This window comes from Trichomycterus rosablanca, chromosome 17, assembly GCF_030014385.1.
Source record: "Trichomycterus rosablanca isolate fTriRos1 chromosome 17, fTriRos1.hap1, whole genome shotgun sequence".
Taxonomy (NCBI): Eukaryota; Metazoa; Chordata; class Actinopteri; order Siluriformes; family Trichomycteridae; genus Trichomycterus; species Trichomycterus rosablanca.
The window spans coordinates 17,147,547-17,207,131 of record NC_086004.1 but is presented as its reverse complement, the minus strand read 5'-3'; the positions used below and the strand labels follow the sequence as shown (position 1 = coordinate 17,207,131).

The window sequence follows — 59,585 nt, the reverse complement described above, 5'->3', positions numbered from 1 at the left end:
TTAAAAGTATGTTATTTTAAAATGCATTAGTCTCTTATATTAATGTTAAAAGTATGTTATTTTAAAATGCATTAGTCTCTTAAATTAATTTTAAAAGTGTTATTTTAAAATGCATTAGTCTCTTATATTAATTTTAAAAGTATGTTATTTTAAAATGCATTAGTCACTTATATTAATGTTATTTTACCCTGCAAAATTTTGCATCTTCAATAAAACCTAAGAAAACAGTTTGAAGATTCGACTGTTTACTTGACAAATAAGACAGATTTAAAACAATTTTTCAAAGCAATCGTTAGTAACTCATAACTATTTTTATAAAGATTTTATATTTATATTAAAACATATTTAAGATATTTTTGCAGATTTACCCTTGATTTTTTTTTTATTATTATTATTTTTTTTGCTAAGGTCAATTGTAATTATTGTAAATGTTTTGTACAATAATTCTGCTTGGTAAATATTTTTTTCCACAAAAAACACCAAATTTGGGGGTACTAACAAGTGAAGGAAAAATAACAAGTATTAAATACCCTATTTAATTTATAATTTTACAGAGGGTCCATATTTACTGCACAAAATTCGCTTTGGGCTACACAAACCTTGTTACTTTAAGTGACTATTTTTAGGGATTTCCATGCTTATTGTAACATTTCAAATTATTAAAACTAAGTGCTTTAATAGCACCTTGCATGATCAAAGAGTGTGTGTGTTAGGCCTGTTCAGACCTGTCTCTTTCTGAAAACAGAAGAATAGCAACAAGTTTTGCCTTCAAAACAAGATCCATCTGTGTCTTGGCTTAAAACTAAAGGTTATGTAACACACTGTTATGTAACAAACTTTTTTAATGGTTGTTGCATGCAACAACTTCAAAATAAGTGAATATTACAAAACTTATTACAGTTCATAAGCTTAAACATAAGCCATGTCACACAGTTCCCATACAAATTAATGCAAATTTTCTACACAGAAGTTATTTTCTTAAATGCTCTCTGCTCTGGGCCCAAACCTTCTAAAAATTCTATTTTGTGTAGCACAGCTGCATTCATGCACTAAAATATGAAATGATATGGCAACACACCATTCAAGCTGATTAAATCTAGACCGTGCAAAACCAAATGCCTAATCTTTCAAATCTTTTTTTAATAACAATGAGAGCATTGTAATCGTCTTGTACACAATAGAAGGCTATTCTTGACAACATAAAATTAATTAATATTAATAATTACTTATGTTATGACTGCTGTGTTTTTATAAAATGTTTTATGAAAGCTAAAAAATAAATACAACCAAAACTCAGCAAAAAAGGAAAGTATGAAAAATGCAAATAAAAACAGTGTTTATTTCACTGCAGAGAGTATGAACCCATGACTTCATTTCATTAGTTTATACATGCATTTATGCTTTTCGGGCCTGTAACACATTCCAAAAAAGGCAGGACAGGGGCTATTTAGAGCTAATAATTGTGTGATTTTAAACAGCTGATGTCAACAGGTGACTGCAATCATGATTTGGAACAAAAGCAGTAACCACGAAAGACTGAGTCTTTGAGAAGCAAAGATGGACAGATTATCTCCATTTTTCAACAAATGCCTGAAAAAATCTTTGACACGTTCCTCAAAGAAAGTTTGAGAAGGATTTTAATATCATTTAAGGAATCTGGAGGAGTTTCAGTCTGGAATTTCACTGCCTGCATGCAGACCTTACTTGTCCCTAATAGAAAATGTGTGTATTCTGAAACAAAAAACGCAACCCTGTACTGTTACACATCTACACAAAGTAACACCGTAAACACTTTATTGTTTAGTATCCCCAGGGCCAAAGTGTCTTTTAAATATTGTGAAAAGGAATGGCAACACTGTTTTTCATTTGCATTTTCCATACTGTCCCAACTTTCTCTGATTTGGGGTTGTAAATAAAAATCTTTACCAACAAGACCAAGTTCAGACAACCCTACACATAGTGTCATGTGAATAACAATTTTAACACATCCAAATAAAGGTCCAGGGTGCAATAAAGTTTTAGTAAAGGTATAGGGTGATTTTCTGATGCATTGCATGGAGAACGGCAATGCAATTAGAGTGTCTGTGCGGAGCTGACTGACATGATACAGACAACAGAAATTACAAAATTCTTTAATGACAATTCCTGGATCTACATTAGACATATACTCTAAAAGTATGACACCTTAACATGACATTCTTGACAATGTGGAGTTTGCCCTCCACCCTTTAAGGCTATAAGATCCATCAGTCATCTAGGAAGGCTTTTTGTATGATTGTTTGTAGGAGTTTTTGCCGGGTCATTAGAACATTTTGTTCCCCTAGTCATACAGAAACAAATTAGGGCCTTCCATAAACTTTTGCCACAAAGTTTAATTTTTATGTTTTTCTTTATACATCTGTAAATAAGTGTATGATGTGTGTGTAAAGATATGCACTTAATGATTACTAGGGGGTTTAAATACTTTTTCTAATATAGTGTTCAAACCCCATTTCCAGAAAAGTTGTTAAATCACTTGAGCTTTTATTTAACTGATAAAAGTAAAATTTTTACAGTGATTTTACTGACGAATCTAAATGTATTCTGTAAATATAAAAAACCAAAAGCATAAGATGCGTTCAACGCACTTATAAATAAATAAAGTTGAGACAGAGGCAAAATAAGACTGAGGTTATACAAGTAACACTGTTCTGGAAGGTTCCACAATTAGTAGTTTAACTGGTAACAGGTGAGATGCAAGCAAGGATGAGTCTTGATTCACCTCTTTGTGTAAAACTTCATGAGAGAATTGTCAGTCAGTTCAAAGACAATGTGTCTCAGCTTAGGATATCAAAGAATGTAGGTCTTTGATAGTTTAAAATATAATGAAAAGATTTAGGGAGTCAGGGAAAATCTTGGTGTGTAAAGACGAAGGGCAGAAATCGCTGCTGAATGTGCGTCACCATCAAGCCCTCATGCTGTATTGTTTGAGAGGCTGTCATGCACAGCCACATGGGCTTGCAAATACTTTGGAAAATCATTGTGACTTAACACAGTCCACCACTGCATCAAGAAATGAAACATGAAACTGTATTATGCATAGAAATGCTGATGAGTTCTCTGGGTCCAAAGTCACCTGAGATGGACCGGAGGAGAGGGGAAACGTGTTCTGTGGTCAGACGGGTGAATGGTTCAGCTCATTTTTGGGGGAAAACAGACACCGCATTTCACATGCCAAAGGTGAAAAAGACCATCTAGACTTTTACCAATAAAAGTGGTGCATTTAACAAATGTAATCAAGTTCAACATTGAAAACACTAAAAATCTTTTCTTTGTCCTTTTGTCTGTTAAATAAAAGTTCAAGTGAATTAACAAATGAAAGATTTCATTTTTTAATGAATTTTAGAAGTGTCCCAACTTTTGTGAGGGGTTTGTAGTTTTATATTGGCTTCATGCAGGGATACAGCAACATTTGATTAAACAAAGTAACTTTAATAATACATCACCAGTCTATACAAAAGACAACACAAAAACCATATAAATCAAGGCTGTAATCACAATATACATTGGGAGAGGGGACACCTTTTTCAATATTCAGATATGCTTAAAGCGTCCCCCAATATACTGATGTAAAAAATATAAATATGTTCTGTTCATGAGCTTTGCATAATGTTATGATCTGTCAGTTGGCAGTAATGTTTTACAAAGGCAGGACCCTACCATAGATTTGGTCCCCCCAAAATTTAATCCCTGGCTATGACTTTGATATAAATTCGAGTTAGGCACACAAATATTCTCAAAAAGACTTGAACAAGACAAAGTACTACAAAAATACTCTTGTTACAAGATACTCAACTTCTGAGCAGGATAAAATCCCGCACCATCACAGAAAACACTTTTGCAGTGCAACATGCACTACTAGATTCCACAACTTAGACGTTTTAAATCATGCAAGCATAAAAAGTGGTCCAAATGCATGCTCCAAAAAGTATTTAAAAAATATATAACGTAACAAACTAACGATTCTTGCTAACATAAAAGCTTTTTACATTTACATTTAGTTAGTGCCAAGTTGGTGCTAATGTTTGCAATACACAAAACTGTTCACATAATGCTTTCTTTTACACTCTAAAGTATTGTAATCAACAAGTGATCTCATCCAAGTTACTCTTTTAACTCCAAAGCATAGGAAGGGAGGGGGACTATAAATAATCCAGCACCTACAAATAATATGACACACACTTGATTAAGCACCCAACATATAATGTGTTCATTTGATTGCTGTGATCAAATCAACTTTTGTTTGATCAGGTCCAGCTCTGAATAACAGCTTCAAACCTTTAAAAGTTTTACATCCAAAATCTCCATGACGCTCACCAGAGAAAATGCTTCTAGATAACGGTGCAATTACTTTGTGCTTCTCAGTAACACAGGAATGCAAGCTTTAAATGCCTACGTGAAATTTTCAAAAGTATGTTGACACCTAACCATTTCAAAATCATGGGTATAAATGTGGATTTGCTCCCATCTATTTCCAGCTATAAAGGCCTTCACTGTTTTGGGAAGGATTTCACAAAATTTTGGCTTTGGGAATGTGTGCCAATTTACTCTGAGTATTTGTTAAGGCAAGGATTGATGTTTGAAATGGTTGCAGTTGACATTCCAATTTATTCCAAAGGTGTCCAGTGAAGTTGAGGTCAAAGCTCTGTTTAAACCGCTAAGTTCTTCAACACCAGACTTGTTAAACTTTGTCTTTTTGTTAACCTTGTGTATAGGTGACAGTTATGCTGAAACAGGGTTGCACAGTGGCTCAGAGGGTATCACTGTCGCCTCACAGTAAGAAGGTCTTGAATTCGATCCCCAGGTGGAGTGGTTCACATGTTCTCCCCGTGTCTGCGTGGGTTTCTTCCGGGAGCTCCGGTTTCCTCCCACAGTCCAAAGACATACAAGTGAGGTAAATTGGAGATACAAAATTGTCCATAACTGTGTTTGACATTAAACTTGTCCTGTCATTAATGTAATCAAAGTGTGTAAACCATGATGTTAAAATCCTAAAAAATAAATGTGTTAAACAGGAAACTGTCGCCACAAAGTTTGAAGCCTATTATTTATTTTAAATAATTTAGTGTAGTCAATTTGTCTTCTGCTGCTGGGGATTCCTGATTTTTTGCAGTTGAGGAGGGTATATTGCTGCTCACGCCTCCTCCGACCCGCGCGCAGCCCTTAACGGAACCCTTTTCCACCCATGCACTCTGCACAGGCGCCTCTATCCACCAATCAGGGTCCTTACACTGCCTCCCTGGAGGCACTGCCAATTAGGCCCGCTAGATGGCACCCAGCCGACCGGTGGCAACGCCGAGTTTCGAACCGAGAAGTTCAGAATCTCGGCGCTGGTGTGCTAGCGGAATATCCCGCTGCGCCACCTGGGCACCTGCAATGCGCATGGTTAAAACAGCTGAACTCAATATTTAGAAGAGGTGTCCACATACTTTCGGATATATAATCAACATGCAATGTTACTTAACTGCTCGCCCTTTGGAAGCTATTTGTGCGCATACAGCTGTTCACTGCCTCCGTTGAGACTAAACCCAGAGTGGTGGCTACTAGGACAGAGACGTTCTCTCCCAGGCAGGCACAGGTGTCGAGTAGACAGCGTGTGCGAGCACTCAGAGTGATGGGTGCATTGATGATCTCGTAAGCCTCACGTGTTACCGCTTGCCTTGCCCGCAAAACATCAAGCAGCTTGTTGAGTCGGCCCTCAGTCATGAAGTGCACGATGGCTTCACGTCTCTCCTGCAACAGCTGACCACAGGTCCGGCCAGAGGAAACATGACTTACAGCTGAAAAGCAAGAACAGGACAGAGATAAATACACCGGTACTGAAATGGTATCAGTTAGGATATACCAAACAGTTTTTGTAAGCACATTTACGTTTTGGAAATGTAGCAGGATGATGTGGTGGCACAGCTGAATAAGTGAGGTTTGATATGAACATTAACTAAAGCTCCTATTACATGTCTATGATTTTATGCACTGCCCTGCTGCCACATGACTGGCTGATTGGACTACTACATTATTGAGGAGACGTGTAGGTGTCCCAAATAAAGTGTCTGTGAGTGTTGTTGAATGCATTACTTTATATATAGTTAAATTAGTGGCAATTTAGGAGCAACCCTAAACATCCCACACTTTATGTTACAACAGTATGTAGAGGATATGTAACAACACTATCTATCAAAAATCCTTCACTTGGTGAATACCACTGTCGTCTCACAGCAAGAAGGTCCTGGGTTCAATTCTCAGGTAGAGTGTTCCGGGTTTTTTCTCCCTGTGTCTGCGTGAGTTTCCTCCAGGAGCCCTGGTTTCGTCCCACAGTCCAAAGACATGCAGTCAGGTTAACTAGAGCTAGTAAAATTGCCCTAGGTGTGAATGTATGGCCGATTGTGTGTGGGTGTGTTTGCCATGTGATGGACTGACGACCTGTCCAGGGTGTTTCCTACCTCGCCCAGTAACCTGAATCTACAGCACAACCCTGAGTAGGATAAAGCGGTGGTAAAACAGACAATGAAGTAACTGATCACAATGAATGACTGATCGCAAGATTAATAATGAGTAACACCACTAAATTAAGGGGTTTTGTCTGGCACCTCCCTGTTTTTCCTGTTTTCCACCTCAGTTGCTTTTAGCTATTTCAGTATGAATCTGGACCAAGATCTCTGTAAACCTGCTTTATGACAATGTTTATTGTTTAAAGAATGTATAATTAAAACAGCATATAACTGAATTATTATTTGGTTGATTGAGGCCACTGTTGGGTACCCTGAGCAAGGCCTTTAACCCTCAATTGCTCAAAATCGTGTTCAGTCATACCTGTAAGTCGATTTTGATAAAACCGTCTGATAAACACCAAAAATGTAAATGAGGAGCCAGATTTATGCTGATTAATTTGTATACACAGAGGTTTTCAAACCATGCAAAGGAAAAAAACAATCATAAAACAGGATGGTAACTTTAAGCTAAAAACATTGCATTTAAGCACAACCGACATACTGTTGTACAGTTTATTATGTTGTGCCTTGTGATTTATTTTTTGTTATAATAGAAGTGTTTAACTAGAAAAGAACCCTCATTGTTTACTTAACAACTTAATGGTGGGTCTGATTCACTGGGCGAAAGGTAGGAAACACCGTATAGGTCGCCATTGCAGGTCAAATAGACACATACACACACATTAACACACATATTCACACCTAGGGGGACTTTAGTAGCACCAATTAATCTGACTGCATGTCTTTGAAGTTGAAACTGAAGCACCCAGAGTGAACTCACGCTACCCAAATTAGGTACACACAAAGCACAACCTGCTGTCCATAATCAAGAAACTTACTTAATATAAAATATTATGCCTCCAGGGAGGAAACGAACTGGCCACAGATAAGGTAAAGGCGAGTCTGCAGTTCAGGAAGCAAGTCAACAGCCTTGCAGAACTGCTTACTGTGCACATCAGTGCACAACACAAGAATTTTTAAACACAGGCATGTTTAAACATTTTAAACATGTAAACAAAAGGATATATATATATATATATATATATATATATATATATATACGTATATATATATATACAGTATATATAATGTGTGTATAATGTTTGCCTGCCCCTTTTTCACCCAATCTAGTCGTGGCCTATTAAAGCTTATCTCTCTGTTGTCGCTGCCCCTACCCCCCATCAAGAAGATACTAGGCTGTTACATGATCCTTCCGACATAGGTGCAGCCACCAATAGCTTCTTTTCACCTGCCAACGATGGAATCTTACAAAGCTCAGTATCTTGTGCAGAGAGCAACGCACTGCCATCCGTGATAAGCCACCCCCGTGCAGACACCTCAACCAGTCAGCAGAGGCCACACTTGCACCAGAGATGAGGAATTCTGCAACACTGTTTTAGCCACTGTACCTCACCCTGCAGGCACCCAGCTGGCTTATAGCAGAGCTGATGTTAATTACAGTGTATCACAAAAGTGAGTACACCCCTCACATTTCTGCAGATATTTAAGTATATCTTTTCATGGGACAACACTGACAAAATGACACTTTGACACAATGAAAAGTAGTCTGTGTGCAGCTTATATAACAGTGTAAATTTATTCTTCCCTCAAAATAACTCAATATACAGCCATTAATGTCTAAACCACCGGCAACAAAAGTGAGTACACCCCTTAGTGAAAGTTCCTGAAGTGTCAATATTTTGTGTGGCCACCATTATTTCCCAGAACTGCCTTAACTCTCCTGGGCATGGAGTTTACCAGAGCTTCACAGGTTGCCACTGGAATGCTTTTCCACTCCTCCATGACGACATCACGGAGCTGGCGGATATTCGAGACTTTGCGCTCCTCCACCTTCCGCTTGAGGATGCCCCAAAGATGTTCTATTGGGTTTAGGTCTGGAGACATGCTTGGACAGTCCATCACCTTTACCCTCAGCCTCTTCAATAAAGCAGTGGCCGTCTTAGAGGTGTGTTTGGGGTCATTATCATGCTGGAACACTGCCCTGCGACCCAGTTTCCAGAGGGAGGGGATCATGCTCTGCTTCAGTATTTCACAGTACATATTGGAGTTCATGTGTCCCTCAATAAAATGTAACTCCCCAACACCTGCTGCACTCATGCAGCCCCAGACCATGGCATTCCCACCACCATGCTTGACTGTAGGCATGACACACTTATCTTTGTACTCCTCACCTGATTGCCGCCACACATGCTTGAGACCATCTGAACCAAACAAATTAATCTTGGTCTCATCAGACCATAGGACATGGTTCCAGTAATCCATGTCCTTTGTTGACATGTCTTCAGCAAACTGTTTGCAGGCTTTCTTGTGTAGAGACTTCAGAAGAGGCTTCCTTCTGGGGTGACAGCCATGCAGACCAATTTGATGTAGTGTGCGGCGTATGGTCTGAGCACTGACAGGCTGACCCCCCACCTTTTCAATCTCTGCAGCAATGCTGACAGCACTCCTGCGCCTATCTTTCAAAGACAGCAGTTGGATGTGATGCTGAGCACGTGCACTCAGCTTCTTTGGACGACCAACGCGAGGTCTGTTCTGAGTGGACCCTGCTCTTTTAAAACGCTGGATGATCTTGGCCACTGTGCTGCAGCTCAGTTTCAGGGTGTTGGCAATCTTCTTGTAGCCTTGGCCATCTTCATGTAGCGCAACAATTCGTCTTTTAAGATCCTCAGAGAGTTCTTTGCCATGAGGTGCCATGTTGGACCTTTCAGTGACCAGTATAAGAGAGTGTGAGAGCTGTACTACTAAATTGAACACACCTGCTCCCTATGCACACCTGAGACCTAGTAACACTAACGAGTCACATGACATTTTGGAGGGAAAATGACAAGCAGTGCTCAATTTGGACATTTAGGGGTGTAGTCTCTTAGGGGTGTACTCACTTTTGTTGCCGGTGGTTTAGACATTAATGGCTGTATATTGAGTTATTTTGAGGGAAGAATAAATTTACACTGTTATATAAGCTGCACACAGACTACTTTTCATTGTGTCAAAGTGTCATTTTGTCAGTGTTGTCCCATGAAAAGATATACTTAAATATCTGCAGAAATGTGAGGGGTGTACTCACTTTTGTGATACACTGTATATACACCTTTTCTGGGTGTGGCCAAAACACCAGTCTTCATACTGTCTCCGTACTTTTGGCATATACTGTGTAGGTGCATTTTATATTTTTACCTTGTTTTGCAGCACTGGGATGTTGTAGAGGGCCCTGTATGGGTGATGTGGGGGAGCCACATGGTGTGTTCTGGGGTGTAGGAGCCTGCCCCCGAGTTCCACCCCAAACTCCAACGCACTGTCTGAACCCAGGGTTTTCGCATGAACTGCTGGATGATCCCACTGAATTATTTGTAATATCTATAAACATAAAATATAAAATTAATTAATAAAATCTACATCATTCAGTATTTTTTCACAGTAAGTCTGGTGGCACCAACACTGAGAGCACCCTGGATAGAGCGCCACACTCTCACCCATTTATTTACTCACACCTCAGGACAATTAAAATTAGCCAATCCTCCTTCTGCAAGAGAAGGCAATCTATGCCAGCAAGAAGAATACATGCCAAGAAATATTAGACAGTCAGTGAAGGCAAGATTAAACTCAGGTTTCCAGGACCCTGGTGATGTGTGGCACTGTGTACTCTGGTTCCCTCCTACCTAAAAAAATGCAGCATTGGATTTATTACTTAAATTTGCCTTCAGGTGTGAGCGAACGGGTGACCAGTGTGTTAGATCTGACTATTCCTGCTTTTGCCCAGTATGTCGAGGTGGCAACATGACCTCCGCAACAAATAAAAATATTCTTCTACTTATTATTGTTACTATTAGTATTAGTAAGAATAATGAGAATACATGTTGATTATTATTTTAAGCAAAAAAGGATTAATAATGATCAATACTTTGATAAATTCTAGCAAATTATTACTCACCCCTACAGCATCCAGTCGGAGAGGAAGCCCTCGGTTTTGTGTGAAATGAGGTGTTTTGTCTTGCAATAATCTCATCTGACTTTGGGATCTGAGAAGCAGTTTTCTTTGAGAAAGGCGTGTTCACTGGAATGGTTTTACATGTCACGTTTTTTGGATGCGTGTAGCCACCATAGCCCTGGTAAAGCATTAACAAAGGTTTAATTCCAGATGTAACTTCTATAGAAAAATAATGAATTAATGGGCCATTCCGCCGAGTCGGTGCTATTTCTGTCCCCAGGACATTATATGTATAAATGTATGTGAAAATTCTTTTTAATTGAGCAAAGTGTCCAGCACATTAATCAAATTGCAAATTTAGGATATATAATTTAAAACATTTATAAAAATTCCCTATTACACTGAAAAATTTTATGTTTTCATCTCCCCACTCCCTAACGCTACAATGAAATATAATGAGTAAAATCTTTCCTTTTCCTGCATTGTTTAGTGACTCCATATCCCACCTATGTTTACAATATTTATTTTCCATAAACAATGTGTAATAATGTGGTTAAAATACATTATTTAGTCATGTCCCCAGGTTTTCACTCAGTCCTGTAACATATTCATCTTTCTGAAAAATCTGGAAATATTCTAGAAGTCCCATTTTTAACAGAAGTGTACATTATCTGTATCTACTGAGAGCCATGGGATATTTGTTGATTTTAAAAATATTTTTTTGATAAATCACTAGACTGTGCCCAGTGTTCTTCTGCTTTTAGCATGAACTCCATACTGCTATATTTCATGGATTTACTAATTCTATGTTAAAAACTCCTGTTACTCATATACAGCCATCTTCCACTTAGAAACCATCGAGTTACTACACCCAAATGGCACCCATATAATTTATTAAAAGCATAGTTTACTGTAACATTACACTGAAATATATACAGATTCCAACAAGTCTCCTACCTCCAGGTTGTTGAGCTCAATAGGTAGTGCCCATGATGGGGAGTGTTTGCAGCTAAGCACTGCCCTCTCCTGGGGGTACAACACAAACACCAACATCGATTAATTCACTAGCAATCATAGATGTATTATCTTAAAAATGATGTTTTAAATACGTGCCAGGCTTATCAAGACAGACATGATTGGTACCTTGCATGATTGTAAAAGGTGAACAGCTGTAGTAAAAGTATCTAAATGACCTGATTCTAGAGCCTTCCTGAGTTCCACTACACACTCTATGTTGAAATCAAATACAAATGGTGGTTAGGAACAAGTTTGTGTAAATGTGAAGTAGTAGTATTGTTGTAAATAATAATAAAAAAAAGTGTAATCTAACCTTCTGCTTGTGGGCGTCGTTCTGGCAGAGCTGAACAACATCTTATCATAAGCTGAGTAAGGGCATGGCAGCGGGGAGTTTCTGGGGGCAACATCCTAATGGCAACACCTGCATCCACTCCATACTGCCCAAAGACTAGTGTCCGTGCCTGATCAAGACCTGAAAATAGAAGTAATTGCATGTTTGCTGTGTATACAGTAGACGATTTTTCCAGTGTCTGTTGAGATTTGTGTCCATTTACTCAAAAACGCATATGTGAGGTCAGGTCAGTCAACATTTCTATTAATACTAAATGGGAACGAGTTTGGGGCTTTCTGCAAGCCACTGAAGTTCCTCAAAACCAAACTTGCCAAACCGTGTTTATGGACCTCGCTTTGTGCAACAAGGCACAGTCATGCTGGAACAGAAGACAGGCCTTTCTCAAACTGTTGACATTATTTTAGAAGCATATAATTAATTTCAGATAATTATTTTTTTGCAACTGTGATCAATTAGTATATCTAAAACACCTCAATAATTAAAAGGGGTGTCCAAAAACTTTTGGTCATATAGTGCATTTACACTGTAAAAGTATTTGCATATGTGTGTTGGATTCTTTACTTAGCTGCACTGTAAAATTGGCAATAAAGAACTAGGACACTTCATTCGTGAGTCATTATCATTTTTATAGTGCTGTAATTTAATAGATCAAATAAAAGCAAAAGAGTAAGTTAAATACAGGATCAAACAATCAGGAAAAACCTGATGAATACAACTACAGGCTGAAACAAGCTGGGCTAAAAATAGAGCAACTCCTGTAGGCAGAGGTGGCAAAAAGCACGCAAGTTCTTTATTTAAGTAAATCTGATACTAATACTAATCTGATAAACAAAAAATACTTAAGTAAAAGTTGATGTGTGGCTTATATATTTCACTCAAAATGTATAAAAGCTACTGATGTTCTTAAAGTAAAAAAAATAAAAACATTTCTTTAAAAAGCCTTTTTAACTGTAACTTTTGAAACAGCTAATTTGTCTGTTAATGAGTGTGAGAGGTACATATCTATGTACATATGCTATATATCAAAGACACTGGGGGTACATAATGGTTTGTACTACAACTACATGAATCATCCACAAAAATCATTTAAATGACATTATTATATTCAGCTAACCACAGCAAAAGCAGAATATGAGGAACCCAAATATACAAAATACTTTGGAATTATTTATACATGCTGCCAAATGCCAATATTTGGTATTGCAATATAATACAATAATAAACCCAAAGTTAGTATATTAACCGAAGTTATAGTTATTATCGACTCTTTGAAATACTGTCACTGCGTTTTAGCTGAATAAACTGCATCCAGTGGTTTTAGAGCAGATTTCTTTTAAACACAGTACACTTTCCTATTGTGGTCACCAAGGGTTCTGCTATTTGGCCTGGTGAAAAATGTATTATAATCCAAAAGACATAATATTCAGTCAGACTTTTAATGAAGGATTGCTGTTTTTAGGAAAGAAAATGTTATTTTCGAATACAATATTCAACTAGCAGCGCTTGTTAAAAAAGTGCTAATACTAAACCCTGAATCCTTACCATACTTTACTTGCCAATCTACATGACCTCTGATGACTGAGTTCATGTAGCGCACCCAAAAATATGAATGTTCCCTAAGTAGAACTTAAAATTGACAGTGAAAGTAAATGCGCCACGAAAAAAGACTCTATATCAGATATATCTATATAGATATCGGATCTATCAAGGGCCGGTTTTTTGATGATTGGGCTTAATGCAGCAGTTTTTAATGTAGCCGGAACACAGCCAGAGGAGAGTGAGAGATTGACTAGGTGTGAGATAGGTTCAGACAAATCAGAAACACAGCGCTGGAGAAGATAGGTGGGAGCAGGGTCAAGACATGAAGATGAAGACTTTGTAATAATTTGTAATACTTTGTAATAATTTTAACAATGTTAGCTGAGTCAATTAAAGAAAAGGTAGAGAATGAAAATGCTGGGGAAAAAGATGAGAGGAATTCAGGATTGACAGCAGGGGAATTTAGCAATTCCTGATAGATGGTTGACACCTTGTCATCAAAAAAACTCAGGAATGCATTACATAAATCAGTTGAAGCGGCCAGAGAATCAGACTGCGGGCGCAGGAGCTTATTTACAACTGCGAAAAGAAGTTTGGGGTTCTGACCAGCTTTTAGAAGTACATCTGCATAATAAGCAGAGCGAGCACTATTTAGAGCAACCTTGTATTTAAACTGGTGATCAGTATATGCCAAAAGGTGAACTTGCAACCCAGATTTCTTATATAGACGCTCGAAACGTCTACCAGCAGTTTTTAGAACACAGAGTGTGTGAGTAAACCAGGGAGCCCTGTGGGTAGAGGGCACAGATCTGGTTTTAACCGGTGCCAAGGTGTCAAGACAAGCAGCAAGGGTCTGATTATAAAATAAAACAGCCTCATTAACAGAGTGCATAGAGCAAAGTTGGAAGTATTTAAAAGGGCAGACAGAGCGAGAAGATCAACAGCTTTTACATTACGATAGGTAAGTACAGTTTTAGGGCGACATTTGATAGCAGGTAGAGACAGAGAAGCATAAATTAGTAAATGATCAGATACGCCTGTACAATGGCCAGTCACATTATTGATAATCCCACTCGTCGAACAAATTATGTCCAGAATGTGACCTTTCTTGTGAGTTGGAAAATCCACATGCTGTGTGAGATCAAAACAACTCAAATTAAATAATTCTTTCAGTTAAAGGCATGGATGAGTTTTATTTCACACAAATTGGGAACTGTCTACCTCTGCTTGGGGTAAGCCATAAAAACAGCCAGTAAGATTCATGAAAGCTAAAGTAACAAGCCTGTTTTGAAAAAGTAGTGAGTAAAAAGTACTAATTTTCATTTCAAACGTAGTAAAAGTAAAAATATTAAGTTGCAGATATAATCAGAAAATGCAGCTACCCTAAAAGTACTTCTACTTTGTTACTTGCTGACTGACTAGTTAGAATATGGAGACAATGGAATTACTATCTTACTATCTCATGTGAAAATGATACAAATGATAATACATACCTTGACCAGGTGGCCTTCTGTTCAGAACCTCCCAAATCATCACACCGAAACTAAAACAGTGAGACGTTTTAATAGATAAAAGAACTGTACAAATATGTGTGCTTTAAAAACAAGCTACTGATGGCACTGCCAAACTCACCTGTATATGTCAGCTTTTAAAGTGGGTGTATTTCCCAGTATAACCTCTGGTGCCAGGTGGACAAGGTCTCTAAAACATGGTGTACCACCATTGGAGACATGCATTTTTACTTCCACGCCCATCTGCTGACCCCAGTCACACAACTGCGAAGCAAAGATAAGCACTAGTATATCAATGTGAACAATCTGTGTTTAATCTACTAACATACCTGCTACAGCTACACTGTATCTGAATCGATAAACTGATTACAATTAAAATATAATTCACATCGATCTGATTCACATGTGTTCTTAAGGAAATGGTAAAAGAAATACTGGTAATGCTCATAAAATGATTATATGAATAAATAAATAAAAAATTTGAGCTGCATCCTGACCCTGACAAACCTCATTTTCATCAAGACCAGTACCTTAGCATGGTATTGATGGTCAAGGAGAACGTTGGTGGTCTTTAGTGCTCCATGAGGCAAAGGAATGCCATGCAGGTGGTTTAAACCTTTGGCCACATCCAACAGTATCTGTAGCTTGATGGCCATGGGCAATTCTGGATACAGGTGTGTCTGATAAAAGACAAAGAAGGACAAATATGTACTTAACTCCTGAAAAAAATTAATATTAAGCATGTGACAACATGACCTTGTATAATAAATTCATCCCTTTAACTTTTTTATAATTTGCAATGTGACATGCATGTGGACACACTTTTTCGAGTTCAACTTCAGTGTCCTGCACAGGACCACAACAACATTGAAAACTTTGGGATAAATTAAAATGTTGACTGGGTGGTGCATTGATCTATTATGCTTGCCCACTATTGCTAAGATTTGCGTATAAATCTCAATATGTGCTATCAACCAACCAGGCTCCTACACAGACATTATTGGGGGGTGGGGGGGACTATTGGGAGCACCCAAAGCCCCATGATGGATTGGTGCACTGCCCGGGGTATGTTTCTTTTGAAAGTTATTATTGGGGGTCGGGGAGGACTTTTGGGAGCACCCAAAGCCCCATGATGGATTGGTGCACTGCCCGGGGTATGTTTCTGCCTTGCACCCAGTATTTAAGATATCCTTTATTTGTCATATATACATATACAGGTGTACAGTACAATGAAATTCTTTCTTCGCATATCCCAGCTTGTTTGGAAGCTGGGGTCAGAACGCAGGGTCAGCCATTGTACGGCGCCCCTGGAGCAGAGAGAGTTAAGGGCCTTGCTCAAGGACCCAACAGTGGCTGCATATCAGAGCCTGGATTTGAACCACCAATCTTCCGGTTGATAGCCCAAAGCTCTACCCACTAGGCTACCACTGTCCCTTAACTGTCCCCACTTCTCCCTTTCTGGTGAAACCGGACCCACTGCGACCCTAACCAGGATAAGCCAGTGGTAAAAAATAAAAATGAAATGAATGAATAAAATAAATTGCAACTGTATGTTTAAATATATACGTACTGCACTCCATTAGGTACACCAATCTGGTGTGTAATTTACAGATTATTTTATATGCTATACCTGTGACACAAATTCATTTTGTAGGTGTACAATTACTAACTGTAGCTTGTCTGTTGCTCTGTCCACTCTGTCACCCTCAATACCCCATTATTGCTCCACCACCAAAAACAACATTTGGTCAGTGGGGGCACTATAGGGGTTCCATCTGATTAACAAATGTGGTACAGGGGAATGAGAAAGTGCATAGAGCAATGGATTGAATGCAGTCAGTAATTGTATATCCACAAAGTTCATCTGAATGATAAGTAAAGCTTATAAAATAATCAGTAAATTTACTAATCAGATAGGTTTACTTAATTAAGTGTTTAATGAAGTGCTTTTTAGGACACATTAAGGACAGTGTATTGTGTACTTTATCGTCTGTATTCGACAGAAAACTGGGTGTAAGAGGTCATTTGAGTTGTCAATGAAAAGGCTTGATAAATAGCATGAATGAACACAAATGTGCTTAAATGTGTCCAACTATTTGAGTAAAACAACAAATTCCATGTAATCTTGGTCAGGTAGTCAATAATGCTTTAACAATTCATTCACATTACTTTAAATGTCTAGACTTGTACTGTACTGCAGTACTGTCTATGACATGATTAAATGTAAGGTCAGATTGCATGTTAGTTTTGATGTTCGTGTTCTGCTGTGGGTTGAGCATAACAGAGAAGCTACATAGGGGATTTCCACTCTGCTGTCAGACAAAAGACTTTTGCTTTTAGTGTTGATAAATATAGATGAGGTTACCTAATCCTGCATACCTGCCTAGTGACCATTACTCATCAACTTCTGCTTTAAAAATCAGATTTTAAAAACCTCCAAATATAGTATAATTTATAGGTTAATTCAATTTAAAAAGTCACATTTTAAACATGGATTTTAGTTTAGTAAAAGTATGTTTCAAAACTTTACGACCAGCTGAGATCATACAGGCAAACTGCAGTAATTTGGTCATGTAGAAACTGGTAGATTAATCTGTTTACTAAACTAATGCTCTTTTAGCCTCAGCCCTGGGTGAGACATGCAACATTGATAATGCAATAACCAAAAGAATGTGGATACATAGTCATGAGGTTGTTGAGCAACCCCCTTTCCAAATGTATTCATATTAATTCCTCACCTATTTCTTGACTATAACAGCCTATAGTTCTCTGTAAAGTTCTCTGGAGTGTGATCTGTGTGATTTTGTGTTTGTCCAGTCAAAGTATAATTTATTTAACCCATACTGCACCTCATAGAGCAGAGAATGAAGAGAACCTTCAGGCATCCAATCCCAAAGCAAGCCGATCAGCGAACGACTCCTATACACACCGAGTGGCAGCATGATCCGCTCATTACACCCTCTGCCCAGCGCCACTGCATTTTTTACCCGAGACAGCCAGGCACAGCTGAAATGGAGACACAAATGCAGTCTTTAGCAAAAGTTCAACAAGTCTAGTCAACTTCATTATTTTGTTGATTAAAACAAGTTGGCACATGCTCTACAGAGTCTGCTCTATTTTAATGCACATATTTTATTCACGCATTGCAAAAGGGACATAAAGATTTTTTGTTTTGAAATATGTTTATATCATCGTTGTATTACTAAGTAACAGGTTTGGGCAGAAAGGGTAAGAAAATCTTAGGATATTGATTAAAGGGTCAGGAGCAATCACACAGCCCATTTATTCCCCATAGACCGCCCAGATTTAAACCCCACATCAGAAAAAAGTTGAAACAATATTGAAAATGCAAACAAAAAAAACTAAAAAGTGTTTCTTATTTGTACTTAAGGCTTTTATTTCATTGCAGACAGTATGAACTTTAATGATATTTAGGATTTGTCTGTTCAAATCCAATTCCCTGTTCATATAAATCCATTATATCCATATACAGTAGACCCTTGAGTTACGAACGATTTACCATACGAACATTTTGGGTTACGAACGATCTTTTTCAACTTAACATACGAACAAATTTCGGATTACGAACCGAAATTCACAAACACGTGACATCACAAGCAAGTTGCCTCCGACCGACTCTCTCTCTCTCTCTCTATACAGTGAGCAAACATTCGGACAGCGAACAGTGTTTTCTTTATATTTTGTAAAATTCTATATTAAATGTCCCCAAAGAAGATCCAAAGAAAATGAACAAATCTATTACATTTGTTGTTGTATAATTACTCCTGCCAGTAGCTGTCACTGTGTATCAGACAGAGGGGACAGTGAGTGAGAGAGAAGAAGGAATTCGGCTCAGTAAAGTAGTCTTTCTTTTGTGCAATTACTTCTACAAAATACAACACTATTGAAATAAAGAAGGAAATAATAGGGAAATATGACAGTTATTGTTGTTTCTGCTAGATACATTTTATAAAAAAAGAAGGAAATTTATTATGGTGTATGGTATGGCACACGTACTGTACTGAAATAGGATGTGTGTTTTTTTTTATGTACAGTACAGTACCACTGTGTATTGTTTATTACAGGAATGTCTTCTATAATTTAAGAATAAAGCGGAAATATACTTGTATTTATAACAAAAAAGACAATTTAAGACATTAGAAAGGTTAGGTATTATTTCTTATGGGAAAAATAGGTTTAACTAACGAACATTTGGCTTAAGAACAGCCCTTAGGTAGAAATTAAATTCGTATGTCAAGGGTCTACTGTACTGCATTTCAGGCATGCAACACATTTCAAAAAAGTTGGGACGGTAAAGCATTTACCTCACATACCTCACAGACCATTTTACCGAGCATACAAAGCCATGAAGTGTTTCAGGTGTTATTTAAAATAATTTTAAAAAGCTAAACCTGTAAATCGGGTTGAGCTAGAAGTAATACTGCAGATACAGATATATCAGATAGTGAAGAAAAAGAAAAGTTTGAAAATGAAGTCAAAACTTTGATATGCGAAGCCTTGCAACCGTCACAAAACACATTTTGTCTAATACATACGAAAAACAATGCACGTTGTGTCTAAACATTAAGCTGACTCTGTTTAGAACAGAAAAACGCATTAGTATTAGTATTTACCTTTCAGTACTGAGCAGTTTCAGAACCGCCGGGTTTGTTGTACCCTTCAGGTCACCTCGCAAACACGCATCCAGTCCTGTCCCCACCAGAGCCACATTCCTCAAGTCTAATTCATTAATATCCTTTAATCCGGTGACCTGAGCCATCGTCTTCACAAGCTTTACATTAAATTACATTCACACAGAGGAGTATGAGCTTGTGCTGGATGGTGAAAGCAGCAGTCCGACTGAATGTGAAAGTGCTGAATGACGCAATGTGTTTACAGCTCATCTGAGATCAGCAGAAATCCCCTACTGCTGCTCCAACCAAACCAGCTACATAGCACGAGAACTAACAGCAACCCCAAGCCAAAAAAGTGAAATAAAAACCTACCTCAGAGCAAACAAACAAAACTCACACTCTTAGATGTTTGTTTGTTTGTTTGTTTATTAGGATTTTAACGTCATGTTTTACACTTTGGTTACATTCATGACAGAAACAGTAGTTATGAACCTCATTACACAAGGTTCATCAGTTTACAAGGTTATATCGAACACAGTCATGGATAATTTGGTGTCTCCAATTCACCTCACTTGCATGTCTTTGGACTGTGGGAGGAAACTGGAGCACCCGGAGTAAACCCACACAGACACAGGGAGAACATGCAAACTCCACACAGAAAGGACCTGGACCGCCCCACCTGGGGATCGAACCCAGGACCTTCTTGCTGTGAGGCGACAGTGCTACCACTCTTAGAAGTAGTGTGTCATTTTTTCTACACATTTGCTGTTAAACCAATGCAACCTGTAACACACTTTGTGCCAGTTCTGATACTTTTGACACCGGCATGTGTAGTGTAATGTCACTCCCAAGTAGCACTTTCTATGTGTAACACCCCGAGAATATACATTTGCTTGAAAATATATTAATTCAACTTTACTAGAGTATAAAAAGGAAGTTTAATCAAATGTTTCAAAAGTTGACTCTCTTTTTAGATAATGCTAATGTTTTGTCATAAAGTTGACTAAAGCTAAGTGTAAGTTTAAACTTTAAAGTTCAGCTTTACCAAAAAGATTATAAGCACAGAAGTATGTTACTGTAAACCTAAGCATGATTTTCTATTTACATTTACCAATAAATTATCTGTTAAAAGTTGTTTTTATTGACATTGTTTAATGTTATCCAACTGAGTCGCTCAGGTGGCGCAGCGGTAAAGTACGCTAGTGCACCAGAGTTGGGGTTTCGAATACATCGTAGGGGGAGTATGTCAGTTGAGAGGCGTCCTCAGTCAGCGGTGAAGGGTCGAATCAGTATAGAGGACGCACTCAGGGTGATTGGACACGACTAGATTAGGGTGGAAAAATTGGAAAAAAAAAGGTTAGCCAACTGGCTAACGTGAACTTGGCCTTTTAGTTTAGTCAAAAATATTGCCAAAACACGTTGGTTAACAGTTTGTTGGATAGCTCTGTGCCAAAGGTTTCATTTAATTATTAAAAGAAAAATAAAACAAACCAGCTATTTAAACAAGTAAGGGACTGTCATAAAATGGAATAATACACTCACTAACTTTCTTAACCTCTTATCCAATTAGGGTGGGGTGGGGGGTTTGCTGAAGCCTATCCCAGCTTTTCAATGGGGGCAAGGCACACAGTAACACCCTGAACGGGGTGCCAGTCCATCGCAGGGCAGACACACACACACACAAATACACACACCCATTCACCTATAGGGCAATTCAGTGTCTCCAATTAACCTGACTGCATGTCCTTGGACTGTGGGAGGAAAACAGAGCTCCCAGAGGAAACCCACACAGACATGGGGAGAACAAGCAAACTCCAGACAGAAAGGACCCGGACCGCCCCGCCTGGGGATCGAACCCAGAACCTTCTTGCTGTGAGGTGACAGTGCTACCCACTAAGCCACCAGGTCACCCTAAATGGAACAATAACGTATGAATATTTATAATGTTAATAATCTTTATACAAATAAATAAATAAATCTATAAAGCTGTATTTTAATTTGATTTATTAATATCAAACCATATTTTTTAATTCCTAAAGCTTTAATATCTAAACCCAGGACCTTCTTTCTGTGAGGCAACAGTGCTTCCCATTGAGTCACCGTGCTTCCCTCAAAATACAGAGAAAGAAAAATAATTACCTCAAAATAATGACTTAGTATCTCAGAATAATGACATAGCAATTCACTTAACAATAAAAAAAAAAAAATAAGTGCTGGATTTTTTAAGAAGCAGAAATGGGCTTTCATACAACCACTGTGGCTAGCTCACTAAAGCCAAAGGGGTGATATTCCCAGAATGCAGCGAACCACTGGCTGAATAAGGAAAATTTGCTAAATGTGAGCATTTGTGTCCTTTATTGTAGTGTGTAGTTTAAGTTCTAGATATATGTTAGTGTTTTTGGTTACCCTAAGCCCCCTTGTGCCTATAAAAGTCAGCCAAAAAATAGATGTGGCTTAATGTGTCCCTTGATTTACATCAAGAATATTCTTTCCTTTCTGTAAAAAAGAAAAATTGTTTCCTAATGCCTCGTCCTTGACTTCAGAAATGCCACAATAATGTCAGAACTAAAATGGCTCAAGGGGGCAGAAATGGCTGATTGGTAAAGTCGATCGACTGCGAAGACAAGAAGGAGAAGCTCAGAGCTGAGACGAAAAGGAGAAGAAAGATGGCTGGGCCGTATCGACGATGGCACTTCGTGGGGGTTGGGTACCGAGTTGTATGCCTGCCCAACCCTGCCTGACAAAGCCAGCATTTTCACCCAGAGCCACTGGAGCAAGCTGGCCGGCAACAGCCCACAACCCTGAGTTCACTGCAGGACAACCGGACCAGCAGAAGTGTTTGTGGTTGACGTTGCTTTCACTGAAATATTATTATAACTATAATAACATGCATAATGACAGTCTTTATTCTCAAAAGTCAAATAGTTAAACATGTTAAAACTTTTACAGTTCAATCTGTGTGTCATGATATATGGTACCTTCATGCCCCAGTAATAACTTATCTTGCCTTTTCAAGCAGACAGAGCTTCCCTAAAGCAAAACCGTTTAGTCATGTAGCAATAAAACAGGGTTGCAGCTTCCTATTTTTGGCAGAATAATTTATTAGTAAGATTTATTAGTAAGGTTTTATAGTCTCTGTACAACAACATGAATCCCCTTGTAATAAAATAGTATGAGAAATAACAAGCACAAAAGTTGTGGCACAGGACCTTTTTTGGAGTCATTTTGGTTGGCTGGGGCCATACGTTGATGCAGCTGGCAGAGAGAGTGCTATGAAACATGTGCAGTACTGACTGCATAATTTTACCTGCATGAGGCAGATTGATATAAGGATACACATACATTGTCACACAACTACAAAATAAAACACTGGAGTTTATAAACAAATGTGTAATTGACTACTTTGTTAGCAGACAACTAGTTAGTAATAAATATTCCTACAACCAACTACTTACCAGCTTTAACACTTACTTTTCTTTAATGCTTGAGAGTTAGGCCTTGTTTAAAATCATCTTCAAACCAGCCTGCCATTAAGACTCTGTTTGCAAGTCTGCAAGTTTCTGCTTCCAAGAGTTTAACAGTCATGTAGGGATATCAAGTTTTACTTTGGTTTTGTTTAAAAATTTGTTGAAAAATGTAAAACTTCATGTAACGTGGTAAGTTATGAAGCTTTTGTGGGTTACATTTTTTTGTTGTTTAAGTTGTTATATCATATTTGCAAAGTTCTCCATGTATGAAGTTAAGCATCAGAGCATTTAGGCCTCTGGTCAAATACCAACCAATGGCAACACAAAATACCAGCAAGTGAGATTGACTTTAATCCATGAGAGGCAATGTGCTTTTGTAAATGTGCCACTGTACCTTCTACAGTATATTGTTGTTTCTGCTAGATACATTTTATTTAAAAAAAAAAGGACATTTATTATGGTGTATGATACAGCACACGTACTGTACTGAATGTGTGTTTTTTATGTACAGTACTACTGTGAATTGTTGTTCATTATTGTTTATTACAGTAATGTCTATTCTATAATTTAAGATTTAATGGAAAATTAGTTGTATTTATAACAAAAAAGACAATTTAAGACATTAGAGAGGTTAGGTAAGGGGGAGGTTTGGGGATTAATTCTATTTACATTATTTCTTATGGGAAAAATAGGTTTAACTAACGAACATTTTGACTTAAGAACAGCCTTTCGGAACCAATTAAATTCGTAAGTCAAGGGTCTCTATATAGTGCTTATACTGTATATAGTGCTTATAGTGCTTATACTGTATATAGTGCATATACTGTTTATAGTGCATATACTGTGTATAGTGCTTATACTGTATATGGTGCATATACTGTATATAATGCATATAGTGTATATAGTGCTTATACTGAATATAGTGCACATACTGTATATAGTGCTTATACTAAATATAGTGCACATACTGTATATAGTGCTTATACTGTATATAGTGCACATACTGTATATAGTGCTTATACTGTATATAGTGCTTATACTGTATATAGTGCATATGCTGTATATAGTGCTTATAGTGCTTATACTGTATATAGTGCATATACTGTATATAGTGCTTATACTGTATATAGTGCTTATACTGTATATAGTGCTTATAGTGCTTATACTGTATATAGTGCATATACTGTATATAGTGCATATACTGTGTATAGTGCTTATACTGTATATAGTGCTTATACTGAATATAGTGCACATACTGTATGTAGTGCTTATACTAAATATAGTGCACATACTGTATATAGTGCTTATACTGTATATAGTGCACATACTGTATATAGTGCTTATACTGTATATAGTGCTTATACTGTATATAGTGCTTATACTGTATATAGTGCATATGCTGTATATAGTGCTTATACTGTATATAGTGCTTATACTGCATATAGTGCATATACTGTATATAGTGCTTATACTGTATATAGTGCATATACTGTATATAGTGCTTATACTGTATATAGTGCATATGCTTATACTGTATATAGTGCTTATACTGTGTATAGTGCTTATACTGTGTATATAGTGCATATACTGTAAATAGTGCTTATACTGTATATAGTGCATATACTGTATATAGTGCTTATACTGTATATAGTGCACATACTGTATATAGTGCCTATACTGTATATAGTGCTTATACTGTATATAGTGCATATACTGTATATAGTGCTTATACTGTATATAGTGCTTATACTGTATATAGTGCACATACTGTATATAGTGCTTATAGTGCTTATACTGTATATAGTGCATATACTGTATATAGTGCATATACTGTGTATAGTGCTTATACTGTGTATAGTGCTTATAGTGCTTATACTGTATATAGTGCATATACTGTATATAGTGCATATACTTTGTATAGTGCTTATACTGTATATAGTGCTTATACTGTATATAGTGCTTATAGTGCTTATACTGTATATAGTGCATATACTGTATATAGTGCATATACTGTGTATAGTGCTTATACTGTGTATAGTGCTTATACTGTATATAGTGCATATACTGTATATAGTGCTTATACTGTATATAGTGCTTATAGTGCTTATACTGTATATAGTGCATATACTGCATATAGTGCATATACTGTATATAGTGCTTATACTGTGTATAGTGCTTATACTGTATATAGTGCATATACTGTATATAGTGCATATAGTGCACATACTGTATATAGTGCTCATACTGTATATAGTGCTTATAGTGCTTATACTGTATATAGTGCTTATACTGTATATAGTGCTTATAGTGCTTATACTGTATATAGTGCATATACTGTATATAGTGCATATACTGTGTATAGTGCTTATACTGTGTATAGTGCTTATACTGTATATAGTGCATATACTGTATATAGTGCTTATACTGTATATAGTGCATATACTGTATATAGTGCATATACTGTATATAGTGCTTATACTGTATATAGTGCTTATACTGTATGCTTATACTGTATATAGTGCTTATACTGTACATAGTGCATATACTGTATATAGTGCTTATACTGTATATAGTGCACATACTGTATATAGTGCTTATACTGTATATAGTGCTTATACTGTATATAGTTCATAAACTGTGTATAGTGCTTATACTGTATATAGTGCTTATACTGTATATAGTGCATATACTGTATATAGTGCATATACTGTATATAGTGCTTATACTGTATATAGTGCTTATACTGTATATAGTGCATATACTGTGTATAGTGCTTATACTGTATATAGTGCTTATACTGTATATAGTGCATATACTGTATATAGTGCTTATACTGTATATAGTGCACATACTGTATATAGTGCCTATACTGTATACAGTGCTTATACTGTATATAGTGCATATACTGTATATAGTGCTTATACTGTATATAGTGCTTATACTGTATATAGTGCACATACTGTATATAGTGCTTATACTGTATATAGTGCATATACTGTATATAGTGCATATACTGTGTATAGTGCTTATACTGTATATAGTGCTTATACTGTAGCTTATACTGTATATAGTGCTTATACTGTATATAGTCTATATACTGTATATAGTGCTTATACTGTATATAGTGCTTATACTGTAGTTTATACTGTATATAGTGCTTATACTGTGTATAGTGCTTATACTGTAGTTTATACTGTATATAGTGCTTATACTGTAGTTTATACTGTATATAGTGCTTATACTGTATATAGTGCTTATACTGTATATAGTGCTTATACTGTAGTTTATACTGTATATAGTGCTTATACTGTATATAGTGCTTATACTGTAGTTTATACTGTATGTAGTGCTTATACTGTATATAGTGCTTATACTGTATATAGTGCTTATACTGTATAGTGCTTATACTGTATATAGTGCACATACTGTATATAGTGCTTATACTGTATATAGTGCTTATACTGTATATAGTGCTCATACTGTATATAGTGCTTATACTGTATATAGTGCTTATACTGTATATAGTGCTCATACTGTATATAGTGCTCATACTGTATATAGTGCTTATACTGTATATAGTGCTCATACTGTATATAGTGCTTATCCCTTTAACGTTCTGCTCAACATTTTGGTAGAGCACATTTTGAGTCACTATATCTTATTGAAAAGTTGTTGAACTTAACTCAAACTGATAGTGCTATATCTACCATTCGGTAGAGGTATGTTATGCAAAAAAAATCCACTAGGGGTCACTGTGTCTTTCAATAGTATGCCGTTTCAGTTCACCTCCATAGACGAAGTGGGCTACCAGTAAAACAAGCCACACATTCGGACGTTTTTTGGCCAAATTTTCAAAGGTAAGCATATTTTCTGTGCACATTGTAGTTTCAGAGGTTTTAATGATCAGAATGATGTAACTTTATACAGCATAAATATGTTTCATAAGGGTCAAATAATTTTTTAAAACATATGTGACCAAATGGTTGAATTGACTCTTTAGGGTAAAAGTGTATATGCTTAGCTATAGTAATTAGAACCAACTTCTTGCTTTGAAATAAAAATCTCTGATCATTCATATTTTGTTCATGTGACACATTTATTGTTATTCCATGAAATATATTTAAATCTATTTATTTGACAAATTTTGACACATACAAGGAAATTGGTTGTAACAAATTGTAACAACTTTTTTTTTTTTTTTTTACAAATAATAGATGGACACGAAAATATTTTATGGTGCAAGACCACGCTCTGTCCTAGCCCTCATACCAGAAAATCCTCAAGAGTCTGATGGTGATCTGAGTGATGACGATGACCAAATAGAGGATCCTGATTATCTGCCCACACAAACAGAAGACTCTGGAGAAACATCTTTTGAGTCCATGGATGAAGAGGACATAGTCTCAACAAGTTCATCTTCTAAACCGCCACCCCGTAAGAAGAAGATGAAAGAAAAAAACTCCCTGAAAACAGTTTCCTTAGAGGAGCCAGAGGACACCAGTGACCCTACTTCACCCCTAGGCCTAAACAAAGGCAGGGAGAAAATCTGGAAACATGAAGACATTGGGACATTCCAGGTTCCTGATTCAAGATTTGAGCCCCCTGATGCTGTAAAGACACCATTCCAGTATTTCAAAACACTCTTCACTGACAAGATGATTGAACATATTGCTCAACAGACCAATCTATACTCTGCCCAAGAGTTGGGGGATCCAATCAAAACTAGTCCACAAGAGATTGAAGAGTTTTTGGCAATACTACTCTTCATGGGTGTTTTCAGCTTCCCATCTATTGAAGACTACTGGCACCATGAGTCACGATTCAGCGTCATAGCTGATATCATGCCACGTAAAAGATTCAGGCTGTTGCGTCGGTTCATTCATTTTAATGACAATCAACAGTGGGATAGCACTCCAGACCGATTTCTTAAAATCCGCCCCCTTTTTGAGATGCTTCGTGAGCAGTGCCTCCTCATTCCATCTACATACAAACAAAGTATTGATGAGGTGATGGTGGCATATAAAGGCACAAGGGCCGGCACTCTTCGCCAGTATATTGCCAACAAACCAGACAAGTGGGGCTTTAAATTGTTCTGCCGAGCCAGTTCATCTGGAATCATCCATGATCTACTGCTCTATCAAGGGGCATCCACATTTTTCAATATTGCCCTAAGTGAGCAGGAGCAAGAGCTGACTCTAGGGGCCAAACTGGTGACAGTTTTGTGCAAAACCATGACGCAACCACAGCTGTCAGTTGTCTTCTGTGACAACTACTTCACCAGCTTTAAGATGATCCAGAATGTACATGCAAACTTGGGTGTCAAATGCATCGGCACTGTCCGATCAAACCGTGTCAGTGGAATACCCTTGATTACAGACCAACAGCTAAGGAAGAAAGGACATGGAGCTTTCGATTATAGGTCTTCTGATGGTGTGATTGCAGTGAAATGGTTTGACAACAAATGTGTCAACCTTCTGAGCAATGCTTGTGGGATCACACCTCTTTCCACTGTCAAAAGGTGGAGCAAAGTTGACAAGACAAAGATCTCTGTCCCTTGCCCATCACTTATCCCAGCCTACAATGAGCATATGGGAGGCATTGATCTTTCTGACATGCTGGTGCACATGTACAAGACCCCTGCGAAGTCAAGGCGATGGTACTTACCACTGTTTGGATACATTCTTGACCTGTGCGTCTCAAACTCCTGGCTGGTCTACAAGAGAGACTGTGACCTACTGAATGAGAAACCAATACCTCTCAAAAGGTTCCGCCTGGCAGTCGCCCACACTTTGAAGCAAGTCAACAAGACAGCATCCAAGGTTGGCCGACCATCATTCTCTTCTCCACCACCAATGTCTCAGAAGAAACAATATGTCCCAAGACCCACACAACCACAACCAGATGTGCGTTATGACAACTGTGGACACATGCCGCTTCACAGTGTCAAGCGTGGGCGGTGCAACTTCTGTCCAAAGGGTGTGTCAAGGTGGAAGTGTGAGAAATGCAATGTTTTCTTGTGTCTTAATGCAAACCAGCAATGCTTCATAGCATACCACAAGAAATAAATTGGATTCAATGCTGATAAACCATTAGTGCTGTTGCACATCACACATGAGTATTTCAAAAAAGTCACAAAAGTTAACAAAGTTAGCATGTTACTGCACTTTATTATTGCTTTTTATTGTTGTTGTTACTATTTATTATTGTTTTATTATTATTATTGTTGTTGATGTTATGTTCTGATTTTACTACAAATATGTCTCGGAAGAAACACTACATCCCAAGGCCCTCACAACCAGATGTTATATGACAACCTTGGACACATTCCACTTGTCTAAAAAGTCACAAAAGTTAAGAAAACAAAGAGTTAGCATGTCATTGCCCTTTGTTTTTAATATTTTTTGTATTTCTGGTTCATGTTCTGATTTTACCACTGAGTGCCATCTCAACCATTTGGTAGAGGTGTATATTTTGAAAACTGGGGGGTCTATTTAAAAAAAAAACACCAATTGTTTTTATTAATGCCCCAAACAAATAAAAAATGTAAATAAAAAATTTTTCCTTTGCTTTTTTCTTGGTGAGGACATTAAAGGGTTATACTGTATATAGTGCTTATACTGTATATAGTGCTTATACTGTATATAGTGCTTATACTGTATATAGTGCTTATACTGTATATAGTGCTCATACTGTATATAGTGCTTATACTGTATATAGTGCTTATTATACTCAACACGTCAGTACAAGCAGTTACAGGCAGCGTTGAACGGAACACTGCGTACGTCATAATTAAAAAGGCTGTTAAAAGCAGTCCGCGCATGCTGGAGCCTCATTTCACTTTAGGTCCGGTCAGAGGAAGCTGCTTTAGTTCATTAACGAGTTAATGCTTTTCTCATTACACACTGTGTTGTAAGTTCCTTCTGTAGGAGCAGTAGATACATCGCACCTACATTTTTACAAACGAAATATGATGATATATTATACTGTTGTTCTTTGTTTCCTTTTTTGTTTGTAAGAAAAGAAAGTGGGTAAATATGCGTAAGTGGATACAAATGATACGGAAACTGTTTGGTAAGCGTCCCAAAATCCCTCCTCTTCCCGTGAGTACAAATTTATTTATTTTCTTCTTTATGTTCGACCTATTAAAAAAACATCAGACTGTATTTACTTATTTCATTGTGCTAACTATGTTTCTAATACTGTAAAAGAAGGAGAATGTGGAGGAGGAGAATGAGGCAGATTTACAGCTGGAGGAGCAGAAGGATTGTGTGAAAACACAAGAGCACCTGCAGGCTCAAAAGCTGGAGAACAACCAGGAGATCCTGTTATCACTTCACAGGGTTTTTGAAAAGCATGCAGAGTGCTCTGAGAATCTCCTGAGAGAGATTACAAAACTAACAGATATTATTGAGGTTTGCAAACACTTTATAGAACATCATACAGTAATATAATGTTCATTCAACATTTACCAGTTATTAAAATTTGTGTATGTCATTTTTGTCTTTGAACACACAGAAAACAAACAGTGCTGAGATGCTGTCTGCTGTTCCTTTATCAGTCAGTCAGGCCTGTGCACCAGCGCAAAAGTCTTTGCTGCCTTTCTGCACAACATCCTCTTCCTTTATCAGGTCCAGGATTCGGCTTCCACCATTAAAAAAGCTCCAGATTTCCACTTTGCACAATGATGATGTAAAGCCATCAAAATCACCCAAGTTAGCATGGGATGACAATCAGTGCTGCAAGAACACTAAAGAGATCACGCTGACTGAAAACACTGAAATGAATGATGTTGAGCTGCAAACTGTGGATGTGACATCCACAGAGGAAGAAGCATTTGGTCCCATGATTGATGACATTCCGAATGAGCCACTTGACACAAAAACACACCTTTTGGAGATGAAGTTTAATGTCAAGATAGCTGAATGGTCCAAGTATGAGAAGGAAGAGAAGGTGAAACTAAAGCTTGAGATGGACGAGGCAAAGCAGATAAGGCAAAAGGAAATTGAAGACCTAAAATTGAACGTGAAATTTCTAAACAAGGAGGCCAAACGTGAAAAGCAGGAGGGGAAAAAGAAGCTAAAAGATCTAAAAAAGGAAATAAAGAATGAAAAATCTAAGCTTCTCCTTGAGCTGAAAGAGCAAAAAACGAAATTGAAGATGGAGGAAAAGGAGGAGAGTAACAGGAAAAAGACGGAAAGACACACTGAGGTTGACGAGGAAGAGCATGAAGAAAAAGACAAACAGCCCTTAAAAAGCAAATTTAGAATAACCTTTAAATTCAGTGGTTGTAAGGAAAGGAACAATAGCATGTAAGTTTAAAACATAAAATCATAACACTGATGAGCTGGTAAGTAAAAAAATTCTTTCTAACTGAGATGCAACTTTTACTATCATCTGCATAACGTTTCACTAATAGTTATTTTTTGTGTTTTATAGGAAAGACCTTTGAGATATAGTGGAAGACATTCAACCAGAAAGAAATTCTCAGAAAATCCTCAATAAAAGCAATGCATTATAAAACTCAAATGAGTATTTTTTTTATTTACCACCTTCTTTTACCTTTGCACCACAGACTAAACACAGGGTCCAAAATCAACTTATAATTTATATTCAGCATTGCAAAAAAATATAAGATAAAAGCAACATCTGAGGTACCATTCTCATTAGGGCCCTACAACACAGAACATCTAACATTTCTGGATGGTCTACAAGACGCTTTGCTTGGACTTGAACCTGGGGATTCTGAGCTGAGAAAGCATCCTGTGTATGTTGTCGTTTGGGACAATTAAGCTTTCATCGTGGTTAAAAAGTATATGAGTGGTTTATCAATAACCACTGTTTTATAAACTATGCCTTCCACCATACTCTCCCTTCCTAAACCCGACTGAGGAATTCTTCTCAGCATGGTGGTGGAAGGTTTATGACTGAAACCCCTATACCCAGAGAAATCTACTCCAGTCAATGGATGCAGCATGTGATAACATAAGAGTGGATTCTTTTTAAGCCTGGATTCGGCATGCAAAAGGATTTCCCCCCGTTGTCACTCAAATGAGACTCAGGGAAAGCTTTAAAGCATTACACTATTCAGCCTACTAGTGAACAGGTTCAGACGTTACAGTATGTGTATGTTCAGAGCAGGGTCCAGGGGAACTTAATTTAATCATTACCTCGGGGTTTCCAGGTACAAAAAACACTATAATACTGACTGTGTTAAGCAGTGAGTAAAAATGAATGTGTTATTAGAGTAACTTTAAATTTAGAAAAGTTCCATGGTGAAAAAGCTCGATGGTGAAACTTAGTGCAGATAACTTCCAAGTTTGTATTACGATCAATACAATTAGTCAATGCATTCATGACAGATCTGGCTGACCATGGACTGGAATGTAATTCTTAATTTAATGCCTCTAGGACATAAAAAAGTTAAGACAGGGCAGTAAAAAAAATTTGTAGAATGATAATAAACGCCTGTTTGGGAACTTTCCACAGGTGATGCAGTCATGGTTTGGTCTAAAAGAAGCATTAACAAAGGTCTCTGTTGTTTAAAGTATGTAAGAGAATAATCCATACTTTACCAATATCATTCTTCAGTGCCCGGATGACATAGCAGTCTAACGTGATATTACAACCCCAAATCAGAAAAAGTTGGGGTGGCATGGAAAAAGCAAATAATAATAATAATAATAAAAAAACGCATTTCTTACATTTACTTTGACTTTTATTTGATTGCAGACAGTTTGAACCTGAGATATTTTATGTTTTGTCTGTCCAACTTCATTTCATTTATTAATAAACATCCATTCCTGCATTTCAGGTCTGCAACACATTCCAAAAAAAGTTGGGACAGTAAAGCATTTACCACTTTGTAATGTTGCCATTCCTTTTCACCACACTGAAAAGACGTTTTAGCACCGAGGATACCAAGCGATTTAGTGTTTCAGCTTTTATTTTGTCTCACACAGCATTCATTTTCATCTGACCACAATACATGTTTCCACTGTGTGATGGTCCATCCTAGATGCCTGAGAAGTCGACGCCGATTCTGGACATGGTTAACATAAAGCATCTTTTTTGCACACTAAAGTTTTAAGTGCCATTTGTGCATGTAACTCCGTATGTAGTGCTTGACAAAGGTTTGCCAAAGTAATCCCTCACCAATGTGGTTATATCAGGTTCTTGATGCAGTGGCATCTGAGGGATTCCTTGAATCGTTTAATGATATTATGCACTGTAGAGGGAGAAATATGCAAATCCCTTCTAATCTTTCTTTGAGGTTCATTGTTTGTAAACTTTTCAATCATTTTCTCACACATTTGTTGATAAACTGGAGATTATCTGATCATCTTTGCTCATCAAAGATTTTTTTGTATGCTTTTGTACCAAACCATGATTACAATCACCTGTTGACGTCACCTGTTTGGAATGACATCGTTATTTAGCTTTTTCACCTCATTACAAGCCCTAAATTGCCCCTGCCGCAACTTTTTGTGTTGCAGGCCAGGAATTAAGGTTTATTAATCAATTAAATGAAGTTGAGCAGATAAAACATGAAATATCTTGGGTTCAAACCATCTGCAATCAAATAAAAGTCAAAGTAAATGTAAGGAACACTGCACTTTTATTTTATTAGCATTTTACATACTGTCCCAACTTTTTCTGATTTGGGGTTGTACATCACTTAAAGAGTTAAAGCTCAACAGTGCAACTCGGCCAGGTGACCAAAAAAAAAACAATTGGCTTTGCCTGAGGGGAGGTAGGCAGTATATTTTTTCCCTTGCTACTGCTGTGATATGCAATCGCTGAGGCTGGTCTGGGCAGCGGCTGTCCTTGGCCCAGAAGGTTGGTGGTGCAAGCAGCAGGGGATCTACAATGGGGAATTGAAAATGACTATTAGGTGAAAAAAGCCTAAAAAGAGTGTGTGTCTATGCATGATTGCAAGAAGATTAGGGATTTCACCATCCACAGTCCCTCACAGTATTAATAGATTCAGAGATTCTAGAGGAATCTTTGTGCAGGTCTGAAAACCAATACTGAATGCTTGTCATCTTTGATCCCTGAAAAGGCACTGCATTAAAAACCAACATTCTTTTGTAATAAATGTAACCACAAGTTTATTGCTGCATCTACAAATGCAAGTTAAAACTTCATTAGGCAAGGTGGGATTATATGTAAACAATGCGGTGTTAGTGCCAAAGTCATGGATAACTTGCACATTTTAAAAGGCACAATTAATGCTGAATTCTATGTATGTATTTTGATGCAACATATGCTGCCAAACCTGCTTGTTTAAGTGACATAAAGCAGAATATATGACTCCAGCCTATTACCCTACATAATACTGTCAAAGATTCAGGGAATCAGAACATAAACCACTACTAAATGTGCATGACCTTTAAGCCCTCAGACAGCATTGTGTGAGAAACCATCATGCTTCTGTGATAAACTCACACATGAGCTTGGGAGTGCTTAGAAAACTGTTGTCATTTAACACAGTCCGCCACTGCATCAAGAAATGCAACCTGAAGCTCTTACACAAAGAGAAAGTCAGACATCAGTTCAATGCAGTAACACTTCCGAGTTATCTGGGCTCGAGCTTATCTCAGATGGACTGAAAGAAAGTGGAAACCTGTTCTGTGGTCAGATAGGTCCACAAAAGTATTAAAAAAGTTATCTGTGACATAGACAAAAAGAACCATCAAGACTGTTATCAGCAAAAGATGCAAAAGCCAATAACTATGATAGTATGGTTCATCAGTGCCCACTGCATGGGTGACTTGCATGTGTGTGATGGTAACATTGATACAAAGGTGTATATTTCAATTTTGAAGAGATGTGGTGCTATCAAGGCAAAGTCTTTTCCTGGGAAGTGTGTGGTTACTTGAACAAGACAATGTTAGGGCTCATTTTGCATGCGCTACAATCACGCAGCTTTGTAGACACAGAGTGCATGTGCTTGACTGACCTGCCTGCAGTTCAGATCTGTCTCCCATTGAAAATGTATGGTGCATTATGAACAGGAGAATCAGGAGAAAACAATCCACTTGTAAAACTGCAACAATAAGTGTCCTCCGTTCCTAAACCTTTAAAAAGTCTAATTAATAAAAACATGATGGAACAGAGTGCTAAACAGACCTAATGTTCTTTGGAGTGTGTTGCAGACATCAAATTCTAAAAGTATTTATATTTACGAAATATTTTGATTGAGATTAAGTAAGTTGATGAGTAAATACATTGGAAATCTTTTATTTCAACACTACTCTGTTGAATAAAGATTTAAGAGAATTAACAAATCACAGATTCCTCTTTTAATTGCATCATACACCAATCAACCATAACATTAAAACCACCTCCTTGTTTCTACACTCACTGTCCATTTTATCAGCTCTACTTACCATATAGAAGTTCTACAATTACTGACAGTACTCCATCTGTTTCTCTATATACCTTTTTTAGCCTGCTTTCACCCTGTTCTTCAATGGTCAGGACCCCCACAGGACCCCCACAGAGTAGGTATTATTTAGGTGGCGGATCACTCTCAGCACTGCAGTGACAATGACATGGTGGTGGTGTGTTAGTGTGTGTTGTGCTGGTATGAGTGGATAAGACACAGCAGCGCTGATGGAGTTTTTAAACACCTCACTGTCACTGCTGGACTGAGAACAGTCCACCAACCAAAAATATATACAGCCAACAGTGCCCTGTGGGCAGGGTCCTGTGACCACTGATGAAGGTCTAGAAGATGACCAACTCAAACAGCAGCAATAGATGAGCGATCGTCTCTGACTTTACATCTACAAGGTGGACCAACTAGGTAGCAGTGTCTAATAGAGTGGACAGTGAGTGGACACGGTATTTAAAAACTCCAGCAGCGCTGCTGTGTCTTATCCACTCATACCAGCACAACACACACTAACACACCACCACCATGTCAGTGTCACTGCAGGGCTGAGAATGATCCACCATCTAAATAATACCTGCTCTGTAGTGGTCCTGTGGGGGTCCTGACCATTGAAGAACAGCATAAAAGGAGGCTAAAAAGCATGCACACAAACAGATGGACTACAGTCAGTAATTGTAGAACTACAAAGTGCTTCTATATGGTAAGTGGAGCTGATAAAATGGACAGTGAGTATAGAAACAAGGATGTGGTTTAATGTTATGCCTGATCGGTGTATGTATGTAGCCCAACTTTCTTTAAATTGAGTTTTATTTTTATATTCACTTAGTATATAGTTTTTCTACAGTAATATTGTGACCTAACATTTTAAGTGCTTATAAATGTGTTGCTTTTAACCCATTGACATTCTCTTAAGTAATCGAGTGATCTCCCATCACAATACTAGTCATGTCACTCAAGGTCAGCTGTAAAAACCCTGTTGAGTAATTTTCCACAGAACCACTACAATTTTCTTATGACCTAATAACTTTCATTTCCACATGGTACTACTGAATGACTTTCTATCTGTGTCTTTTTAGCTTAAAATTTTCCAATCATTGTGTTTTTTTTCCGAAATAGATCACTGCTAGTCATTATTATTAGTAAAAATGACCTAAGTTAAGAAATTTGACTAGATTAAGTAATAGCAACAGAATTACACAGCAATCTACAAAATAACCAGAAGCAATACATTTTTTAAATAAATATGTACTTTTTTATAGAATTTTCCCAGTACGAAGTCAACGACAGAATCTTTATGTCAGACAGTGCTAGATTCATACAGAGAGCCTCATAGCATAAACAGGACCATGCTGATCTTCTTGCTACCATGCTGTTCTATTCTGACACTTGACAACAAGATTCATGTTGCAGCGGCAAAGAGTATATTACTGTGACTAGTAAGCTCACTCCCACAGTTTTGGGGGCTAGCTTTTTTGACTAGATTATTTTTTTTTATTTATTCTGATATTTGTGCTGTATTAGGTTAATCACACCAGGTTCTGTCTTAACTTCAAAACCTTGCACCAAGACATAACACCATTAAACCTTTCTTTAATTTCATTCAGGATCAATAAATTATCTATCTATCTATCTATCTATCTATCTATCTATCTATCTATCTATCTATCTATCTATCTATCTATCTATCTATCTATCTATCTATCTATCTATCTATCTATCTATCTGTCTGTCTCTCTGTCTAACTATCTATCTATCTATCTATCTATCTATCTATCTATCTATCTATCTATCTATCTATCTATCTATCTATCTATCTGTCTGTCTGTCTGTCTGTCTCTCTGTCTAACTATATGTCTGTCTGTCTGTCTGTCTGTCTGTCTGTCTATCTATCTATCTATCTATCTATCTATCTATCTATCTATCTATCTATCTATCTATCTATCTATCTATCTATCTATCTATCTATCTACAGTATCTATCTATCTATCTGTCTGTCTCTCTGTCTAACTATCCATCCATCTATCCATCTATTCATCTACCTATCCATCTATCTATCTATTTATCTGTCTGTGTGTCTGTCTATCTATCCATCCATCCATCCATCCATCCATCTATCTATCTACAGTGGGCCAAAAAGTATTTAGTCAGCCACTGATTGTGCAAGTTCTCCTACTTAGAAAGATGAGAGAGGTCTGTAATTTTCATCATAGGTACACTTCAACTATGAGAGACAAAATAAGAAAAAAAAATCCAGGAAATCACATTGTAGGATTTTTAAAGAATTTATTTGTAAATTATGGTGGAAAATAAGTATTTGGTCAATAACAAAAGTTCAACTCAATACTTTGTAACATAACCTTTGTTGGCAATGACAGAGGTCAAACGTTTCCTTTAAGTCTTCACCAGGTTTGCCCACACTGTAGCTGGTATTTTGGCCCATTCCTCCATGCAGATCTCCTCTAGAGCAGTGATGTTTTGGGGCTGTCGCTGGGTAACACAGACTCCACAAATTTTCTATGGGGTTGAGGTCTGGAGACTGGCTAGGCCCCTCCAGGACCTTGAAATGCTTTTTACGGAGCCACTCCTTTGTTGCCCGAGCGGTGTGTTTGGGATTATTGTCATGCTGGAAGACCCAGCCACGTTCCATCTTCAATGCTCTCACTGATGGAAGGAGGTTTTGGCTTAAAATCTCACGATACATGGCCCCGTTCATTCTTCCCTTAACACGGATCAGTCGTCCTGTCCCCTTTGCAGAAAAACAGCCCCAAAGCATGATGTTTCCACCCCCATGCTTCACAGTAGGTATGGTGTTCTTGGGTTCTTCTTCTTCCTCCAAACACGACGAGTTCAGTTTTTACCAAAAAGTTCCATTTTGGTTTCATCTGACCACATGATATTCTCCCAATCCTCTTCTGGATCATCCATATGCTCTCTGGCAAACTTCAGACGGGCCTGGACATGTACTGGCTTAAGCAGGGGGACACGCCTGGCACTGCAGGATTTGAGTCCCTCTCGGCGTAGTGTGTTACTGATGGTAGCCTTTGTTACTTTGGTCCCAGCTCTCTGCAGGTCATTCATCAGGTCCCTCCGTGTAGTTCTGGGATTTTTGCTCACCGTTCTCATGATCATTTTGACCCCATGGGATGAGATCTTGACCCCAAGGGAGATTATCAATGGTCTTGTATGTCTTCCATTTTCTTACAATTGCTCCCACAGTTGATTTATTCACACCAACCTGCTTGCCTATTGTAGATTCACTCTTCCCAGCCTGGTGCAGGTCTACAATTTTCTTCCTGGTGTCCTTCGACAGCTCTTTGGTCTTGGCCATGGTTGAGTTTGGAGTCTGACTGTTTGAGGCTGTAGACAGGTGTCTTTTATACAGATAACAAGGTCAAACAGGTGCCATTAATACAGGTAACGAGTGGAGGACAGAAGAGCTGCTTAAAGAAGAAGTTACAGGTCTGTGAGAGCCAGAAATCTTGTTTATTTGTTATTGACCAAATACTTATTTTCCACCATAATTTACAAATAAATTCTTTAAAAATCCTACAATGTGATTTCCTGGATTTTTTTTCTCATTTTGTCTCTCATAGTTGAAGTGTACCTATGATGAAAATTACAGACCTCTCTCATCTTTCTAAGTAGGAGAACTTGCACAATCAGTGGCTGACTAAATACTTTTTGACCCCACTCTATCTATCTATCTATCTATCTATCTATCTATCTATCTATCCATCCATCCATCCATCCATCCATCCATCCATCCATCCATCCATCCATCCATCCATCCATCCATCCATCCATCCATCCATCCATCCATCTAACACCATGTCAGTCATCTACTTACATCATGCAGAGCAACAATCAAAAATACATTTAAATTTTAATTCACATGAATGTTTGAGCTACAAAACCAAGGTAAATAAGATGACTTCTTTGTGCCAAATTTTGTGAATTGATTTCCTTAAGAATTAATTAAAAACAATTAGTAAAGAGCACAAATGGCCAACCACAGCGATATTACAAATACTAGAGAAGGTGGTTACTTTTAGCTTTTAGGTCTTGTGTGTGAAGTATGGAAAATTGGTGTAGCCATCTTCAGTGCATGTACTTAGTCATCAAGAAAAGAAGACTTAGACCCTAAACCTTTTGCAACAGGACAATGTCCCATGTCATTGGGCTCAGATCACTCAGGAATGGTTGGAGGAACACGACAATGAATTCTCCACAAACCCGCCTGACTGCAGCCCCAGTGAACATGTTTGGGATATGCTGGAATGGGCTGTGCAATCCGTTCCCACTCGCCCTCAAAATGTCCAACAAATAACAGAGCTGCTGCATGGGGCATGGGTCGAGTTGAGTAAGAAGAATTTTTGCCACCTTGTGGAGTCTGTTTCCCAAAGTCTGCGTGCTGTAATTAATCAAAAAGGTTCCTCATCCAATGATCGTTTATTGTATAGTATACTATACATACCATAATAAAATGGAGAAGTGTGCCTAAGAGTTTAGCAATGATAATACAATCAATAAAGACTAAAAGAAATGTTTTTATGTCCAAATATTTCCATGAAATATTTTATTGCTCAGTATATACAACATAAAGATCACATTTTATTTGACACAGCAAACACAAATACACAAAAAGGAACTACCTTATTTACTTAAGAAAAGCTTAGCTTCAGTGTAAAGATTTGTTTATATCATTTACATTCACCAGAACCTAAACCTGAATTTAGATTTTTTAAGATTTTCAGTTTAAAAATCTTACAGTTGAATATGACATATGACTTTTCTGAACATACTGCTTGTTTTCACATTTATTAAATTTCCCTTAAATTAATCGTTCCATCAATCTATTTATTAATGTCTATTGATCTATTGATCACTCTGTCGACCAGTAGCTTTGTTCTTTGTACCACTATATCAAAGTGAATTTTTCTTAACTGAGGTTAACTGTTGATGTTCGGTATTTGTATATATTCCACACATCATGGTTATATACACATTTTTAATTGTGATATGCCTTTATTTATTCTGACTCATTCTTCATTTTTCAACCATCTGTTTGGAAAGCCAGTAATGGTCTGCATTAAAATAAATAATATCAGTTATAAAAGAGAAAAGACGCAGATGAACACTATGTGACCAAAAAGTATGTGTTCAGTCATCCTACTTATTACTAGATCAATTGTTTCAACCACTCCTATTAAAAATAATGATCTAAAAATAATTGTTACACTTTTAGCTTGTGCCAACAGCTTTGTGGTAACTCTTTCCTGTTCCAACATGACTATGACCCTGTGTACAAAGTGAAGTTCATAAAGAGATGGTTCAATGAGGTTGGAGTTTAAGAACTTTGGTGAAGAACCTCAACCCTTATTAAAGATCTTTCGGATGAATTGAAATGTCAATTGTGTGTCAGGTCTTTCTATCTAACATAGGTACCTGAACATTCAAATGCACTTTTGACTAAATAGAAACAAATTCTTGAAGACACAGAACAAAATGTTTTGAAAAGTTTGAAAAATGGAGGCTGCTATAGAAGCAAGTGGGTGAGGGTGGAGAATCTCTACATTGAGATATTCAACAAGCTTGCCATCAGGTGTCCACATAATTGTGCATTAGTCACAGAAATGTTGAGTTATATAAGACTCAATATTAACTAAACAAAGCACAGAACTAACATGATCCAGATGATGAGTCCACATGCTTAGAATCTATGACAGGTTTGCTTTTTCTAAGAACCCTGGACAATTAAATACATTCATATAAAGTGCCAACTGTTCTTCTACTTTATTTTTTATATCAGTTTTCGATTTCATTTCATATTGTAGAGGTTAATTTAAACCAATATATTACACATCTTAGGTAAGTTCTTTTTCTTAATATTGAATTTCAGTTCAGGTTCTGGTGAATCGTACTCCATAAAGAATATTAAAAGTGCCTTATATGTGCATCTTGGAGAGCTATATATTGTTGCTTTTTTAATGCCAAAACATTTTAAGGAGCATAAACAATCACAAAAGGATATCTATCATTAATCTAATCTACACCACAGAAAACACAGAATCATGAAAATGCATACATAAAACAATAGTTCTCTACAGTTTATCTTCTTTCTAGAGAAATTTCGAATCACATTTTTTTTACGTCAAAGTCTGATGTTATTTGGTGTCTGTTGTTCCAAATACTTTTATTAATCATTTGTGAATGCTTATGAATTGGATCTGGAGTGTAAAACGTGATCACGGCCCAGAAGTTATAACTTCCAGTCTTGACCTTCTTGTTCCTAAAAGTAAAAAATGTACACAGTATTTTGCACAGTAGTCAACACATAAAGAATAAAACTAAAGTTCTAAGCACATTTAAAATAATCCACTTCAGAAATGAAAATGTTTATATAGTAGATGATTTAGCTTACTGCAGGTAAAGCTTTTCTGGCCTGTACACTTTTTCCTTAGTGCAATAACAGACATAGTCAACAACCCGACCAGCAGGCTAAAAATGGTAGAATAAAAATCTTAATAAATGACCTTGTCAAATGACTCCAAAAGATTTATCAAAGCCTATACAAAAGCCCCTGTTTAAAAAAAGCACATCTTCAAGAGTTCACGCCTAGCTCTTCTCCTGGGGTTGTAGCATGTGTTGTCTTGTGGATCCTGTGCTGCTGCTATAATCCGAACCAAAAGTATTCTTCCTCATACGCTCCAGAGCAAAGAACCTCAGCATGAGGAAGAAACCTGCAAGAATCAAACACAATGTGTTCATTTTATTCAGAATTTTCAGTTATAATACCTGATCTAAGAGCTCTCTGATCTAAAGGTTTTCATAAACACTATTTATTTATTTGTAATGTAACTTTGGTTACATTCATGACAGGACAGGTAGTCACTCATTACACAGGATTCATCAGTTCACAAGTTTGATGTCAAACACAGTCATGGACAATTTTGTATCTTCAATTGACCTCACTTGAATGTCTTTGGACTGTGGGAGGAAACCCACACAGACATGGGGAGAACATGCAAACTCCTAAATACTGTAGAAGGCCTTTCCAAAAGAGTGGCGGCTGTATGGACATTTATGTCCATGGATTTATTCTCATAGTAAGGTGTTAACATACAGGGGTTGGACAAAATAACTGAAACACCTGGTTTTAGACCACAATAATTTATTAGTATGGTGTAGGGCCTCCTTTTGCGGCCAATACAGCGTCAATTCGTCTTGGAAATGACATATACAAGTCCTGCTCAGTGGTCAGAGGGATTTTAAGCCATTCTTCTTGCAGGATAGTGGCCAGGTCACTACGTGATGCTGGTGGAGAAAAACGTTTCCTGACTCGCTTCTCCAAAACACCCCAAAGTGGCTCAATAATATTTAGATCTGGTGACTGTGCAGGCCATGGGAGATGTTCAACTTCACTTTCATGTTCATCAAACCAATCTTTCACCAGTCTTGCTGTGTGTATTGGTGCATTGTCATCCTGATACACGGCACCGCCATTGGATGCACATGGTCCTCCAGAATGGTTCGGTAGTCCTTGGCAGTGACGCGCCCATCTAGCACAAGTATTGGGCCAAGGGAATGCCATGATATGGCAGCCCAAACCATCACTGATCCACCCCCATGCTTCACTCTGGGCATGCAACAGTCTGGGTGGTACGCTTCTTTGGGGCTTCTCCACACTGTAACTCTCCCGGATGTGGGGAAAACAGTAAAGGTGGACTCATCAGAGAACAATACATGTTTCACATTGTCCACAGACCAAGATTTGCGCTCCTTGCACCATTGAAACTGACGTTTGGCATTGGCACGAGTGACCAAAGGTTTGGCTATAGCAGCCCGGCCGTGTATATTGACCCTGTGGAGCTCCCGACGGACAGTTCTGGTGGAAACAGGAGAGTTGAGGTGCACATTTAATTCTGCCGTGATTTGGGCAGCCGTGGTTTTATGTTTTTTGGATACAATCCGGGTTAGCACCCGAACATCCCTTTCAGACAGCTTCCTCTTGCGTCCACAGTTAATCCTGTTGGATGTGGTTTGTCCTTCTTGGTGGTATGCTGACATTACCCTGGATACCGTGGCTCTTGATACATCACAAAAACTTGCTGTCTTGGTCACAGATGCGCCAGCAAGACGTGCACCAACAATTTGTCCTCTTTTGAACTCTGGTATGTCACCCATAATGTTGTGTGCATTGCAATATTTTGAGCAAAACTGTGCTCTTACCCTGCTAATTGAACCTTCACACTCTGCTCTTACTGGTGCAATGTGCAATTAATGAAGATTGGCCACCAGACTGGTCCAATTTAGCCATGAAACCTCCCACACTAAAATGACAGGTGTTTCAGTTATTTTGTCCAACCCCTGTACTTTTGGCTTAATAGTGTACAGTTCATATGTAATCCCCAGTCAAAAACATCATGTGAAATGGACACAATGGAAATTTGTAGGGTTTTTTTGTTATGCTGCTATTCTTTGATGCAAGACTTTTGAGGAACCTGCCTTTTGGCACCAGAATTGGTTTTACACTGTTTGGCTGCAAGGGCAAATGGGACCAATTCATTTGTACCTCATTGTTATGAATTGAAAAAGCTTCAAGGACATTCTATTCCCATATCTTATCAACAGGAAACATAATTTCTGGCACACTGTGCCACATTCATACAATTGCTTATACAGCTTTGCCCTTTCTGTAATCTTAGTCTGTGTGGTAGAAGAGGTAGAAACTCTAAGGTTGGGTGGATCTTTTTTCTTTGCATTAGAGCAGAATCTTTAGGTTAGGTGCATGGTATGGAATGAGAATAAAACATACATTGACCAAATACAGTAAAAATGCAGTAATAATCTTTAATAATTTTTGAAGATGGGTCTCATTATATCTGGTGAAAAGAAAGTACAGCATTTCATAGTAAGCATCTTATAGCAGCAGTCAAACATGGTGATGGTAAGTTTAATGGTGTGTGGGTGCTTTGCTGCTTCAAGGCCTAAACAAGTTGTGGTGGACTGAGGAAGTGATGAATTTTACTTTCTATGAAAAAATCTTGAGGAAAATATAAGATTTTGTAAGATGTAAGATCTGAAAGTAAGCTGGAGCTAAGGTCAAATTGGGTTATGAAGATGATGTGGAGAGGTTTAAATCCAATAGTGATGCTACAGCGAGACCTAAAACAAGCATTTTATGTCTAACAACTAAGCAGTGTGTCTAGGGTAAAATAAACCTGTTAGTTAACCATTTAAGGGGGCAATTACTTTTTCACAGTGATATAGGCAAAACTTTGTTCATTGTTGAATAAAATCATATTTTACTAAATGTGTTCTTATTGTGTAAACTATTCAAGGTTAAATGTTGATACTCTGCAGTGGTTAAGGTACTAGACTATTTATATGAAGGTCAATGGTACAAGCCCCAGCACCACCAAGCTGCTCTTGTTGGGCCTTTGAACAATGCTCTTATATGCATACACAATATATGAGTGCATACGCTGTACAATATAGGAAATCAGGAAAAGTATAAGTTAGTTTTAAGCTGTCAAATAGTAATTTGTAAGATATATATAATTAATAATTGTTATTATTATTATCACTATAATAATAAATAGTACTATTATCACTACTACTACAACTAACAATAATAATAATAGTAATAACAATCATAAAACATTACACTATTTTATGAATAATTATATTATGGAGAGTAGTCATGCAGCTTCAGTAGAGTCCTGAATGAAGATAATCATTAGAAACCCACCTTGTAAGCTGTTAATGATGCAAAAGAGGAAGAGGGCAGTTTCTGAGATATCAAAACTGAAGAATGCCAAAGCCCAGGTGGTGCCAAACAAACAGCTTAGACCCCATATGCTGAGAAAGGCCACACAATTCCTTCTCCATTCATCTCGGTTATGGATCTTCCACACCACCAGGACAAGCATAACAGAACCAGAGCTCACCACCAAAGCCAGCAGTCCTACATTAGTTATGAAGTGGGCCAACTGAGCGGCGTGAGAGTCAGTCATCCAGCACCTGGAAGAGCAGAGCAGATTTTTAAGGATTAATTACACACATGTGGATTTAAGTTGTTATGCAAAAAAATTATTACATCAACTTGTAATGGGAAGGCACCTGTGAGACTGGGGAGAATAAACCCAATATGCAGGATGCTTAACCAAGGTAGAACTATACTGTTGCTAAAGAGCCACATAAAGAGCCCCCCCCATACTTGCTTGTAAAAGAAAAAGGGACATTCACCCCACAGGGACATAAGCATGGAGTATACAGTCCCCTGCAAACATGAAAAACATGCACTTGATCCAAAAGACTTGGGTAGATTGTGGTCTTTTAGAGCATGCAGGTGTCACTGAGGCGTAAACACCATACAAATACAAAGTCAACGAGCCAGCAAACGAAAGCTAACAAAAACAGCACTTAAAGGGCTTTTCCATTTGCGGTGCATTAGCGCTAATGAGATGCAGAGACTATCTGATTAATTAGACCACCACAGACAATCATCTGTACCCCCATGCCCCCTGCCAGCCAATAGTGGCAGGGCAGATGGATATGAATCTGTGGTCTGTGCCCCCTGTTGATCTCTATGGCAGGAGGGTCCATTATACAAGGAGAACGTAATTTGTCAAGAAACGCTATAAATCTAGAGAAATGTGCAGTCCTCCATCAACCCAAAGCATTTAACAATAATTTTGAGAAATACCATTTTTAACACTAATAACTAATAATTTGACAGGACACTCACTCAGAAGTGAAGCTCAAGTACCGACATATTTAGACACACACATTTGTTGATAAAAGTGGATAATTTAAAGCAGTATGAAACAACACATACACCCAGCTCCTAACTGAGGTGTCATGTTTAAATACTTGCAGACTTCAAAAATCACATAACTTTAAAATGGGTGCATAATCGTCCATGTCAACTATCAGCTTAATAAAAGCATATGGGGTTCTTAATTTGTTTAATGATGAATTATGGAATCAAAGTGTTAAATCGAATTCAGTTATCTTTTCAGAAGTTTATAATAATATAATTGTATAATAATAATCTCAAGTTTATTAGTGAAAGAATTTTCATAAAGAACATGCATTTCCAATGCAGAAACACCAGATGGCGCCAGACATTTACATTTATTTCATGTGACGGGACGTAATAATTTGGTTAATAAAAGTTTTCTTAATTCAAGTACTTGACTAGTCTGTCCATTACCATTAAAAGTATTGTCTCAGTTTTATCTTATAAGCCTCTAAAGACTGATCATTCATGTATGTTTTCTTTTTTAACTTTACTGTAAGTAAATACAAAAATAAAAAATTTACTTTTTAAATGTTCAACTAAAAATATAAGTCCTGCTAAAGCAAGCAACACACAGTAAACAATAAACACTTATTTTTGTATTAAAACAGCATTAGTATAGATAATATTTTTAAAAAATACCCGTCTCTACTCACATGCGATAGGGTTTTATGGTAACATCAGTTGGTGTGATTATCCTTTCACCGTAAACGTTTCCCATGGACGCTAGAATAGTAACAGGTATCACTGGAAAACCTGCAAGATAAAATATGATATGAAATATCAAGAATCCTGACATAACTGCTAATAAATTGCTCGAGTCACATGTAGGCCTATGCTTTAGCTTAAGAATAAATAAAGGTTTCTTACATGCAAGCAATTGCATTACAGGGAATAATCAAAGTCCAGGCACCAGTTACTAGCAGAACTTGCAATTACTGGCATAGAGCCTCCTATTTATTCATTCATTCATTAATTGTCTGTCAAACATAAACCTATGGTAATTTGTATCTCCAGTTAACCTGACTGCATGTCTTTGGACTGTGGGAAGAAACAGGTAACCCAAATGGACACAGGGAGAACATGCAAAGTCCATACAGAAAGGACCCGGACCACTCTACCTAGGAATTAATCCCTGGTTGAGGCGACAGTGCTAGCCACCATGCCACCCACCTTCTATTTACCTATGTCCATTACATTTTACATTACAGTCAACTTTGTGAGTGTAAATGAGTGTTTAAATTTTTGTAAAAAATCAGGTTGGTCACAAACTATTTACAAGATACAGTCACTTCAATATAAAACCAGCTGTTGATGAAATTTATGAAATTTGCTCAGAATAAAACAAAAAAGTTTTGTAAAAACTAGTACTTATAAGCCGTTATGACTTACAGCTATTTATTTAAACCAAACTCTGCCTTGTGACCATAGTGTCTACAAAAAATGACATTTTCAATATTTGCTGGGGTTTAAACTGTTCTAAGCATTAACAGCATTTGACTAGTTAAGAAAATACAATTAGTATATTTTACAAATCTATCCAAACAAGTGGTGTGAGCCAAGTAATCAGAATAAAAAAGGATTTTGGTTGCAGGACTAACAGTTTAAAAGAAAAACATAAAGCGCTGCTCTATAGCTGACTGCAAAAATGTACCAAGCATTACATACCAAATCCCATCAGGTACCAGATCCATGGCTTTGGCGATGGACTAAACACCATGTGGATCATCCAGAATGTATGGACAACTTCTACAGCCATCCAGCAGAGGACACTGAGAAGCACATAATGCAGAAGCCCGGCCATAAACTGGCACACCCTCTCATTAGCGACATTGGCAACAGTGCCGGAGAGGATGAACAGGACGCAGAGAAAGAAGAGAGACACGACTAAGCCACGATGCACAAGGCTGGATTGGTCTTTGGCTCTCCTAGATGACAAAGAAAAAGAAAACATTAACTTACTTTGCACAAGTACATTATACAGTCAAAAGTATGTGGACATCTGAACTCAAGCTTGAGAATTTTAAGATTCAAGAGTTTGTCTGTGGGAATTTGTGCCTATTTAGTAAAACAAACAGTGACACTGAGCACTAATGTTGAACAAAAGGCTTGGCTAGCAAACAACATTCAAATTAATCCCAAAGGAGTTTTAGAAGTTCAACTTTTATGTACCTTATCTTCTGCATAACCATGCAGAGAAAAGAAAAGGCCCTCCCCAATCTGTTTCCACAAATTTGGAAGCATATACTTCAATTAATTAATTTTAGGGCAGCACAATGGCACAGTGAGTAGTACTGTCGCTTTACATCAAGAAGGGTCTGAGTTTGAGCCGCTCAGGTGGCGCAGTGGTAAAGTATGCTAGCACACCAGAGTTGGGGTTTCGAATACATCGCATCGAATCTCAGCTCTTCCTTTCCGACTGGGCTGGGCGGCAGCATGAACAACGATTAGCTGTTGTTCATAGGGGTAACCATAGGTCCTCATAACTGGTGCGACTGCAGCCCCTGCTGGCTGACTGATGGCGCCTGCACAGGCTGAGAAATATTGCTGATGGGGTATGGCCCTCCGTACACAGTGCCCATCAGTGTATGAACTCGACTCGTGCAGGTGAAAAATGCAGTCTGTACTGACTGTAAATGCCGGAGGGGGCGTATGTCAGTTGAGAGGCGTCCTCAGTCAGCAGTGAAGGGTCAAATCAGTATAGAGGACGTAATCAGGGTGATTGGACACGACTAGATTAGGGGAGAAAATTGGGGGGGAAAAGTGGGAAAAATAGAAAATACAAAAAAAAAGAAAGGTCTGAGTTTGATTCCCCCAGGTCCCTTCAGTGTGGTGTTTGCATGTTCTCTCTGTGTCCATGTGGGTTTCCTCTGGGTGCTTCGGTTTCCCCCCACAGGTTCAAAGACATGCAATCAGGGCAACTAGAGCTACTAAAAATTGCAAGTGTAAGTGTGAGTGTGTGTGCCCTGTGATGGACTGGCATATTCTTCACCCCAATGAATCAGACCCACTGCAACCTTGACCAGGATAAAGCAGTGGTAAAACAGACAATGAATGAATGAATGAGTTGCAGATACAGCTAAATTCAATTATTAAAAGGGCTGTCCACATACATTTTGACCCTATTGTTTCTAAAGTAAAACAACTGATAATGACCTCTGCCTGCAGAGCGATACAAAGAGAATCGCACAGCTGATGATGGACACAGCACAGCCCACAGCTGTAATGAAGGTGAGAGCTTCTAGATGGCGAGGAGTTTTCCCAGGGTTCATTTCCTAAGAGAAAAGACAATGAATTTAAGATTAAACTTTTTTAATTTTTGTTAAATAAAATATATTGAAAAAACACAAACTTTAATTAAGTAAAAACATTTTCAACCCTTTTTTCAAGCGAGACACATTTTGTCCATGATTTTTTATGCGACCCAGGCAACACAATGCATCTTACTTTCGCTATACAAAATGTAACATAAAGCCTCCGTTCGTGTAAAAATTTGTTATATTATTATTATTTTTCTCTGCGACTCATTTTATCTGCTCGCCCTGATGTAAACAACTTATAATATTTAGAACATGCACATTTAAAACAATAATTCATGTAGAACAAGAAATTGTTGATTATGTAACCTAGTGTTCTTTAATAACGGTTTTATTCTGGTGAGAACTGTAGTGGGTTCAGAGTCTATACCAGAATCACAAAATGCAAATCTGAAATACACCCTGTACAAGGCATCAGTTCCTTGCAGGGTAATTTACATAAGAAAATTCACCTACTCTTTATTTTTAGATGTGGGGGGAGTACCAGAGTACCATGAAGACACAGGGAAAACTCAAACAGACTGTAAGCAAAAGCATGGATTAAAGCTTTCTTGTTGGTGGCTTGTAGCACAGACTACACTAACTGTCCATTTTATCAGCTCCACTTACCATATAGAAGAACTTTGTAGTTCTACAATTACTGACTGTAGTCCATCTGTTTCTCTACAGACCTTTTTAGCCCGTTTTCACCCTGTTCTTCAATGGTAAGGACCCACACTGGACCATCACAGAGCAGGTATTATTTGGGTGGTGGGTCATTCTCAGCACTGCAGTGACAATGACGTGGTGGTGGTGCGTCAGTGTGTGTTGTGCTGGTATGAGTGGATCAGACACAGCAGCGCTGCTGGAGTTTTTAAACACCTCACTGTCCCTTCTGGATTGAGAATAGTCCACCGACCACCGACCAGATGGACTACAGTCAGTAATTGTAGAACTACAAAGTGCTTCTATATAAAATGGACAATGAGTTTAGAAACAAGGAGGTGGTTTTAATGTTATGGCTGATCGGTGTATATGTATATATACAAATATATGGTACAATTGCTTCATCATACACCTGACTATAATCCTAAAAAATCCCTGTCTTTGTGCAAGTGTACAAATGTGTCCATGCTGTTTTGAAGAAAAAACAGGTGGTCACAGCAAATATTCATTTGATTTAGATGTAACTTTTGTTTATCCACTTTGCAATTTGTAAAAACTATTAACACTTCTATAACACTCCTATTTTTTAAGGCATTTTTAATTTGGCAACATTTTTCCACAGGTGTCTATAACATTTGCACAGTACTGTATATATACTGTATATGTATGTATGTGTGCTAGCAATTCCTGTAATCTATCTGTTTTTTTTTTTATTTTCTTGTCACTCACCACAAGAATTGCAAAGTACGTAAGGTGGTTACAACAGCACTCTGTATTCGTTGAGCTGAGGTAAACTGTTTCGCAACCATCCTCCCTCCACTCAATATCAGTATCTACAAAGGAAAGAAAGTTGTACGAAACACTTTTATGACTGTAAAAAAAAGCTAAAACGTATTATGTACATAAATGAAAGCAGGTAAATGACACAACATCATGTATCTATGTCTCTAGTAGGAGTCTGACATTTACATCAACTTACGGCAAGATGTGAGACGACTTACCTTTTCGTGTATCCCACGAAACACATTTTCTAATCTCATTTGCCTGGCGAAAAAAGAAAAGAAAAATAGATATGTCACCTTGTTCGTAACGGGAATACAAGGTGGACAAATCAACAAAGCTACTCTAGAGTTCCCATGCAGACAGAGAATGAGTCAAATTTTAAAGAATTCTCAGCATTTCGCACATCTCTAACTCAAGAGTTTCTTAAACTCCAAAGCACTTTGAAGTGGCTTTCACTTCAAATATTTAACAGGAAGACAATACATGTAGTTTCCTGCTCACTTACTTCAGTGGAAACAGTAAACAAATCTGCTTGCTTTTAACAATTGTAAAAGCATACATGTATGAGATCTACACTTACCAGAATGGGTGAGTGATGAAATGTAATTCTGACAGGCTCCACAAGGTTTGTGATGATCTCATTTTCCACAGAGATCCCAACAACATTATCTTCTAAAATCTTCTTAGAACTCTTCTGCATAAACAGACATATTATAGGTGAAGCAATGCTGTCAAATGCAATGCAAAACATAGATGTTTATTATTGTATAATCACCTGAAAATATGTGCTGTTCTTGTGGTAGGTACAGACCACTTTGGCTTTTTTAGTTTTTGCTGGTTTTAGGCTGGCTGGCAGGTGTATTGACGGAATCATATTTGGTAGAACACCTCTTGGGACCTGCAACATTTGATTACAGTTACATTTTCATACAGGTACATACACCAATCAGGCATAACATTCAAACCACCTGCTTGTTTCTCTACACAATGTCTATTTTCAGCTCCACTTACCATATAAAACCACTTTGTAGTTCTACAATTACTGACTGTAGTCCATCTGTTTTTTTACATACTTTTTTAGCCTCCTTTCATGCTGTTCTTTAATGGTCAGGACTCTCCCAGGACCACCACAGAGCAGGTATTATTTGGGTGGTGGATCAAAGTCAGCACAGCAGTGACACTGACAGGGTGGTTGTGTGTTAGTGTGTGTTTTGCTGGTATGAGTGGATAAGACACAGCAGCGCTGATGAGAATAGTCCACCAACCAAAAATATCCAGCCAACAGCACCCCATTGGCAGCGTCCTGTGACCACTGATGAAGGTCTAGAAGATGACCAGCTCAAAAGTAGAGCTCATAAAATGGACAGTGTGTGTAGAAACCAGGAGATGGGTTTTAATGTTATGGCTGATCGGCATATAGTTACAAACGTTATGCATAAGTTTCAGCGGAAGAAGCTTCTGACGTCATGGCCAGACCTTTGTTGGCTTTTTTGTTTTATTGTGATTCCAGACTCTAAGGTCTGGTCTGCTTTTCTGCGCAGCACTTTTCAGCATTCTTTATAGTATTTTCTATTTTAATTTCTATTTTAAAATCATCTATTTATATCGACTGACCATGGAAAGGAAACAAAATTTCCAATTAGGTGAGTGTTGCTAAGGGTCCAAAAAATATAGGCAGAAGTTTTATGCACAGCTTTGACAGGTCACGCTCTTTACAAATAAAAGAACCTTTAATTGTTAGAAAAAGAAAGTGGGAGGCTATTTTATGTCTTAGAAAAGGATTTTCACATGCACTCATTTCACAACTGCTGAGTAAAAGTAAATGTCTTTGAATCAAATGTAGAACCAAAAACCAATTGAGTAAGGTTTCATAAAATATACTAGACTTTTCCCATATCGTACTGTGAATGTGAAACACCTCTGCCTAGTGCTTCCAGTTTATAAAACACTATGTATTGGCTCTCATTGAAAGGATTTCGCAGATGTTTTTATCTAAAGGGATTTAAAGTCATGACTGAATACCATGCAAGCTATTGTGTGTTAAAGACTTGCTCAGGGGCCCGACAGTGGCAACTCAGCAGTAGAGGGGATTGGACCGGCAATCTTCTGATTACTAGTCCAGTACCTTATCCACTGCATGTGTGTGCTAATGAAGGGTGCTAGGGTTTTTATTTTAGGGGTCTACTTTGCTTCCAACCTAGCTATCATTATGCAATCAATTACATGTCATTCCACAATTACTCATTTACTTACTCACACTTAGTGGCATTTTTTAAGAAAAGAACATGACCAGTTTCACACGGACAGTAACTAGCAGCTAGGATTTAACCCAGGTACCCAACACTAGTCTCTTCTCTGACATACCTGTCTTAGTATAATATACACTGTTATATTGCAAATGTTATTAAAGTGGCATGGAATGTTTGGTGTACACACTCATCATACTGTATCCATAGATATTAATATCTAAACTAAATCTGATTTCCTAAGAGCAAGCATTGTTCTGCCTTTGTAAACAAATAGTGAGCCTTACTGTCACTGTTTAAGTCAAATCAAATGCTGAAAGGTAGAGAGACCCTTATAATTAAAATTTTTAGAAAAAAACTACAAGGTATTCTTACAGGGAACGTGATGTTGTCTCCGGCAAAGTTTTCATTCATCTCCACCACAGTGCTCTTAATGCAAGACAGATCCACCCTGCCCACCACTCCAGATTTCATCACAGCATCCTCAATCCTTTAAATGCATAAAATCAGCAAGTCACAATTCTAGTTAAAGAACAGATAATATGCTGGGCCCGTCTGTTAGGCATTGGCTTCACTTGTAATTATAGTATTTGGTTATAAGTGTAAACCACTAAAGACATTTGTAGTGTCTCCACTAATGTATGCTTGTTAAGCACTGTTGCAAACTTGCATACATGTTATGAAGCATATTCTACATATGAAAATTACTATAACTGAATCCCACCACTATTTATGCCTTTAACTTTCTGTCTTTGACCAAAATATAAATATTAAAGTAAATTTATTCTCTTTTACATTGTAGTTTTTTGCTTATTATATTTGAATGCCTGAAGCTCATACCTCGTACCTAACAGAAATTATTTACAAAATCAGATAGAGAAAAGGTGTTCTCTGTGGTATTATGAAACATATAATACATTTAGGTGACCTGGACATTAGAGTCAATTTACAGAAAACTGTTCAAATCTACAGCCTGTATTATTTATTTATACAATGTAAACAAACCTTGTCTAAATTATAGCTTTGATAAGATTGAGCTTGTTGGACATCCATTTTTTTTAATTTTTTTTTTTTTTTTTGTTTATGCATTTTCTCCCCTTTTTCTCCCTTTTAGCTCGTCCAATTGCTCGATTGTGTCATGCTTCTTCTCCACCAACGCCGATCCCCGCTCTAATTGAGAGTAACAAAGCTAACCACGCCCCCTCTGACAAGTGGGCAGCATGCCATATGCATCTTGGAATATGCAGGAATACAAAACAGACTGGCACTTGACAGAACAAGAGTGAAGGAACTTGAAATGATCTTTTGATGTAAAGCTTTGTTTCTCCAAACAAAGATGAGAACTGTTCAGTATGGTCTTATCTGTGGTTCCTTATTACTGTGAAAGCTGGACAATAAACAAGCTGGACAGGAAGAATATCGCTGCTTTTGAAATTTGGTGCTGGTGTAGACTTTTAAGAGTACACTGGACAGCAAAGAAGCAAACAAACAGGTCCAAGACCAAATCAAATGTAACCTCTCACTTGAAGGCCAGATAACCAAGCCAAAGCTCTCTTATTTTAATGACCTCATATGCTGAGATATAGAATAGAATGCCTTTATTTGTATATACATATACAGGACAATGAAATTCTTTCTTCGCATATCCCAGGCCAGCTTGTTTGGAAGCGTAGGGTCAGCCATTGTACGGCGCCCCTGAAGCAGAGAGGGTTAAGGGCCTTGCTCAAGGGCCCAACAGTGGCAGCATGGCAGAGCCAGGATTCGAACTCTCAACCATTTGATTGCTATCCGAAAGCTCTACTCGCTAGGCTACCACTGTCCTAGACATCCAAATGGTGATTTATTCTCTTAAATCCAATAAATGTTTATTTCATGCTGTGTGATTTTTTGTACATATATGGTCATAGCCTAATTTGGCATGACAATATAAATTAATGTAAAGTAAAGGATGCATCAAAACAGTAAAAATTACTCACATGTTGGCTCCACTGGACACCTGGGTTGTCTTTTCGCAAAATGCCTTCACTGCAAAAGAAAAATAAATAAATGAGGAACTGATTCCACTTAATGCCTTTTAAACATTTAGTTTAATGATAATTACTTTAAACCTATACTTTGTATAATGTGTATATAGCAAAATACAGACAAATACACAAAAGTCTTACTGCAGTTAATCATATTGCCCTCAAAAACATAGAATGCCAGGACTTTGTCACTGAGGGGGTCTCCATGCACGCTGCCATTCTGGATTCCATACTCTTGTGTTGTTCCCTGGCGTCCAGCAGAAAGATCAGTACAACACCAGGTCTGGAGGTTATCTGGCGTACAGAGCGTATAGTTACGTCGGTTTATCTCCACCATCAGGAAGTCCAGTAGTGGATCCCAGAACACGCAGAAGTGACTTGAAATCTTAGAAGTGTTCTCCAAAGCAATATTCCTATCGGTTTCACATCGTCCTGTTATGGACGCTTGGATTAACAGTGTGCTGTCATCTGCTGAAATATTCACTCCTGCACAGCCAGTTGTCACATTGGCAGCCAGCTTTAGAGGGCCATTTCTGTGGACCCATGTACCACACATCTTAAAATCTCTGTCATTCTCTGTAGCCACTGCATGACCTAGAAGAAAATTAAAATGTCAAATGATTATGATTTATCAGAATACAGTGGAACCTTGACTTACGAGTGACCCAACTTACGAATTTTCCGAGATACGAGCTGTCACTTGGTCGATTTTTTGCTTTGTGATACGAGCCGAGATCTGAGTTACGAGCGAGCTAGCTTACACCACCCACCACTAGGTAGCCCAGCGAGTGTTCAGTTCACCTGGTTCTCTTGCTGTACAAGCAAGTAAAAGCGAGGAAAGTGTGGCGAAAAAGCCAAAAGTCAGTGAAGAAGAAGATTAAGTGAAGTGAAACAATAATTATTTTTTTTTAAAGTAGCAAATAAGTTTAGTGATAAAGTGTAGCATAGTGTGTAAGTTAAATTTAGCAATATATTGTAGCATTAAGTGTGTAGCGAGTAAGTTAAGTGATAGAGCACGGAATGAAACACTCCCCCAACTTCCTCCGCCAATCTCCACCTCCGCCAGCATCTTCGTCTGATTTTCAAGGTAAATACACTTAATAAAACCAGTTTATTTTTTATACATTATTTGTTATTTATAAAGTACACTTTTCTTATTTAAAAACACGTAACAAAAAAATCGGTGTGGTTTTTGGGGGGCTGGAACGGATTAATAGCGTTTCAATTCATTTTAATGGGGAAATTTGATTTGATATACGAGCAAACTGAGTTACGAGCTTGGTCACAGAACGAATTAAACTCGTAAGTCAAAATTCCACTGTATATGATTGCTGGAAATTTTAATATGTATTATAAACTGTGTTGGCATTTTTTTAGATATATTTGCCAGAAACTGTACATTCTATCAAGCCATATTTGAGATTTGTCATATAGATCAAGCAGATCAGTAACTGCTTAAGCTTTAGGGGGATCAAGCCAAAACATTTTATAGTCTCCATGGCGTAACAGTTGCAAATTCCTTCATTGATATGGTGAAAAGACTAAAGAGCCTTATTCTGGACCAAAAAGCCTGTAAAGGGTTAATGGTGTGACATTTGCAACTTCTCAATACAAGATTTGTGTGCAACCTACAATCCCGCATCATATCAGGTACACAAATAAATATCTTTAGTGGGCATAGAAGTGTAAAAATTGAGACTGGTCAGGCAGTGACATAAGTTACCTGGCTAGGCAAACTTGGATTTATTTTCCATTATGTTTGTGAGATGAATGAATTTGGCACAACCAACATTGGTCCATTAAATCATTTTGTTTGGTATACTGTACAGGCCAGTGGTTGAAAGCCACCGATAAACATCTAAACAATATTGCTGACCAAGTTCCGGCCTTTTTGGCAATAGCTGAAGTTTTTTTCTAACCTCACCTGGATGGACTGCACCATCATTTTAAAGCTTTATGTTAAAAGGCATGAAGTGACAATTTTTGGAACTGTTGTTTTTAGTATTAATTAACAGGATAAGGGTGGGCATATTAAAGCTAACCAATCAAAAGAGTTAAGTTAGCCAGTTACCTTAAATCAAAAAATGTTTATACTGCTCACTTAAGCAGTGACATTATCTATACAATCAACTTTTTCTCAGTGCGGCAGCAGGTCCAGTTTTACTGGAAAACACTGGGCGCAAGTTAGAATACCCTGGACAGGGTGCCAATCCATCATCCTCCCTCCAACATAGCCAATCATAACTGTGAAGATGGCCAGCTAACCAGTAACATAGATTTAAAGATTTAAACCCAGATCTCAGTGGTGGTGAGCTAGTAATAGACCACTGTGCCACCTCAGCTCCTGTACAATCTTAAGCCAATCAAGTTCATGCTGACATGAAGGCCAAAAGGTGTGCAACACACAGCTATACAGGCTCAAGTTTACAATTACTGTTAAATTGTTAGGTTGATTTATTTACAGTTTATAAGTATAAGTACTCACCTTGCACACAGAGGGTTGTAAGAAGGATATGTAACAGGATTCGACCAGTTCTTTTAAAGCTCAGCTCCACCATGTCACCTCTGAAAACCAAGTAAGAAAAAAACAATCCATCAAGCAATAATCACAGAGAAGAATGTGTACTGTCGATATGCTGTTACACTTTCGCAAGCATCAGCACATGCAGCACATCAGCAAGCCATACTTTATTAGAGGATGATCATCTTACAACCTATTACTGGGTCTTTGATTAGTAGCTCTCTTGCTCAGTCCTTAAAGGTCATTTCCAAAGCCTGTGACCAATCAACTGCTCACACTTGTGAGACATGTTTTTTTTTCTTACTGGTTAGAACTGATATGCATATCTTCTACACATCAACATCACATGGTGAACAGTGTTTCATTTGCATGTAAATAATACTTCAACTTAAAAAAGTTTTCCATGGTTATTTCCCACTGTAGTGTTTTAATTGATGACTGCAAAGATTTGATTGCTTCTTAGAACCAGAGATGCTGTTTTAAGTCAAGGAATAAAACTGCCCAGAGAACAACAAGCTCAGAAAATGCATGGCCGCTTTAAGTACACAGGTGGCACACAGTGGCTGGGCACTAGGTAATCATGATGCCTAATGATTTAGTGACTTTGATGCACTAAGCAACTTCTAAAAATGGTTTGAGGCACAGAACAACATGACTGTGAGGTAGAGGGCCTCTCCTATCAACAACAAGGTGCTCTGCTGATGTGAGTACTCTACACAGAGTCGATCCACAGAAGACTGCCACACCAGAGAACATACCAGGCTGAGTGCTCAGAGACTGTCCAGATAAGCTGGTGGATATTTTCTCCATAAGCAGTAGTAGTCTCAGTGTTTCCTGACTCAATGACTACAAAAATACTCAATTGCCACCCATACTGGAATCCCTGAAGTTCACATGTCATCCAAACCATTCAACGTGAGGCAATCTCTCCACCCTCCACCTGTCCCTGACCCACCTTGATAAAAGGACAACTAACTGAGAAAACTGCTAATATATTTCAGCATATAACACTATCATCCCTCAGCGTCAGGTGGAAAAGATAAGCCTGTTGGGCCTGAACACCCTTCTCTACACCTGGATCCTGGACTTCTTGACTAGGAGACTTTAGTCAGTCAGGATTGAAAAAAGCATCTCCAGCATCACCACACTGAGCACTGGTGCACCTCAGGGCTATGTGCTCAATACACTGCTGTTCACACTGTTGACTCACGAGCATAATACAAACACTGCCATGTTTGCCGGTGACACACCTATTTTTAGTCTCATCAGAAGAAACAAAAAATGTACAGAATGGAGATCCAGTGACTGGGCAATGAATTCAGGTAAATATAAACACTCCCCACTGAACATGAATGGATTCCATATAGATTGTCAAGAGCACCCAGTTCCTCACATAGAGCTCACATTGAGAAGAACCTCACCTGGACCCTTAACACCAGGTCTACCAGTAAAGACTAAGGAGAGCTTATTTCCCCCTGTGTATCCTTACTTAATTCTATAGAGAGTCAATAGATAGCATTTTGTCTCAGATGGCAAGACCCTGCAGTAGATAGTAAGGAGAACTGAGATCATCAAGGTCTTTCTATCGTCAATCATGGGCGTTATCTGAAACACCCATTTCCGAAAAGCCACCAACATGGTGGATGACCCAACCCACTTCTCTTTTTTCTGTAAGTTTTTCTACTTAAAATTGACTGAAATAGTGTAACTACCACAAATACTGTATTCTTTCATATCTATATTACATTTTTGCAAATTTCCAAAATGTTTTGCAGCTAAATATTGTATTTAACAAATATAAGTGTTCATTATTTTAATGTCAATAATTTCTACCTAGGTAACTGCTATATTTATG

The 59,585-nt window shown here is 37.7% G+C and overlaps 4 protein-coding genes across 7 annotated transcripts; 2 read left to right on the top strand and 2 right to left on the bottom strand.

Annotated features, from left to right (window-relative positions):
- Positions 1-3,432: 3,432 nt before the first annotated feature.
- si:dkey-181f22.4 (receptor-interacting serine/threonine-protein kinase 2) lies at positions 3,433-19,696 on the bottom strand. The gene is made up of 11 exons (XM_063012994.1): positions 19,527-19,696; positions 17,742-17,898; positions 15,423-15,572; positions 15,014-15,156; positions 14,875-14,924; positions 11,804-11,962; positions 11,617-11,702; positions 11,431-11,499; positions 10,477-10,651; positions 9,723-9,902; positions 3,433-5,819 (listed from the first exon to the last, which is right to left on the bottom strand). The coding sequence occupies exons 1-11, from the start codon at positions 19,670-19,672 to the stop codon at positions 5,500-5,502; spliced, it is 1,635 nt and encodes a 544-aa protein (XP_062869064.1). The 5' UTR covers positions 19,673-19,696; the 3' UTR covers positions 3,433-5,499.
- A 7,511-nt stretch (positions 19,697-27,207) lies between these two features.
- Positions 27,208-29,058, top strand: LOC134331881 (piggyBac transposable element-derived protein 3-like). The gene has a single exon (XM_063013416.1). It carries the CDS (start codon positions 27,208-27,210, stop codon positions 29,056-29,058), a length of 1,851 nt encoding a protein of 616 aa, XP_062869486.1.
- Positions 29,059-29,805: 747 nt separating this feature from the next.
- Positions 29,806-31,519, top strand: LOC134331667 (uncharacterized). Of its 4 annotated transcripts, none has more exons than XM_063013168.1 (5): positions 29,806-29,902; positions 30,010-30,093; positions 30,205-30,405; positions 30,509-31,302; positions 31,430-31,519. In XM_063013168.1, exons 2-5 carry the CDS (start codon positions 30,028-30,030, stop codon positions 31,440-31,442), a joined length of 1,074 nt encoding a protein of 357 aa, XP_062869238.1. In that variant the 5' UTR covers positions 29,806-29,902; positions 30,010-30,027; the 3' UTR covers positions 31,443-31,519. The 4 variants fall into 4 exon arrangements, with proteins under 4 accessions (XP_062869238.1, XP_062869236.1, XP_062869239.1 ...); XM_063013166.1 differs by having other exon boundaries at positions 30,202-30,405; XM_063013169.1 differs by having other exon boundaries at positions 30,202-30,405; positions 30,509-31,340.
- A 10,486-nt stretch (positions 31,520-42,005) lies between these two features.
- LOC134331880 (adhesion G-protein coupled receptor G1-like) lies at positions 42,006-57,767 on the bottom strand. Its single transcript, XM_063013415.1, has 13 exons — positions 57,695-57,767; positions 55,351-55,803; positions 55,162-55,210; positions 53,561-53,675; positions 51,715-51,837; positions 51,520-51,633; positions 51,158-51,200; positions 50,886-50,989; positions 49,351-49,469; positions 47,863-48,122; positions 46,851-46,950; positions 45,142-45,413; positions 42,006-42,130 (listed from the first exon to the last, which is right to left on the bottom strand). The coding sequence occupies exons 1-13, from the start codon at positions 57,765-57,767 to the stop codon at positions 42,006-42,008; spliced, it is 1,950 nt and encodes a 649-aa protein (XP_062869485.1).
- Between the last annotated feature and the right edge of the window lie 1,818 nt (positions 57,768-59,585).

What these genes read in the sequence shown, in the direction of transcription:
- LOC134331881 (XM_063013416.1), top strand. Translation starts at nt 27,208, where the DNA reads ATGGACACGAAAATATTTTATGGTGCAAGACCACGCTCTGTCCTAGCC.
- LOC134331667 (XM_063013166.1), top strand. Translation starts at nt 30,028, where the DNA reads ATGCGTAAGTGGATACAAATGATACGGAAACTGTTTGGTAAGCGTCCC. An exon ending in CCAAAATCCCTCCTCTTCCC is followed by an intron (nt 30,094 to 30,201) that starts GTGAGTACAAAT and finishes ATACTGTAAAAG; the next exon opens with AAGGAGAATGTGGAGGAGGA. An exon ending in AACTAACAGATATTATTGAG is followed by an intron (nt 30,406 to 30,508) that starts GTTTGCAAACAC and finishes TTGAACACACAG; the next exon opens with AAAACAAACAGTGCTGAGAT.
- si:dkey-181f22.4 (XM_063012994.1), bottom strand. Translation starts at nt 19,672, where the DNA reads ATGGCTCAGGTCACCGGATTAAAGGATATTAATGAATTAGACTTGAGG. An exon ending in ACGACGCCCACAAGCAGAAG is followed by an intron (nt 11,703 to 11,803) that starts GTTAGATTACAC and finishes ATTTCAACATAG; the next exon opens with AGTGTGTAGTGGAACTCAGG. An exon ending in TTGAGCTCAACAACCTGGAG is followed by an intron (nt 10,652 to 11,430) that starts GTAGGAGACTTG and finishes ATGCTTTACCAG; the next exon opens with GGCTATGGTGGCTACACGCA.
- LOC134331880 (XM_063013415.1), bottom strand. Translation starts at nt 57,767, where the DNA reads ATGGTGGAGCTGAGCTTTAAAAGAACTGGTCGAATCCTGTTACATATC. An exon ending in TACAACCCTCTGTGTGCAAG is followed by an intron (nt 55,804 to 57,694) that starts GTGAGTACTTAT and finishes ATTTTCTTCTAG; the next exon opens with GTCATGCAGTGGCTACAGAG. An exon ending in CTGGTACCTGATGGGATTTG is followed by an intron (nt 46,951 to 47,862) that starts GTATGTAATGCT and finishes TTTATCTTGCAG; the next exon opens with GTTTTCCAGTGATACCTGTT.